The following is a 72089-nucleotide window of genomic DNA, read 5'->3' on the forward strand; positions in this document are numbered from 1 at the left end:
AACAACGGTGAAGGTGAAAAAACAAAGGTGTGGTTTATTTACACTATATACAATGGTCCATTAAACATTAAAACAAAAAGAAACCTGAAAATAAATCCTTGCCAACTTGGCCACTTACTACACGCAGGTTCGGTGGCTATCAGTTAGGTGCAGCCTTGTGCTGCCCACAGCATCTATCTTCCTGTTAAAGAGGCTTGCAACACATGCAGTGGTGTGAAAAAGTGTTTGCCCCCTTCCTCATCTCCTGTTCCTTTGCATGTTTGTCACACTTAAGTGTTTCGGAACATCAAACCAATTTAAACAATAGTCAAGGACAACACAATTAAACACAAAATGCAATTTGTAAATGAAGGTGTTTATTATTAAAGGTGAAAAAAAATCCAAACCATCATGGCCCTGTGTGAAAAAGTGATTGCCCCCCTTGTTAAAACATACTATAAGGCCTCTTTCACACTGACGTCCCATTCAGGCCCGCCTGTCAGTTTTTCAGGCGGACCTGAACGGGTGCTCCATAGAGGTCTATGGAGCGTCGGATGTCAGCGGTGACATGTCCGCTGACATCCGACCCGCTCCGATCCGAAAAAGTGTAACGGAGGAAAAAGCTATTTTTCCATCCGTCTGCGGATCGGATCGGGTGACGACGGGCACTGCGGTCCGTCGTCATCTGATCTCCCATAGGGGAGAGCGGCACTGTGACAGGTCCGTCCCTGCGCAGTGTGCAGAGACGGAGCTGTCATCTCCCTGCTCAGCGGGAATCGGCGGAGTGATCCCCGCTGAGCAAACGGACATCCACGGGGCGGATCAGAACTGATCCGCCCCGTGTGAAAGGACCCTAACTGTGGTTGTCCACACCTGAGTTCAATTTCTCTAGCCACACCCAGGCCTGATTATTGCCACACCTGTTCACAATCAAGGCATCACTTAAATAGGAGCTGCTTGACACAGTAAGGTCCACCAGAAGATCCTTAAAAGCTATACATCATGCCAAGACCCAAAGAAATTCAGGAACAATTGAGAAAGAAAGTAATTGAGATCTATCAGTCTGGAAAGGGTTATAAAGCCATTTCCAAAGCTTTGGGAATCCAGCGAACCACAGTGAGAGCCATTATCCACAAACGGCGAAGACATGGAACAGTGGTGAACCTTCCCAGGAGTGGCCGGCCGCCCAAAATTACCCCAAGAGCGCAGCGACGACTCATCCAAGAGGTCACAAAAGACCCCACAACAACGTCCAAGGAACTGCAGGCCTCACTTGCCTCAGTTAAGGTCAGCGTTCATGCCTCCACCATCAGGAAAAGACTGGGCAAAAATGGCCTGCATGGCAGAGTTCCAAGGAGAAAACCACTGCTGAGCAAAAAGAACATCAAAGCTCGTCTCAATTTCTCCACAACACATCTTGATGATCCCCAAGACTTTTGGGACAACATTCTGTGGACCGATGAGACAAAAGTGGAACTCTTTGGAAGGTGTGTGTCCAAGTATATCTGGCGTAGAAGGAACACTGCATTTCATAAAAAGAACATTATACCAACAGTAAAATATGGTGGTGGTAGTGTGATGGTCTGGGGCTGTTTTGCTGCTTCAGGACCTGGAAGACTTGCCGTGATAAAAGGAACTATGAATTCTGCTGTCTACCAAGAGATCCTGAAGGAGAATGTCCGACCATCTGTTCGTGTACTCAAGCTGAAACGAACTTGGGTTCTGCAGCAGGACAATGATCCTAAACACACCAGCAAGTCCACCACCGAATGGCTGAAGAAAAACAAAATGAAGACTTTGGAGTGGCCTAGCCAAAGTCCTGACCTGAATCCTATTGAGATGTTGTGGTATGACCTTAAAAAGGCCGTTCATGCTCGAAAACCCTCTAATGTAACTGAATTAGGACAATTCTGCAAAGATGAGTGGGCCAAAATTCCTCCAGTACGCTGTAAAAGCCTCATTGCACGTTATCGCAAACGCTTGGTTGCAGTTGTTGCTGCTAAGGGTGGCCCAACCAGTTATTAGGTTTAGGGGGCAATCACTTTTTCACACAGGGCCATGATGGTTTGGATTTTTTTTCACCTTTAATAATAAACACCTTCATTTACAAATTGCATTTTGTGTTTACTTGTGTTGTCCTTGACTATTGTTTAAATTGGTTTGATGTTCCGAAACACTTAAGTGTGACAAACATGCAAAGGAACAGGAAATGAGGAAGGGGGCAAACACTTTTTCACACCACTGTACGTTGTCTCACCGCACAGACAGGTATCACCCTCCCCAGTCTAAACTGGCACAAAACTGGTTCCAGGATTGTGCAACTCCTTTTGCATGCTTGGAGATTTTGTATAGGCCCTAATGAGCCCACTTAATTCAGCTAGGCTCATTGCCGCTACCCCCTCAGGACTCTCAGCACTTCCCCCTAGCTGTACAAATCAGCATAGAGCCTGAATCTGGGACATACATTTTTGCCATCCTGGATGCAACCAGGCGATTTTACCTGCCTGCTGTCACAATATATATTATCCTTTTCATTTCTATTTTAAACTAAACAAGGTAGAGGTCCACATATATTTTAACTGGAAATTAAACATAGGCGTCACTCTAAGTGCAATAATTACAATGGTACTTTAATATAGACTGAGAACATGGTACTCACAAATGTACACAATTGTCAGGTGTATAGGCATTTAATAGGCCTATTGGCTCCCACTACCGGAAGTGACGTCACCCGTCTGGTTGCCAGCGTGCGTTCCACCGACCAGAAGTATCAGCAGTGAATGATCCAGCTCTCTTTCCGGATACACACAGCTACCCATTACATGGACAGGACAAACTTTCCAGACATCCGGCATTAAAGAGGAGTTCCTCTTAAAAAAAAATTAAAAGTAAGTAGCTACAAATACTGCAGCTGCTGACTTTTAATAATCGGACCCTTACCTGTCCCAGGGTCCAGCGATGCGGGGGGAACGAAGTCACGCTCGTTTCCCCCTCCACTCAGCAGTGCCGGCATTCTAACTGTGGGCACCCGGCGCCGCACGGCATGATTGGTCGCGCAGTCATCTGGGGCCTGTCATGTGACAGGAGGGAGGGGGCAGAGCTGAGCCCTTCCTGTGCTGAGGGGAAGTGATACCACCAGCCCAGGCACTGAAGGAGGCAGACTACAAGGGACCCCCTAGCAACAGGCATTTAGAGGCGAGTTAAAAAAATAAAATTCCAAAGGTTTTTTTTATTTTTATTTTTGAATTTTAATGAATTTTTTTTTCTGTGGAACACCACTTTAAATGCCTATACGCCTGACAATTGTGTAAATTTGGGAGTACCCTGTTCTCAGTCTATATTAACCAGTTCCCGACCAGCGCACGCCGATGTACATCAGCAGAATAGCACGGGCAGGCATATTGGCGTACAGGTACATCCAATCTTTAATACCGCCCTGCCATCGCGAGCACGTCGCCGGCAGCGCTCTCGTGTGCTGGTCGGGACCCCCGTGAGTCCGGTCGCGGGTCCCGCGGACATACTCGCGATCGTCTCACGGGGCGACTGAATGGAGAGATGCCGTTGTAAACAGCATCTCCCCGTTCTGCCTAGCAACAAGTGACACTGATCTCTGCTCCATGTGATTGGAGCAGAGATCAGTGTTCACTAAATGAAAGCTCAGCCCCCAAGAGTTAGTAACACACCCCTAGGAACACTTAACCCCTACACTGCCACTCACTGGTTAACCTATTCACTGCCAATGTAATTTACACAGGAATCACTGCATTTGTATAGCAGTGATTGCTGTATATATGACAATGGTCCCAAAAATGTGTCAAAAATGTCCGATGTGTCTGCCATAATGTCGCAGTCACAATAAAAAAAAAAAATTGCATTACTAGTAAAAAAAATGCCATAAAACTATCCCCTATTTTGTAAACGCTATAACTTTTGCGCAAACCAATCAATAATCGCTTATTGTGATTTTTTTTACCAAAAATATGTAGAAGAATACGTATCAGCCTAAACTGAGGGAATTTTTTTTTTTTTAATATATATTTTTGGGGGATATTTATTATAATAAAAAATAATGTGTTTTTTTAAAATTGTCTCTCTATTTTTGTTTATAGCGCAAAAAAAAACAACAAAAAAAAAACGCAGGGGTGATCAAACACCACTAAAAGAAAGCTCTATTTGTGGGAAAAAAAAGACGTAAATTTTGTTTGGGAGCCACATTGCATGACCGCGCAATTGTCAGTTAAAGTGACGCAATGCCGAATCGCAAAAAGTGGTCTGGTCTTTGGCCAGCAAAATGGTCCGGGGATGAAGTGGTTAAAGTACCATTTTAATTATTGCACTTAGAGTGGCGCCTATGTTTAATTTCCAGTGTTCCCAGAAGATTCCTTCTTTTTCTTCAAACGGGGCTGCCTTCCAAAGTTGCTAGTGTTCTACAACATTTATAAAGCCATTGTATGTTCAATATGCCATGTCTCTACTTGCCATTTTGCATATATAATTTCCTTGCATGAATATTTTAGTTGACAGTAATAAAAATGTATGGCTGTTAGCGTTCACTCCATCCATTTTTACACATATATTTTAAGTGTGCAGAATGTCTGAACCTCTGATTCTTTGATTCCCCACTTAAAAAGCACTCAGCAACAAACTTTCTTGGTTAGTGCTCTGTCATAATGACACTACTGTCCAGCAGTATAAACACTCCTTCCACTAGTGCATACTGTATATTCAGCTGTACAATAAATTATATATATATATATATATATATATATATATATATATATATATATATATATATATATATATTTTATTTTATTTATTTTTTATTTTTTTTTTCTTTGTTCCCAGCTACAAAATGGACTTGGAGAGGAGTGAGTGGTAAAACAGCAGTACACCGATCTTCCCAGTGAATGGCTGTGCAGGGCGTGCGTGTCAGCAGAAGTCTGGTCATTGGAGGACAGGTAGGCTATTCTCCCCGCACAGCTGGAAAACTTACCATGCTGGGATGGATGTGCTCTCACGCCTAGCGCGGTCTGTTTAAAATAGAAGAACAGGGGACTGGCAGGAACACCAAAGGAATGTCACACAATGTCAGACAATGTCACACAAAGGAAGCAATACAAAGAGAACAGAACACTTTTCACACAAGCATATATATAGTGACATTGGGGCGTTAAGGCTCAAGTGGTTAGAGGCATTTTTCAGTCCACATCAGGCAGGCGTTTATAGTTAAGGGCCTGGTAGCCCACGTTTATTAAAAGAAAAAACAAAATAGTCCATCAGGAATCCCACGCAGGGGTCCAATCTTAAATTAAATACACACAATCCAAATGAAAAATGCTAGCCCACCTGGCTACTCTTCAGCAGTAGTGCTGCTATAAGTACTTGCCCCTCAAATGAGCTGCTTGGATACACACAGTCTTAGGCTCCTTGGACGCACACAGCTTCAACCCTTCAACGCACACAGCTTTGGGCTCTTTGGATGCACACAGCTTCAACCCTTCAACGCACACAGCTTTGGGCTCTTTGGACATGCACAGCAGCAAGCTACTCCACCATCCCTCACACTCCATTCCCAACAGCCCTTTGTTATATGGCCTGTGTGCATCTGGGCACACACCCTGCTCGTTATCCTCAAGACCTGGACACAGGGCTGGAGATATGCAAACTCTGTCTCTTTTTCCTCTGATTTCATAAGGACAGAGCCTCGCTCTGTCACATATCCCCCCCCCCCCCTTTGTTTCGATCCGGAGGGAGGAACACCAGCACCCATCATGATGGTTGGGACACCTCTGTGCTGGCTGTCAGCCACGTAGGCCCAACCTTTTTTCCGGGTGTGCTTCCAGGCACGCCTTACCCTGGATCGCAACGGGGTCCTACAGTTCTGTATCCGCAGCCTACTTCCTCTGTCCTTGGGGTTCCTGAGCTCCCATTTATTTTCTGGTGGCCCACCGCCTTTCCTGCTACTTCCTTTAAACTCAGTTTCCAGATTCTGTAGGGAACCTGCTTCAGACACTACACCTGATAAGGAACTACCTTTTCCCTCACTGGTACTGGTTTTCCCCATCACAACAGGTCTCTTGGGTTTACCAACTCCTTTACCTTTACCCTTGACCACCAACTCCCCAGAGCTTAACATCTGTGTATCACGCTCATTTTCCAAGAAATTATTTATGTTCATATCAAGGCCATTATTTACACCAACCTTCAGTAATACACCACCATTTCTCCAATTACCAATACCATCAGTTCTTTCTTGCTCGGGATTTGTTAGGGCCAGGCCCAAGGAGGGACAACACACAGGTGAGCAGCTATCCCCTATGGGATCTTCATAAGGCTTCACTTCACCTGTTGTCCAAATCTCTGTGGGCAATTGTCCTAACAATTGACATTGAACAACGCATGACCTATTTTCACCAGTACCAATCTTTGCCAGCTCACACTTTTCCATGTCACAATTTTTGTTCCTCTCCATACTACATTTGAGAGTGTCTCCGGGTACCCAAACTTGTACCTCTCTGCAGGTGATAGACAGAATCTCTGCTTCTGCCGTGTCCATATCTGGCCCTTCCTTCTTACGAGGTCTAGCGGGTGACGCAGTATCCACACCATTTACTGAACCCTGCTCAGCCGCACCTCGGACTGCACTAGCAGACATGTCTATCACCGAACCAGGCGGAGAGACCTCTGATGTCTCCAGCAGCCCACTAGAGCGCCTTCCGTACTGAACCGTATCCGGAAGCACTCTCACAGGGAACGGTGAGATCACTTTCCAGACTATTAAACACCATACCACCCAGTTCCATGGGTGATTAATGTTACCCAGCACAGCTTGCATTACCTGGCTCCACCCTTTGGTACCATGCAGCATTACCACATCTGACTGTAACAGAGGCACCCAGGTGTACAAGGAATGTGCTTTCATCAGTTCAAGCAGTTCTACTAGTATATCTGTAAATTCTACACACTCCACATCAATATGCAAAACATTTTTGGGGACCTTTCTCTTATCAGAGACATAGAGGGGCTCATTCACTGCAGTGTGAGGGGCCACAACATTTAAGGGGGCCTCCACCTCACTGGAGGTATCCATCACAGCCTGATGCGCCTCTGGAACACGGTTAGATGCATGTCTCTCATTCATCCCCTCTAACTCACCAATAAGCCTCTGCAAGTCAAAATTTATTACTGTGTCACCTTGACACTTGACATTTAGCGGCTGGGTTGTGAGCACCACATCTGCCATGCATGCGCCCTGATCTGGTCCTTCCGACTGGAGGGAAACATCCCTTGCAGTAACCAATGCACCCTCAACCATCGGTCGCTCTGCAATCCCCCTGTCTGGCATAGCAGTTGTATTCACACCCCTGACACTCAACATAGCCTTGTCTAACATGGCTAGTAATTGTTTGGCCCAACTGTCCCAATCCATTGTGCTTCCATAATAAGGGCTCAGCAGTACCTCATCTGCTTTAGGAGGCACCTGGGATTCTGCAGCACAATCAGTACCTTTGTCAGTTCTATATAAATCACATATTGACGACATGCTTTTATTCTTTGCTATTGCTTCAACCAAGGCAGGCTGCAATACACCATCACCACCTTGCTTCTGGGGTGCAAGCACACTCAGCTGTGTACCTTCAGCTTTGGCCAGCGGACTTAACCCCTTACCAACTGGGTTACACATATGGTAAACAGACTGCTCACACAAACTATCACTGCATGGTGTAGACCCAGTCTGTTCCACCAGAGCAAGTTCAGCGCTGTCCTGGAAAATCTCTGGCTCAAACGCATGGAGGGCCCCTGAGACTTCCATGGACAACCCTGTGACTCTGCGTCTGGTTGCCAAGGGAGACATCCCTCTTTCCTCATTACTTTTGAACAAATCAGAATAAGTACATTTATCATCAGCAATACCTTTACCATCAGCATTCATAGACATAGCAGTATTATTAGCTTTAACAGGCTGTTTTTGGTCAGTACACTCAGCACCCCGTGTACCGCTCAGCACACCACCCTTCCTCTCCAAAGGCATTATTTTGCCCATTAGGGTGGCTCCACAGTTGTCCTGGGAAACCACGTGCCTCACCACTGCGGGCTCCTGGTAGGTTTCCCTGGGCATCTCTGTAGCACCAGTCACTAGGGAACATGGCATACAAACTGTATTGGTCACCCCTAGGTTACCACTTCCAGCACTCTGGTGGATTACACCAGGCACACACAGAGTCCAGTCTTTTTGAGTTCTTAACCTTGCTGCAGGTTGAGCTTCAACCTGTGTCTCTCCATTACTCAGGGTAGCACACTGCAGCAAGTCCATTTTTACACCTTCTGCTGATCTCCCAGCCGGATATACTCCCACTTCACTGGGATCAGTCCCACAAACTGCAACAGTCTTACCATAATCTGTAGCAGGTAACTCTGGCTTCATTTGAGTACGTTGTCTCTCCTTTATCACACTTTTACTGGCCAACTCTCCCTGGTGGCCATGGAACGAAACTGCAGCAGCCACTTCTGACTCCTTAGCACCCCCTGCAAGCACAAGAGGTACTTCCTCACTGTTGCCGGAGGTGACTGAAAACACGTTTGCACAAAAATCTGGGCTTACGGACAAAGACTTCTAGTAACCACATCTCCAGGCATGTTCCATAACCTGAGACAAGAAAAAATTCCATTCCCCAGTTGACCACATTCCAGGCATGGTACATTTCTGCACATATCTTTAGTGGGACGCCGCTCCACATCTCCACTGTAGCTTCTCCTTCCGGTTAACACCCCATCTCTTGTTACCAAGGGAGATGGCACTCTTCCAGCTGTACTTTGACTCTCCCAAATGCAGCGATTTTGCACTCCTTGAAGCATTGTTGCTTTCACCTTGCCACAATCCTCTGCAGGCCATACTTTTCTCACGTGGTCGTCTGCAGCCTTCACATTACCACGGTTGCTACGGGCAACCACATACTTATTGAACTTCTGGTCAGCCTTTTGGGCACTCCTGGGACTCAAATCAGGTTTCCTAAACATTTTAGAATTTTGTCTGGCCATGTCACTTTGTATTGGAGACAGAGACAATGGGCACGTGGCGACAACATGACCCCACTCTCTGCACCGCAAACAGCGCTCTTGTTTCAGAGCCTTAACAGGGCTTCCCCAATTGCATCCACTTTCAAAATTAGGCTTCTGCACATTGATAGCTGGCCTGCTTGCACCAGCGTTGTCAGGGGCAACAATATGCACGTCCCCTTTAACTGGGGTTGGTGTAGCAAAAAACAGTCTGCAATACTCTCCAGCAGGCTCAAACCCTTGCTTCATCTTTGCAGTCTCTCCACCAGACTTTTGCACCTTCCAGCAAAAAAAAAAAAAATTTAACGCTGTCACTTTAAAGCAAGTTGCTTTTCTCTTCGTGCAAGCTCTCCTCAGCTGCACACACAGATTGTGCTGTCTCATGCACACAAACACAGTTCATAGCAAGAAGAAAAAATAAATAAAAATTTACTTTTCATTCACAGGTACACCACCTGCAACACGCAATGCCTTTTGCCTGGCTGCACTTCCACAGCTAGCAGCAGTTCCTGATGCGACTTACTGTAGAGCAAGGACCCAGATTCCACCGTCTTGTGCCCGCATTCAAACACCACTTGTGACATTGGGGTGTTTAGCTCAAGTGGTTAGAGGCATTTTTCAGTCCACATCAGGCAGGCGTTTATAGTTAAGGGCCTGGTAGCCCACGTTTATTAAAAGGAAAAACAAAATAGTACATCAGGAATCCCACGCAGGGGTCCAATCTTAAATTAAATACACACAATCCAAATGAAAAATGCTAGCCCACCTGGCTACTCTTCAGCAGTAGTGCTGCTATAAGTACTTGCCCCTCAAACGAGCTCCTTGGACGCACACAGCTTCAACCCTTCAACGCACACAGCTTCAACCCTTCAACGCGCACAGCTTCAACCCTTCAACGCGCACAGCTTCAACCCTTCAACGCGCACAGCTTTGGGCTCTTTGGATGCACACAGCTTCAACCCTTCAACGCACACAGCTTTGGGTTCTTTGGACATGCACAGCAGCAAGCTACTCCACTCCACCATCCCTCACACTCCATTCCCAACAGCCCTTTGTTATATGGCCTGTGTGCAGCTGGGCACACACCCTGCTCGTTATCCTCAAGACCTGGACACAGGGCTGGAGATGTGCTAACTCTGTCTCTTTTTCCTCCGATTTCATAAGGACAGAGCCTCGCTCTGTCACAAAATATATATATATATATATATATATATATATATATATATATATATATATATACCCCTACCACTCACACATGTATTCAACCTAGCAGTATCCTGAAAATCACTAAGCCCTTGTACACACGGTCAGAGATTCCGACAGAATGTTTCCTATTGGAGCATTTTGTCAGATATTCCGACTGTGTGTGGTCTGCATCGGACTGTTTCCGTCTGAGTATCCAACGGACCCACCTTTCCAACTTGCCGGTAAAATTTTCCGACAAAATGCTCCAATTGGACATACTCCGATCATGTGTAGCCTACTCCGATGGACAAGGACACGCATGCTCACAATCAAATTCGGACACGGAAGCGCTCGCTCATGTAAAACTACTGCTCGTAATCGATATAGCACATTCGTCACGTTGCAATGTTAAAAATTCTTTCATGAAGCGCATTCTCTTGTTCTTTACAATGCTGCAAGAAGGAACTTCTTTTGATGCTCATAGTCACACACACTTCTCCCGAATGTATTTCCTGACTCTTTTTTACTCATTTCAGCAATACAATTTTTGAAATCGTCACATCTACACAATTTTATTTTTTGTTTATTGTTTTTTGGGTGAATTTTGTGTTTGTTTTTTTTCATAAACATCTCCTTTTTTGACAGTTTGCTCATCTTTCCATTTTTTGGGGTGTGTTTTGTGTGTAAACTTACCACAACAACATTATTATCTTTTTTATATTTTCTTTTTTAATCTACAGGAGGTTGTTTAGTGTTGGTACCCCTTGTTATTCATTTCACTTTGTATTTTTGAAATGTACCTGCCTGCTCACAAATAAATTGTCCTTTTTGAAGTAAAACACATACACAAGTATTTCTTCAAACCAAAAAATCCTTTATTTAGATCTCAAACAACTAAAAAGAGGAAGGCAGCGCTGGATAAACTTGTCAATTTGGCGAAGCCTTTGGCCCCCAGGGCAGACATGAACTAATTATAAAAAGAAAAATTGGTGGCCTGAGGAGTACATATCTCAGGGAGAGAAGTCTGGTCCAGAAGTCCTAGAGATCAGGAAAAGCAGATGCCATCTATGTCCCCAGGATGTGGTTCTTCAAGAAGCTGCATCTTCTTTCAGACCAGACTAAACCCAGGCCATCACTCTCTCGTCTTCCTTAGGCACTTCCCACCAGGCATCCTTCCAGGCTGTGGCTGGGCTCCTGTAGTTGTGGCAGGAGGAGGAGAAGGAGGGCGTTGGTCGACCTCCTGGCTGCCACTTGCCACAGCCTCCCCCCGGCTGAGGTCTTCCTGTGTATGAAAATGGGACATAGTTTTAGTTTTTTGATCATCAATCACACCATTTTGAGCTCATGACTGTTGCAAATTGAATATTACCAAATAGAACAGACTATCTTTCTGAGCCCAGCATTTTTCATTCTCGTTTTTTTCATTTTTGGTCACTACTGTCTATTGAGATGTAAACCACTTTGTTCAATCAGAACTTACTGATCAATAAGAACATCTAGTTAACATCATTAAATGTACGACAAGAAATATGTTCAACAATGCAATACCTGTCTCAAGCTGGGCCCCACCACATGTTGCTGCCTGGAAGGCCCAGGTTGGACGTTGGAAGCCTCAGCTGGGGGTGAAGGAAGCCTTGAAGGAAGACTGGAGCGTGGTGGCCTGGGTTCCCCCTGGTCTACCAGAAAATGCAGCCTCTCGAAGTAAACCATCCTGGCGTAATAAATGGCATCTGGATCTCCTGATCTCAGGGACTCCAGGTGCTTCTTTCTCTCCCTGAGATATGTAATATTCATGGCACCAATTTTCCTCTTCACATAGGCCATGTCTACCCTGGGGACCATGATCCGCACCAAAGAAAGAAGTTTCTCCAGCGCTGCATTCCTCTTTCTTCGGTCGTGATAAAACGGGTTGTTGATCTGCCACAGGCAGGGCAGCTCCCTGTACACTTCCAGGAATAGCCCCATAAAATTGGGGTTCTGGAAGGGATTCATCTTACACAAGACAAACCCTAAAATACTAATAATGCCATGATAAACCCTCCTAATCTTGTCCCAACATTGGCCTAGATAGAAGCAGTCTAGTCTAGTGATGTACCAAGTTCAAAATGTTACCTTCGTTTGCACGATCGTCACGTCAGCTCCTCACTCTGTTCACAGATTGTACGGATGACACACGCGTGTTGCGTTTTATATACAGTGCACATGCGTGAAACTCCGCCCGCCCTTGACATTCTTTCTAGACTATTCCCCACCCCTTCGCTTTTGGCGCAGTGGGGAGAGCACATGGCAGAGAGAACGCAGGTTCCACTAACGAGGAGGAGGGTGAGGAAAGCCCGGAGCCTGAAACGTCCCGATCCAGGAAGAGAAGATTTAAGGCCTCAAATATGCCTTTTGTAGAAATGTTAGAGATAGTGGACATATTGAACAGGACCGACTATGATGGGAAGTATGGACCTTACCCAAACCCAAATATCAGAAAGGCCAAGATCATGACTAAAGTTGCGAAGAGTCTTCAGAAGAATTTTGGGGTACGCCGATCCAAGGATCAACTGAGAAAACGCTGGTCAGACCTGAAACTGAGGGAGCACGATCAGTACAGAAGGATCAAGCGTGGTCTTCAAAAAAGTAAGTAGTTGTCGTGTGTTCATATGATTATTCTTGCTTGCATACTGCTCCATGGGCTTTGATTTCATGTTGTGCAGTTTAAAATGGCCACTTTCAAGTTCATGGTTTCATTCGTTCGTAAGAAACATCGTTCTGCAGGGAAGTATTCCAGCTTAACAAAGTGTCCACAATAATGTTCTCATCGTTGAACTCGCCCAAAAAACACAATTGTACAACGCTTCCAAGCAATGTTTCATATTCTTATTTCTGCCCTCTGTGTGCTAATTATTCCTTTTTACCATTCTCATAGGGGAGAGAGGACTCGGGAAGTCTGAGGACACCAGGGACCACGCCCCTCCCAAAGAAGGCAAAATTCCAAAACCAGAAGCAGAGGAGCAGGAGGAGGAAGGAGAGATCGTTGAAGTTGGACAAATTGTCACCACAACAGGTGAGTGTCGGAGAACACAGCTTCCAGTAAGCTCATCAATGTATGTCACCATATTTATAATACATGGTGTGTTTTTTTGCTTTGTTTTGTAGGTGATGTCGAGGAAGAATCCCATTTTACCAGTGAAAGTGCCCAGATCCTGATTGGGGAGATAATGGGGTGCAATCGGGATTTAGAAAATATACAGCAAAACATCAATGATGTTAAAAATAAAATGAAGAACATCATTGATGTTTTGGGGAGAGTGTGAAACAGCCCAAACTAGCTAGGGTTTTTTTATTTGATTTTAAACCACAACTTTTGTATTTTATAAAAATCCAAATTTGGAAGATGCACAGAGTGTGTCAACATGCGCTATCTCCCATCATGGGGGATCAATATACGTGTTTTGTGTAAAGTGGCTGAGATGAAGGGGTTGCAGCCCCAAAACATGTACATTGATCCCCCATGATGGGAGATAGCACATGTTCACACACTGTATGCATCTTCCAAATCTGGCTTTTCCAGGGGTGACACCCCATGTGATGAAGGCAATATCAGTCCAGTTTGTACATACTCATGTCTGATATTGTCTTCACTTTTCAAAGTTGAACTTTGTAAGTTCCTGTGTTCTGTATGTTACGCTTTGATACATGCCTGTTTACACAAAAACACCAAGTTACAAAAAAATTACCTGAAATAATGTTTTTGATAAACCCAATATGTTGGTTTGTTGTAAAACCTTTTTCTAAACGCACATGTGAATGTGCTTTGATTAAAAAGTTAAATTATCAACAATGTGTGGCTTCCTTTTTCATTGCGCAAAAGCAGTATTTGGAGTAAAATTGTTGTTTTTGGTGACAATGGGTGTTATTTACTAAAGGTAACTCCACTTTGCACTCCAAGTGCAGTTTCAGGTGTACTTTTGCAGTGCACTTGTAGTGCATAGTGGATGTGCCTTTAGTAAATAACACCCACAGTGATGTGTTAATTTTCACAAACATGCCATTTTCCTGCCATGGTGCTGAAAATGAGCAAGATTTTGGTCAGTAATGCACTACATACATTAGTTAACAAAAACAAGGTGTGTGTGTAGCAGACCCACAACATAATAAGCTTATATGAAGAAGAGAATGTCCCCTCATCTCGCTCAGAACTTGGGTTTGCACTGTTGTAGAAAAAGGCACAACAAGAAAAAACATAAATTTACCTAGGAGACACCTAAAACCAGGCCAAACAGTAAATGAAAACAAATATTGGAGTTTCAAAGAAAAATGTATTCCTAAAATGCCGTTTAGACATTGTCTCGCATATCAATGGCACCCTACCCACAAAGTACTCCATGTATTGGTTTCTAACCTCACGGGCGCTTTGGGGGGGCAAGCCAGGATGAGCAGCTTCAAGGCCTGTGAGGTTCTCATTTTCAAGCAAGTCTGCTTCTTGGACAACTGAGACCGCATAGTTTGCAGAATGTCTTTTTAGGAAATTGTGGAGAACACAGCACGCCAGCACAATGTGATTTAGTTTGTATTCCGCCATGTGGATAGGCGTTAAAAAAAAGGCGGAAACCGGCTGGCCAGTATACCAAAAGTGTTCTCCACCACTCTTCAGGCTCTGGACAGGCGGAAATTAAAAATACTCTGGTCCGGGGTGAGGGTCCTCATCGGGAAAGGCCACATCAGATGGTTTGCCAGGGCAAACGCCTCATCTGCGACGAAGACGAATGGGAGTCCTTCCTGATTCTCTTCTGGGGGTGGCAAGCCCAGACTGCCACTCTGGAGACGCCCGTAGAACTCCGTCTGTGTGAACACTCCACCATCCGACATCCGGCCATTTTGCCCCACGTCCACATACAAGAAGTAATAGGTCGCAGACACCACCGCCAACATCACAATACTATTAAACCCCTTGTAGTTAAACTAGTACGACCCCGAGTTGGGTGGTGGGACGATGCAGACGTGCTTCCAATCAATTGCACCTCCACAATTGGGAAAGTCCCAACGACTGGCAAAGTGGGAGGCCACAGTCTGCCATTCCTGTGGCGTTGAAGGACACTGTGGAGTGAAACAAGACCAAAAATTTGTAATTTTGCAAACCAACATTGCAAGCAGATTAGACACCAACACTTTTGGCCAAGATCAGTATAACATTTTGGGAACAGAGTATTTAAAGCCTAAAGTATAAAGTCCACTTATCAGAGTCATCACCCTCCCCCCATCCCCCCCATCTGATGGGCCCTTGCTAAAAAATGAGGGGGGGGGGGGTGTTTTGGACAGGTAACCCTCTCCACTTGATTCAGAGGTGAATGCCTAAATAATGTGTGATACTTTGGGAAGCCCCTCCTTACTTACACTATTGGCAGCCCACCGGACAGTTAATAAGTGTCATAATAACAAAAAGAAAACAAAATGGAAGCACATTTTGAGATTCTGCTATTACATATCAAGATAATAATAGGGGAAAAAACTAAAAAAAGATAGCATTTGAAAGTATTGAGGTAGGCCCTTGCACTACATGCTTTGGTGAATTCATCCTTAAATGTGACCATGAAAAAGGTAGATATAGTGTGTATTGGCTTTGGTAAGGTTAGCAGATAGAGGATTGCTAGCAGCTGAGCTAGCAGTTGGGGGGAAGGGGGTTCCTAATGAGTTTGGCACAACCAAAAAAAAAAAAATGTCACTCTGCATGAATTGAAGCACACACATAACATTTGTAGACATTTTAGGGGGTGTTTAGGGGAAAGCAATACTATGGAGCTGACAAAAGACATTGGTAAGTGACTAGACTATAGTTTTATGGGCCAAGAAGAGCATGGTGGGGAAGTTAGTGAGGCAAATATGCATGAGGACAAAGGGGCAGAGCATATGAATTAGAGCATATTGCAATGATGGTAATTAGGGAATGAGGAAAGAAATGCAAGACATTAGCAATCATGAAATACATAGAATGTGATGTTAAAGGAGAAAACTTACCTTCATATAGTCCTTCTGCAGGACCTGAATAATGGCAGAACAGGTCTCTGGAATAATGATCCCCAGAGCCTGGGGGGAGATGCCTGTAGAGAACTTGAGGTCCTGAAGGCTTCTCCCTGTCGCCAATTAGCGCGACGTGGCGATGAGCCTCTGCTTCAGAGTGATAGCTTGCCGCATGCAGGTATCCTGCTTGCTGATATAAGGGGTCAGCAAAGCCAGCAGACGGTGAAAAACGGGGTCCGTCATCCGGAGATAATTCCTGAAATCATCAGGAATATTCTCGCGGATCTCACGGAGCAAAGGCATGTGCGAGAACTGGTCACGCTGGCGCAACCAATTCTTGGTCCACAAACGCCTCCCCTCCCTGTTCATGGACCAGGCTTATGTCAAAGTAAGAACCCCAACACAAAGCCCCTGCACAGCACAAACTCTACGACGAGTATGTAGACGAAACATGATTTGAAAACGGTCGGCTGGTCAGAACGGACAACAGAAAGCACAGATAAACAGCAATGCCTGAAAGAACGACCTGAATAGCAGAAGCAAGCAGACAATAAGCAAATCAAAGCGTACTATACCAAGATATAGTCCACAATGAGAAACAAATACTTACTGACTACGCGCACTGATCAGATACGCAAAGACAAGCAGAAACTGAAGAGCAGTACCGAACTGAAGCACAAATCTGAAAAGCGCGAATCGTCTCTCACCAAACTTCTACTAACACGCGATGCACAGGAGATCAGCAGAAGGAGCCCAAAGGGTACCGGACGTGGTGCTGAACTTCCCTTTTCTAGGCCCCCCGTACGCGGCTTGCGTCACCGCGTTCTTGGCAACCCGAAATTCCCACAACTTAGTCCGACCGTGTGTATGCAACATCACTTCCGGACCTCGTCCGGAATTAATCCGTCGGAATAACTCCGACGGATTTGCTTGTCGGAATCTCCGACCGTGTGTACAAGGGCTAAGTATTTTATATGTATTTTAGGTTTTTAACATAATTGCTATTAAAGAGAAAAATCAATCAACAGAAAAATCCATAAGTGACTTACGTTTTTTTGATACTATAGTATTATTATTACTATTTTGTAAATTAGTCTTTCATGGTTGAATACATTTATAGTCCTGTAAACATGTCTGAGTAAAGAAATCATTTGCGAATTCTCACAAATAAGATAAGTCCTCTAATAGGTTTGCTTTGTTAATGGATTTACAACTGTCTTTCATACCTCCTATGGTAATCCCCATTGTCTAAGCATAGTGTAACCTTAATGCATTTCACAGAGGTCACATTTAACTTAAGCTCTCCCGAAAAGTGTGATAAGAGTAATTATGCTGCATTGACAAAGGGTGTCTTTCCAGCCTGTGCTGCTTTAAAGGGGCCAAAAAGGACACATAATGGTCACACCTAATGTTGTACAAAATGAAAGAGGAGATAGTCAGCATGATGTTGGTCTTTGATAAGACAAAATGAAAGAGGAGAGCTGTTCATAGATTATTGTAGACAACACTGTATCTTGGCCTAGGCCGATAAGGCCCAGGCCTAGGGTGGCATTTTGTGGGGGGGCAAAAAAGCCACCCCCTGCACGGAAAAAACAGCCTCCTCCTGGCTCCCTCACGAAAAGCTGGCACAAAAAGCTCCGCTGGCTTGCGCTACACTTTTGGTGCCAGTTTTTGTGGTGGACTGGGCCAGGGGGAGGTCCATGAGGCAAATCAGTCTGGCACCCTCATAAAGTGGCTGTGCTGCTGTCGATATTATAATAGGTCTTAGCAGCCTAATGCCCCGCCTACCCTCCTCCGTGGCACCCATGAGATTATGGGATTATTTCCTTGAGTCATACTTTTAGTGTTGATGAATCTTACCTGTTGTCCTGGAACTGTCTTCTGAATGAGAAGTAAAGCTGGAACATATACTTTTTTGCTCATGGTTTTTGCAACCTGCTGATTTGTCTTAGGATTTTCTCTATAGGAACATCTTGATGCCAGGTAATCCTGTTTTAATTATGAAAATGTGTTGCAAGTAAACATACACAGGTTAAAGATCTTTCAGTCAGTGTGGTGACATATTTTGGGTCATTTTTGCCATGATTGAGTCCTAATTCTTTGGTTTTGAAACTGGTTTGTGAATGTCACATGACCACCATCAAATGGAACATTAGTTGGGCAGGTCCCCATCCCCGGTGTTCCTCCTGTGATAGATGACAGCCCCCCATCTGTGTAGTCAGATCAGCATTATATGTCCAATAATCCACAAATTTGGATTTAGCCCAACCCTATTTGCTGGCCCAATGTGATGTCATTTAGGGGTATTTTAGCAGGTGAATATCAGCACTTTCACCACTGGAAGTGCCATTGTTATCACTTACTGGCATCAATTTAAGATGTGTTAGTCATCACTTAGAATTCATTGACATGTGCACTTCTGACCTGCACTTACCTGTGCTTCATGCAGATTTTGCATTCCAATAAACTTGCATAGGTATGGAAAATCTACTTGAAGCAAACAAAAGCCTCTCAACACAGGAGCTTAAGGTCCATTCACACCAGCACCTTCGTTGGTGGAGCCTAAAGAGGAAGGGGTGTGGTTCACAAATGACATGGTGGATCTTAAACATGAATGGGTGTGGCCTTGACAGGAAGGGCTGGGTCATATTTAAATTAGGGGGGCACGAATTTAGTCAGGCCTAGGGCAGCACAAATCCTAAATACACCACTAAATGTAGATACCCAAATTGCTCTCAGAAAAGCTGTACATTGATCAGTTCCTAGATCCTAGAGCAGGTATGAATGGGGACCATAAGAAATGATCATTGAGGTATGCCAATATACTCTTCTACTGTATGAATTTATTAGAAACTGGTAAAGTCTAAAATGTTTGAGCCAGCTCCAATTTGCTAAATCATATGTGTCCAAAATGAATGTATGAATAGACCCTGTTTAACCAGCAGATGTTATAAAGCACCTACACTACTTCATCCAGGTGTGGTGTCTCACTGTCATAAGTTATAACCTTGTGTCACTTGGCAAATAGGGGTTAAACACGATTCATTACATCCTTGTTAACATCACTTGTAGTGTGCAATTTTGGACAGGTTGAAGTATATTATGCGTTGCCTCTTGTCCACAATTAGTAGGTTAAATGCATGCGGAAAGAGGGAGGAGGCTCCCTGGATGATACATTATACTTTCACATTGGACACATCTTTGTAAGACAAAGCATGACAAAACATTTGACCTTTTACTGGTCTGATAGACTTAATTGCTTTAATACATTATACAATACAATAAGTTCACAATCATTCAAGTTTCAGTTGGTGGAAGCATGCTTAGTTATTACCTACTGTGAGGATTCCAGTTGGGGTTGAGGTTTGGGTTTGCTGCTACCATGTTTCACAGACCCAGCAAATAAATGTACGAATTTGTCAGACCAAATTCTTTGTAACCATAATGCACTGTCTGCCTGTCCTCTGAATGTAGGCCAAAAACAAGCAAAAAGATAGAAGGCATGGATATCATGCAAAAAAATAAAATAAATCATATATCAATTAAAAGAACAAAGTGGCAACTTAAAAAAAAAACTAACAGGGACACAACACATCCCAGACCAGAGGAAGGGGAAGCCAATGGGATGCAGCCCACATGCCTTGATCAGTGGCAGGGTTGCAGTACAGTTCTCAGTGGCTGTCAGTAAAGTGGAAGAAAGACAGGGGGAGGAAGAAGTCACATTAGCAATGTTTGACTTGCCACCTCTAGCCCTCCTTGCCCGTTATTTTAAATTTTTTTGCCAAAAGATTAATTAACTCATTTTTGCTGCTGCATGCCCATAGAATGTACCCTCTCTATTTGCTATTGCCTATGCTTTCCCCTTTCCGCTGCATTTTGGAAAGACAGGCAGCCTATGGCCTGTAGGTTTTGCCCCTGCAGCTCTGCCTCTAAGTGCCTGGGAGGAACAAGATTATGCTGGCAAAGCAGAGAAAATTCCAGATCGGCCTGGCCTCCATGTATATATATATATATATATATATATATATATATATATATATATATATATATATATATATATATATATATATATATATATATATATATATATATATATATATGTATAAAACATACACTGCCTTGAAAAAGTATTCATACCCCTTGACATTTTCCACAATTTGTCATGTTACCACCATGTTATGTGATAGACCAACACCACAAAGTAGCACATAATTGTGAAGTGGAAGGAAAATGGTAAATGGTTTTCAATTTTTTTTTTCAAATAAATGTCTGAAAAGCGTGGCGTGCATTTGTATACAGCTGCATGTCTTTTTGGGTATGTCTCTACCAGCTTTGCACATCTAGAGAGTTACATTTTTGCCAATTCTTCTTTGCAAAATAACTCAAGCTCTGTCATATTGGACAGAGAGCGTCTTGCCACAGATTATCATTTGGATCCAGGTCTGGACTTTGACTTGGCTTTTCTAATACTTGAATATGCTTTGATCTATACCATTGTATTGTAGCATTGGCTGTATGATTATTGTTGTTATCCTACTAGAAGGTGAACCTCCACCAGTGGGGGCCCATCCATTTTTTTAAATAGCCCCTTTAAAAAAAAAAATAGAAAAAAAATGTTCTTTAAGTGCACTGTGTTCAGATGCTGGAACACTACGTGCAATATGGGAAGCGCCATGTCAACGCAAACTCGCTGCGGGACCCAAAAATATGACACAGCTCAACCTCTTCAAACAGGAGGGTACGGGCATATAGTACGGTGTGCTTTTTTTATACAAGTGAGCCAAAGGTAGAAAAAAGGTCTGTGTGCTAGATTATATAAATCGTTTATAGAGTTATGCATATACATGATCTACTGGTCGCATGTATTGAATTCCTCCGAGATCCATCACATTTTTATAATTGTGAGGTAGTCAACACTGTCGTGAGCTAGGCGAGTATGCTTATCGGTCACGATCCCCCCTGCTGTGCTGAACGTCCTTTCGGACAGCACATTGGACAAAGGGCAAGCCAACAGTTCCATTGCAAATTGTGCAAGCTCTGGCCAGAGGTCAAGCCTGCCCACCCATTAGTCCAGGGGTTCATCACTTCTCAGAGCATCCACATCGGCCGTTAACCCGATGTAGTCGGACACCTGTCAGTCTAGGTGATCCCTGATGCTGGATCCGGATGATACCTGTCGATGGGTCGGCTGAAAGAATGATCTCATATCAGAAGTGACCAACACATCTTCAAACCACCCTCTTCTTGCAGGCGCTGTTGGATTGGTACCCCCAATTCTTTCTCTGGGAGAGGGAATTCCTCTGCCATCGCACACAAAAGCAGAATGCAACATTTCTCAAAGCAAGGTCTGTAAGTGCTCCATTCTGACAGCCCTCTGTGATGGTGGTAACATTTCCACCATTTTGTGTTTGTACCAGGGGTCTAAGTACGTTGCCACCCAGTATTGGTCCTTGACCTTTATGCTTTTTATACGGGGGTCCCTGTTAAAACACTGGAGCATGAAGGCCCCTATTTGCAATAAACTGGAAGCGGTGTGGTGGCCTGGCTCCTGCTCATCATCCAGGATAATGTCGTCCTCCTCGTTCTCCTCTCCCCATCCACGCACAACAACAGGGATCCCAGAAGGTTTAAAGCATGCTCTTCTTGCTCCTCCTCATCCGCCCTGGCACCATCCTCCTCTGACTCCTCTTCAGACTCCTGTTGTTGACTTGTCTCAGATAGAGTAGCCCCCCCTGGGAATTTATCGAGCATTGCGACTTCCTCATCTTCCTGCTCCTGCTCCTCCACGGCTTGATCAATGACACAAAGCAATGCATGCCCTATAAAGAAGGCATAAGGTACCATGTCACTGATGGCGCCATGACTGCGACTGACCAGTTTGGTGAGCTCATCAAATGGCCACAGAAGTCTGCATGCATCGTGCATGAGCAGCCACTGGTGCAGTGAAAAAAAACAAGCTCCCCAGAACCTGTTCTGCCGCAGAGTTCGTAGAGGTAGTCGTTAACTGCACATTTCTGCTGAAGCAGCCTATCAAGCATATAGAAGGTTGAGTTCCATAGCGTCGGGCAATTGCAAATAAGACGTCTGACCGGTAGATTGTGTCGCCGCTGAATGTCAGCAAGGCAAGCCATGGCCGTGTAAGATCTTCTAAAATGGGCCGAGATTTTCCTTGCCTGCCTCAAGATGTCCTGGACCCCAGGGTATTGGACAACGAATCACTGCATGACCAAGTTTAAGACATGTGCCATGCATGGCACGTGTGTAATTTTGCCCTGTTTCAATGCACAGATTGGCACAGTTGTCACACACCACTTTACCAATTGTGAAATTGAGCGGTGTTAGCCACTGATCTGCCTGTGAATGCAAAGCTAAAATGAGTGCAGGGCCAGTGTGGCTCTTGGCTTCCAGGCACAACAGACGCAGCACAGCATGGCAACGTCTCACCTGGCATGTCGATTAGGTTCTGGGGATCTTGGGCAGCGCAGCGGAAGAAATGCTAGCAGTGGAAAAGGAGGAGTCAGCTGAGGAGGAGAGGTAGGAGGATAGAGTAGGAGGAGGAGAAGAAGAGCCAGACCTGCATGCAATCCGTGGCGGTAAAACCAAATCTACACGGGTGCCACGGGTTACATGCTTGACGGCCGTCAGAAGGTTCACCCAGTGGGCAGTAAAAGTTATATACCTTCCCTGCCCGTGTTTGCTAGACCACATGTCTGTGGTCAGATGTATTTTGGCACCGACACTGTGTGCCAGAGTTTCACAGATGCCCCTCTGTGAGAAATACTTCCTTCCTGGGAACTTCCATTGTGGTGTTCCAATGGTCACAAATTTTCGAAAGGCCTCCGAGTCCACCAGTTTATATTGCAGTAGTTGGTGGGCTATCAGTTCTGACAAGCCAGCCATCAACCGTTGGGCAAGAGGGTTATCCGGCGTCATAATTTTTTTACGCTCGAACATTTAGCCCACGGAAGCCTGCCTTTTTCCAGAAAAATGTGAGGATGGCATGATGGTAGGTGGAGTGGAGGAGAATTGTGAGGAGAGAGGAGAAGGAGAAGTAGAAGACGAGGCTGGACAGTGAGAGCCTGGAGTGTGGCTTTGTGGGTTCCATTGCTCCCACTGGGCTCGGTGATGGTAGCTCAGGTGCCATCTTAAGGCGGTCGTCCCTAGGTGAGTGTTGGGCTTACCGCAACTTATGCATTCACTGCAAAGGCTGCAGATGGCAACACTATTGTCAGCAGCAGACACGTTAAAAAAAGCCCACACTGTGGAGCCATGTGCCGGTGTCCTGGGAGCGCCAGATGTGACCGTACATGGTTGATGCCTCGCTCCTGATACATTAGCAGTCTGCTTTGTCCCTCCTGTGCAATCTAAGTTCTGCCTGCTTCTCCTCCCTATCTGCTGGTCCATATCTCCCTCTGAACTCCCCTCCTCTTCCTCTCTTGTGGGCACCCACTTGACATCACTAGACACGTCATCATCGAGGTCACCTTCCCCACAGCTATAATTAGAGATCTTGGAGTAGGCAGCAAAAGCGGGGACCAACCTCCTCCTTGGGCTGATCTGGGTACTGTCGTCAGACTGCTGAGTGGCGGTTGTTGCTACCTCCTCCTCCTGATCCAATGCCAAGAGTGGCTGCGCATCGGCAATGTCTTGTGATGGATCGGAAAATAATTCATGTGACTCAAGCAGAGGGTATATGGTGGTGGTGGTGGTGTTGGTGGTAGTGTCTTTGGGGGTGCACACAGCAGAGAGTGAAGAAGAGGGTTCAGATCGAGAGGATGAAGAGGATGCAGAAGAGTAAGGCTGAGTGAGCCACTCAACCAAGTCTGATGCATCCTTTGACGTAATTGAATGCACCTTCTGCAATTTGTCACTTTGGCTCAAGCCTGTTGCTCCTGCCCTACCCCTACCACCCCTGCGGAAGGGCCTGCCTCTTTCTCTGCCTGTCATTTTTTAAATGACTCTGTGACAAAAGTCTCTAGAGAAGTGCAGTATATGTGGAAGAAGGTATATAACACCCCACTTCAATATGTCTTTTTGGGGGGCCACTGGACTATCAAACCAGTTATAATACTATTTTCTAATTGCGTTTGTCACTCTTTGTAGTATTGCTGCAGAACCGCTCAGCAGCCATAATGCTGCACAGTGGAAATGCACTATACTATTCTTTCTATATGTGCAAGTATTTTATACGTGTATTACACCCCTATATACTGCACACCAAATAGTACACCTATATCAGTACTTAAAAGGACCTTTGTGGACCTAATAGTGGCTAGCTAATAGCTAGTGAATTGCAGACAGTTCCTGCTCCAAAAACCAAACTGTCCCTCCCTACACTGAGAAACGACAGCGGCAGAATCAGTCAGCAGCACTGCATGCAGTGCACTATAATATGCTTTCTATATTTGAAAGAAAGTATATTATACGTGTACTACACTATAATACACTATAATACACCTATAAAAGGACCTTTGTGGACCTAGTAGCTAGTGATTTGCAGACTGTCCCTGCTCCAAACACCAAACTGTCCCTCAGTCCCTACACTGATAAAAGACAGCTGCAGAATCGGTCAGCACTCAGCTCAGCAGCACAGCAGTCAAGTATAATATGCTTTCTATATTTGAAAGAAAGTATATAATACATGTACAACCCTATATACTGTACACCTATACCAGTCCTTAAAAGGATCTTTGTGGACCTAGTAGCTAGTGATCTAAACACTGTCCCTGCTCCAAACACCAAACTGTCCCTCAGTCCCTACACTGATAAAAGACAGCTGCAGAATCGGTCAGCACTCAGATCAGCAGCACAGCAGTCAAGTATAATAGGCTTTCCATATTTGAAAGAAAGTATATTATACGTGTACAACCCTATATACTGTGCACCTTTACCAGTCTTTAAAATGACCTTTGTGGACCTAGTAGCTAGTGATTTGCAGACTGTCCTTGCTCCAAACACCAAACTGTCCCTCAGTCCCTACACTGATAAAAGACAGCTGTAGAATCGGTCAGCATTCAGCTCAGCAGCACAGCGGTCAAGTATAATAGGCTTTCCATATTTGAAAGAAAGTATATTATACGTGTACCTCCCTATATACTGCACACCTATACCAGTCCTTAAAACAACGTTTGTGGACCTAGTAGCTAGTGATTTGCAGACTGTCCCTGCTCCAAACACCAAACTGTCCCTCAGTCCCTACACTGATAAAAGACAGCTGCAGAATCGGTCAGGACTCAGCTTAGCAGCACAGCAGTCAAGTATAATATGCTTTCTATAATTGAAAGAAAGTATATTATACATGTACAACCCTATATACTGTACACCTATACCAGTCCTTAAAAGGACCTTTGTGGACCTAGTAGCTAGTGATTTGCAGACTGTCCCTGCTCCAAACACCAAACTGTCCCTCAGTCCCTACACTGATAAAAGACAGCGGCAGAATCGGTCAGCACTCAGCAGCACAGCAGTCAAGTATAATATGCTTTCTATATTTGAAAGAAAGTATATAATACGTGTACAACCCTATATACTGTACACATATACCAGTACTTAAAAGGACCTTTGTGGACCTAGTAGCTAGTGATTTGCAGACCATCCCTTCTACAAACACCAAACTGTCCCTCAGTCCCTACACTGATCAAAGACAGCTGCAGAGTCGGTCAGCACTCAGCTCAGTAGCCCAGCAGTCAAGCATACTATGCTTTCTATATTTGAAAGAAAGTATATTATACGTGTACAACCCTATATACTGTACTAATTTTGATGGCTCAGCGTCACACAACACCTAACAAATATGGCACCACATCCCTGAGAATTTGAAACATAAATCAAAAGACAGGAATCCCTATATACTGTACACCTATACCAGTCCTTAAAAGGATTTTTGTGGACCTAGTAGCTAGTGATTTAAAGACTGTTCCTGCTCCAAACTCCAAACTGTCCCTACACTGATAAAAGACAACTTCAGAATCGGTCAGCACTCAGCTCAGCAGCACAGCAGTCAAGTATAATAGGCTTTCCATATTTGAAAGAAAGTATATTATATGTGTACAACCCTATATACTGTGCACCTTTACCAGTCTTTAAAATGACCTTTGTGGACCTAGTAGCTAGTGATTTGCAGACTGTCCCTGCTCCAAACACCAAACTGTCCCTCAGTCCCTACACTGATAAAAGACAGCTGCAGAATCGGTCAGCACTCAGCTTAGCAGCACAGCAGTCAAGTATAATATGCTTTCTATAATTGAAAGAAAGTATATTATACATGTACAACCCTATATACTGTACACATATACCAGTGCTTAAAAGGACCTTTGTGGACCTAGTAGCTAGTGATTTGCAGACTGTCCCTGCTCCAAACACCAAACTGTCCCTCAGTCCCTACACTGATAAAACTCAGCTGCAGAATCGGTCAGCACTCAGCAGCACAGCAGTGCACCATAATATACTTTCTATATTTGAAAGAGGACAGTCAGTTTAATCACTAGCTATTACTATTAGGCCCACAAAGGTCCTTTTAAGGACTGGTATAGGTGTACATTATATAGGGTTGTACACGTATAATATACTTTCTTTCAAATATAGAAAGCCTATTATACTTGACTGCTGAGCTGAGTGCTGACCGATTCTGCAGCTGTCTTTTATCAGTGTAGGGACTGAGGGACAGTCTGCAAATCACTAGCTACTAGGTCCACAAAGGTCCTTTTAAGTACTGGTATAGGTGTAGTATTTGGTGTGCAGTATACAGGGGTGTAATACATGTATAAAATACTTGCACATATAGAAAGCATAGTATAGTGCATTTTCACTGTGTAGCATTGTGACTGCTGAGCAGTTCTGCAGCGATACTACAAAGAGTGACAAACGCAATTTTAAAAAAAAAGTATTATAACTGGTGTGATAGACCAGTTGCCCCAAAAAACGACAGATTGAAGCGAGGTGTTATATACCTTCTTCCACATACATACTGTACTTCTCTAGAGACTTTTGTCACAGGGTCATTTAAAAAATGACAGGCAGAGGAAGAGGCAGGCCCTTCCGCAGGGGTGGTAGGGGTAGGGCAGGAGCAACAGACTTGAGCCAAAGTGGCAAATTGCAGAAGGTGCATGCCATTACGTCAAAGGATGCACCAGACTTGGTTGAGTGGCTCACTCAGCCTTACTCTTCTGCACCCTCCTCATCATCTCGATCTGTACCCTCTTCTTCACTCTCTGCTGTGTGCACCCCCAAAGACAATACCACCAACACCACCACCACTACCACCATATACCTTCCGCTTGAGTAACAGGAATTATTTTCCGATCCATTACAAGACATTTTCGATGCGCAGCCACTCTTGGCATTGGATCAGGAAGAGGAGGTAGCAACAGCCACCACTCAGCAGTCTGACGACAGTACCCAGATCAGCCCAAGGAGGTTGGCGCCCACTGTTGCTGCCTACTCTGAGATCTCTAATTATAGCAGTGGGGAAGGTGACGTAGATGATAACGTGTCTAGTGATGTCACGTGGGTGCCCACAAGAGAGGAAGAGGAGGGGAGATATGGACCAGCAGATAGGGAGGAGAAGCAGACAGAAATTAGATTGCACAAGAGGGACAAAGCAGACACGTGGTCTAGCAAACACGGGCAGGGAAGGTATAAAACTTTTACTGCCCACTGGGTGAACCTTCTGACGGCTGTCAAGCATGTAACCCGTGGCACCCGTGTAGATTTAGTTTTACCTCCACGGATTGCATGCAGGCCTGCCTCTTCTTCTCCTCCTCCTACTCCATCCTCCTCCCTCTCCTCCTCGGCTGACTCCTCCTTTTCCGTTGCTAGCGTCTCTTCCGCTGCGCCGCCCAAGATCCCCAGAACCTAATCGACATGCCAGGTGAGACGTTGCCATGCTGTGCTGTGTCTGTTGTGCCTGGAAGCCAGGAGCCACACTGGCCCTGCACTCCTTTCAGCTTTGCATTCACAGGCAGATCAGTGGCTAACACCGCTCAATTTGACAGTTGGTAAAGTGGTGTGTGACAACGGTGCCAATCTGCTTAGCGCATTGAAACAGGGCAAAATTACACACATGCCATGCATGGCACACGTCTTAAACTTGGTCGTGCAGCGATTCGTTGTCCAATACCCTGGGGTCCAGGACATCTTGCGACAGGCAAGGAAAATCTCGGCCCATTTCAGAAGATCTTACACGGCCATGGCTCGCCTTGCTGACATTCAGCAGTGACACAATCTGCCAGTCAGACATCTTATTTGTGATTGCCCGACACGATGGAACTCAACCTTCTATATGCTTGATAGGCTGCTCCAGCAGAGGCGTGCAGTTAACGACTACCTGTACGAACTCTGCGGCAGAACAGGTTCTGGTGAGCTTGTTTTTCTTTCACCGTGCCAGTGGCTGCTCATGCACGATGCATGCAGACTTCTGGGGCCATTTGATGAGCTCACCAAACTGGTCAGTCGCAGCCATGGCGCCATCAGTGACACGGTACCTTATGCCTTCTTTATGGAGCGTGCATTGCGCCATGTCATTGATCAAGCCATGGGGGGAGCAGGAGCAGGAAGATGAGAAAGTCGCAATGCTGGATGAATTCCCAGGGGGGGCTGCTCTATCTGAGACAAGTCAACAACAGGAGTCTGAAGAGGAGTCAGAGAAGGATGGTGCCAGGGCGGATGAGGAGGAGCAAGAAGAGCATGCTTTAAACCTTTCTGGGATCCCTGTTGTTGTGCATGGATGGGGAGGGGAGAACGAGGAGGACGACATTATCCTGGATGATGAGCAGGAGGCAGGCCACCACACCGCTTCCAGTTTAGTGCAAATGGGGGCTTTCATGCTCCAGTGTTTTAACAGGGACCCCCGTATAAAAATCATAAAGGTCAAGGACCAGTACTGGGTGGCAACGTACTTAGACCTCCGGTACAAACCCAAAGTGGCGGAAATGTTACCACCATCACAGAGAGGGGTAAAAATGGAGCACTTCAAGGCCTTGCTTCGAGAAATGCTGCATTCTGGTTTTGTGTGCGCTGGCAGAGGAGGAATTCCCACTCCCAGAGAAAGAGTTGTAGGTACCAATCCAACAGCGCCTGCAAGAAGAGGGCAGTTTGAAGATGTGCTGGTGACTTCTGATATGAGGTCATTCTTTCAGCCGACCCATCGACAGGTGTCATCCGGATCCAGCATCAGGGAATGCCTAGACTGACAGGTGTCTGACTACATCGGGTTAACGACCGATGTGGATGCTCTGAGGAGTGATGAACCCCTGGACTACTGGGTGGGCAGGCTTGACCTCTGGCCAGAGCTTGCCCAATTTGCAATGGAACTGTTGGCTTGCCCCTCGTCCAGTGTCCTGTCCGAAAGGATGTTCAGTGCAGCAGGGGGGATCGTGACCGATAAGCGCACTCACCTAGCTCACGACAGTGCTGACTACCTCACATTTATAAAAATGAATGAGGCATGGATCTCGGAGGAATTCAACACATGTGACCAGTAGACCCTGTATATGCATAATTCTATAAACGATTTATTTAATCAAGCACACAGACCTTTTTTCTACCTTTGGCTCACTTCCTTGTATAAAAAAAGCACACCGTACTATATGCCCGTACCCTCCTGTTTGAAGAGTTTGAGCGGTGTCATATTTTTGGGTCCCGCAGCGAGTTGCTGGTATCAGTGCTGCTGTCAGTGCTCTCTATCTCGGTGCTGGTTTCAGTGCTCTCTCTCTATCTTGGTGCTGGTGTGGTGTCAGTGCTCTCTATCTCGGTGCTGGTGTGGTCTCAGTGCTCTCTATCACGGTGCTGGTGTCAGTGCTCTCTATCACGGTGCTGGTGTGGTGTCAGTGCTCTCTATCTCGCTGCTGGTGTCAGTGCTCTCTCTCTATCTCGGTGCTGGTGTCAGTGCTCTCTATCTCCGTGCTGGTGTCAGTGCCCTCTATCTCGGTGTTGGTGTCAGTGCTCTCTATCTCAGTGCTGGTGTCAGTGCTGTCTATCATGGTGCTGGTGTCAGTGCTCAGTCTCTATCGCTGTGCTGGTTTCAGACAGTGAGGGAGATAGCAGCGGAGAAGCCAATCAGCAGTCAGTGCCAGCACCATGGCTGAGGATCAGCACTGGACTGGCACCTCCAGACCACCACAGTGGAGCACTGCATAGGTGGGGGTAAGGGCCAGGCAGAGGGAGGGGCTCAAGCACAGGTTGGCACACTGGGACACTGGCACAGGACTGCGCTGCCCTGACTGTGGCACTGATCATCTCCTGCATCCCCTTCATAGACTGGCCTGACCTTGCCTCTCCTCCATGGCCTTCATGCTCTTCTGAATTGTCAAAATTTCACAGATAAAAAAAGAATGCTTGTTGTTGTCGATCCCAGATTCACTTAATACTTTTGTTATGTCAGTGTCCATGTTGTGGGACTATGTGTGCACAGCTAGTAAGTATTTTGTGTCTGAAAATATGACCTGTAGGTTTTTAAGGTTCGCCTGGCTTTAAAGTCAATGGGGCCCGCCGCGAACTTTGCTGTTCGCAAACTTTTGGCCGCGTTTGCGGTTCGCATTCATGAAATGTCCCGTCGGAAGTTCGTCCATCACTACACACCTATGTCCTATCAGGATGAAATGGGAAATGTGGGGCGAGCTCAAGCAGCAAGCATAGTAGCTGCTAATTTAATCATTGAGCTATGAATACTGCCAACATAGGTACCAAACAATGTGAGTCCATTTAAATATGGTTTTATTCATTTAATAAATAATTCCTGTCAATTTTACATGATGAGTGCCTTTCTATGTTTCCCTTTTCATGCGTGGAGATTGTTACTAAACCCAGGATTCTGCATTCACTATATCTGGTCTCCCACAGTACACAGAATTTTTTAGTAAATATAAACTGCTAAATACCTTTTCTCATCAGAAGTATATAGCAGTCTTGTGACTTCTATTAATGTTTGGTTAAAGCTTGTAGGGGGAGTTTTCATTCTCCTATGACTGTCCTTTGAGGCTGCGTGACCTCTGGCTTTCTGTCTGGATAGTGCTGATCGGCCCTGTGCTGATCACATGCACCCTGCCAGGAAAAAAAACATCTCTCGCAATACACATCAAATTGAGCATGTGCAGAGTGACTCCAAAGGCTTTGTCTTTTTAGGAGATGGGTTGGGGACTGTGGAAGAAGGGGAGGATCAGAGAAGACTGGATTTTTTTGCAATGCAGGGGGTTAACCCCTTAGGCTCCACAGCGAGTATACCAAGCATGCTTTAGTGCAGACTGATTTTACTGTTGTGAGTTTAGTAACACTAAAGGACTGGAGGAAGAATATCTGTGATTGAGTTTAATATGACCATACTATGTGGAGCCTGATGGATCCAGAGGAGTGGAGAAATTTACCTGAGCTTGAGTTTCACCAGCGGTAACACCATCCATTTAAAAAAAATATAACAACATATGTACTGTGTAAAACAACCATTAGCACAATTTTCTATAAACATTTTTTGTCATACTATATTTTGTGATCTTACAGCTTCATGAAATGTCTTATATTCGACATACATCTAGCCATAAATGGTAACCAGAAAGTGAAATACGATAACCATCTTCAACATGTCTTTTAAAAACAACACATTGCAGTATTCAAATTTAATCAGAGACAGGAAAGGTTTAAAGCGAATTGCATCATTTAAACATTGGGCCATAGTCGGGATCCACTTAGCTTCAATTTGTGGTTACAACAATCCCAATCACCCCCTCAGGAGTCTATATGGATATGTTCTGAAACATAAAATGTTATACATTTTGGGTTTTTAATATGATGCCAAGCACCATGCCTGCCAAATGCCTGCCAAATGGTGAAGAAATTTCACTTTTTTGTTGGGGGTAATGTGTGGTCATATTTGCACTGCCAGAAATTACATTTTGCTTATGGATAATTCCAGTAGTCCAGCAATTGGCATAATGTCTTGCCCTATGTAATTTCACATCCGGTAGCCTATGGAATTTACCTTGTGAAATATTTGAGCAGTGCACACATGATCCACAGATATAAGTACTGGAATAATAACATGGGTCACCCAATCCTTCTCTAGAGAAGTCACTCTTGTCAAGGGAGTCCCTCAACAATCAGACGTTCCTAAACACAATTTCTGACCTAATCCTAAAACCTTTTGCTTATCAGACTTAAAAAATAGCCACATAGATTTGCAAGAATCACACCCCATAATCTTCAGTAGCGGTTGGCATGGTATTCACAATATCCAAAATGTTTTATCAGTCTTGCAAATGTCCTTTGAACTCAACCAAGGCACATTCAGCTCAGTACTACATGCCAGCTTATGGTAAATTCTTTAACGTGCAGCTAAAACTTTGGTTGGAATTGTAGAATTGAAAAAAAACTTTTCCTGCCTTTCTTTAAAATCAATATTCCATTAACTCACAGTATTGTGTGCTAAACATATGCAAAGAGGCTTACGCTGGTAAAATGAATGCTGGTCACAATTTGAATTGGCACTAAGAACTGTAGTACTGCTTTGAGAGTCAAATAGTTTTTGGAAAAGTATATTTTATCACAGTGTACTTAAAGGTTACATGGATTTTATCTAAATTAGTGTGCAAGAAAACTTAAGTCTGGTCTGCTGTATAACCAGAATGTTACAACAATAGCTTATACTGCCCTGGACATTTCTTATTTTTTTTACGCTATGATACATCCACATTAAACATATCTTTTGGGTTACTATTACAATGTGAAAAATACAGGCCAAAGAAAATGTAAAATCTTTTAATTGGGGTAAATTTGTGAAAGGAATAGAGCATGTTCATTTTGCAAAGTAAATCTTTACTGAACTTAATGCAGTAAAGCTGAGTTGACTTTAATCATATACAAGCAAAAATCCTGTTATTTAATTTTCCAAGTACTTTACGGGTATTCAAATTGGACACAACTTCATTGTATTTATTAAGTGAATGCCTATACTTCTTTCAATTCCACTGCCTTTTGAGATAAAATAGACCAGCTTAATATAAAAAGCCTAAATATATCTATGCTTTTTATGTGCAAATTGTACTTTTGGACAATCACATTTGCTAATTGCATATGTGTAGCACCACTCCCATGGGGGCAGCTAAGAGATGACTGACCCCAAAGGTTGCCCTGACCTTGCAAGCATCCCGACACCTCTGACACCCTGAGTTTGGACATATTTCAAAGTAATAATGCAATTACACAGACACCAAACTGTATCAAAGTAAACAAGTATTTTACCTAAGATTCCTTTTTTTTTTTTTTTTGAGTTTCAAAATTCTTTTATTGAAAAGCAGTACATTACAACTTAATGCCACCATTTCACTCTGGGGCATATCATATGGATAGCAAAAATAAACATCCGTGAAATGGTACATCAGTTAAACAATGAAAGTCACACAATCACTAACTCAGCCTTAGAATTAGCTGTCATGAGATGCAGCAGGTAAGTGCACTATTGTCAAGCTTCGGTCCCGACACCCCTATCGGGTTCAGACTGTGTCAGGTTCCGAGAGAGTCTGCCGATATCCTGAGTGTTCCTACGTAAATGGGAGAGTCCTCAACTCCCAAGGAACGTGGAAGTTCCCCCAAAGGTGAGAGCCCCCCAAGGTGAACTAGCTCTGAAGCTCTGCTAGAAGCTTAAAGGAAGCAAGGAGTGCTCTACAGGGCTGAGGATACAGTTAGCTAATCCTAATCCTTAGACTAATATGTAAATGTGAGTCCCAGCAAAACCTTCACTGGCTTAGCAAAGTCATTTAATTCAACATGAACTAGGATGTAGAAAATTAGAGAAGAGAAAAGGTGGATAGAGTAGAGGGTAAAGAAGAGGGGTGCCTTAATGCCTGAGTAAGCATGTAATTGCATTATGCCCTGACTCCCGGAATGAGAGAGATCCCCATGTGCCTAGCCCAGGGCTCCCAGATTGCTTCAAATCTTTTAGTTGTCCATTATCGTACTGATCATCTTTTCCTATGACATTATCCACGAGATCTTCCTCTTGGCAGCCAAGCGGGATATCTTTGGACTCTTCCAGGCCTTTGCTATTAAAATTTTAGCTCCCAAAAGCATAAACAAAATCAGTTTCTGAGAGTTTTGGAGATCTTGGGAATGTGTACATTAAGTAACGCTATTTGGGGGGATTTCGGTATAGCGAGTCCCGTGTCTCTCCTAATGAGATTAAAAATGTTATTCCAAAATCCTCTAATTCTTGGACATTCCCATCATATGTGGAGCATGGAGCCCTGAGCTAGGCATTCTCTAAAACATAACGATGAGGTAGAGGGAAACATTTTTGATAATCTAGCGGGAACTAGGTACCATCTTGTTAATACTTTCAAATTTGCTTCTATCAAGGCGATATTCAGTATACTTTTATATGCTCTCATTCCAATTTTATGCCATTCCTCCAGGTCCCAGGTCTCCTGTAGATCTCTTTCCCATGCTTCCATATACGGGAATTTGGAGGTAGGTTCTGAGAGTGAAGTGTAAATTATAGATATGCCTCCTCTATGCTCCATTGCCTGTCCACATCAGTGTTCATATTGTGTAAACTCCGCCGGGGAAGGTTTATCTTTCCATAAAGAGTGCAAGAAGTGAGAAATTTGGTGGAATCTAATTCGAGCATCTCCATTTTCTGAATGCAGTGTTTCAATGAGATTGGGCCCGAAGTGGAGAAGAAATGTCCAATACGATACATCCCCTTATCCAGCCACCATTGAAATGATTTAATGCCCATGCCAGGTCTGAATAGGGGGTTATGAAATATGTGAGCTAGTGGGCGTGTCGTGGACGTTAGCGATGGGAGATGTGATAAGTTGTCCCAGAGTTTAATGGAAATGGAGAGTGTAGGTAATAAAATTGGGGGTCTGGATTTTCTGGGACACCAGAGTAAGTAGTCTAAAGTGTAATTAGAAACCGCTTGTCTCTCTATAGTAATCCAGTCTGGTCTCTCATCTCTGAAATATACTGTTGAGAGTTGGGCTAATCTGGCATCTTGGAAATACCAAGTCCACCTCTTGTTTTTGGGCTGTATAAAATATGTCTGGATAGTCTGTATCCTTTTTTCCCCCAGATAAATTTAATTATTTTTCCCTGGAAAGATTTAATGTGATGTCTTCTGATTAGTATGGGGAGGGATCTAAATAAGTAGAAGAGTCTAGGGAGAAGCATCATCTTAATGGCATGAATTTTGCCTAGACAGGAGATGTTGTGAAGTGACCATTTTTGGAGGTCATTTTCTAGCTTACGATACATAGGGGGAAAGTTTGCCTGATAAAGCTGTTTTATTTTGGGTGTGAGATTTATCCCTAAATAGCGAATTGAGGAATCTCTCCACTTGAACTTAAAAGAGGGTTTCAGCTGTTCTACTAGAGCCGGGATCAAAGAAACATTTAATGCTTGGAATTTTTTCATATTAATCTGTAGACCTGAAATAATCCCAAATGTTTACAGAAGCTTATTTATATTTGGGAGGGAGGTAATTGGAGAGGTGACAAACAGGAGAATGTCATCCGCAAAAAGTGCGCACTTGTGGGTAGTGTTTCCACACTGAATACCTTTGATGTTATGGTCCGATCTGATCGCTACAGCCAGAGTTTGCCTGGTCCTCCTAACAATTTTCAAGGGTGCGGAATAATATCCATGCACTCTGACCCTAGCTTCTGGGCCAGAGTAAAGGGATTTCAGTGTCCCCAAAAAATGTTCCCCAAAACCCCATTGTTTAAGTTCCAAGGACAGGTAGCGCCAGGACAGGGAGTCAAAGGCCTTCTGTAGGTCCAATGACAAGAGGAAACCTTCCTGGGGGTGTCCCCCTTCCCAACCTGATTGCAGGATAGAAATGATTTCTATGGCTTTCCTTACCTGATCCGGGCCCTGCCTCCCTGGTATAAATCCTACTTGATCTTTGTGTACATATTGGTTAATGAATTAATTCATTCTATTTGCTAGTAATTTTTAAAGTATTTTTAAATCATTATTGATGAGGGATATGGGTCTATAATTTTCTACTCTTTCAGGGTATTTTTCTGGTTTCGGAATTACCGAGATATAAGTTGTGTTGAGGTGGGTGTCTATGGGATCTCCATTTCTTTTGGAATTGAAACATTTAGTAAGGTGGGGGGTTAGAGTGTCAGCGAAGGTTTTGTAATAAAGATTGGGGAAACTGTCAGGACCCAGGGCCGAACCTCCTTTCAGATTTTTGATCACCTCCAGGACTTCTTCTGTTGAGAAGGGGGCTTCCATGAGATCTACATACTTTTTATGGAGGGTAGGTATGGGAAGATGTTCTAGGAAGGCGTTTATGGATGGTTCATCTGCTGTCTTACCTTCTAGATAAAGAGTAGAGTAAAATTCCTGGAAATTTTGGAGTATACTTTGGGTGTTTTGGGTCGAGGTGCCATCCGGTTGTCTTATTCTGGGGAATGTAAAGATGCAGATTTTGGGAGATAGTCTAGATGCTAACATAGTGCTCATTTTTTCCGAATCTGGTAGAATTTTGCTAAAGTCCAACGCAAGGAACTCTCGGCTTTGACAGTGAGCGTCGGGGTAAAGGCTAAAAGGGCTGCGTCTAGTTGAGCAATTTGGACCTCTGAAGGGTCTTTTTTGTGTAGTTTGGATAGATCAGAGAATTCTCTCTCTAGTTTCAGTACGTCTGAGTCTTTCTCTTTCTTTAATTGAGTAGTGATTTGGATTAGCTTCCCTCAGATTGTGGCTTTGTGGGCAGCCCATAATGTTTTGGCCGAGATTCCCTCTACATTGTTTAGGAGGAAAAATTGCTTCAGAGCGCTCCCGAGGATTGTGACTTGAATGAGGTAATTGAGTAGGGTTTCTTTCAGTCTCCAATGTGGTTTGGGGGGCTTGGCTAGATGATCTTATATTGTGATTATGACCATAGAATGGTCCAATAAAGCTGTTTCTTTAACGTAAGCTTTAGTTACTGTTGGAATATTTGATGAGGATTTTAAAATGTGATCAATTCTAGAGTAAGACTGGTGTGGAAATGAGAAGTGCGTGTAGACCCTATTCGTCGGGTTGAGTTCTCGTCAGATTTCAGTAAGGCCCTGTTGGTAAATTAGTTTCGAAATTTTGGAGGTAATTCTCATGGGACTTTGAGAGGTTTAGATTTATCGAGGCTTTGGTCAAAAGCGATATTGGAGCCTCCTCCAAATATCACTGTTCCTTCTAATAGGGGTACCCTTTACCAATATGAATCTTTCCTCGTTATCCCTGTGGACCAGTGTGGCTTTAAACTTGCAAGTTTTTGCTATGAGGATTGCTACCCCTTTCGGGTTGAGTTCCCGCCAGATATCAGTAAGGCCCTGTTGGAAAATTAGTTTCGCTATTTTGGAGCTAATTCTCGTGGAATTTTGAGAGGTTTAGATTTATCAAGGCTTTGGTCAAAAGCGATATTGGAGTCTCCTCCAAATATCACTGTTCCTTCTAATAGGGGTACTAAGGTTTGAAACATTGAGGCAAAAAATCTAGCCTTTGTTCGGGGTGTAATATGATATAAATGAGTATAGGTGGTCATCTAATGTACCCTTTACCAATATGAATCTTTCCTCGTTATCCCTGTGGACCAGTGTGGCTTTAAACTTGCAAGTTTTTGCTATGACGATTGCTACCCCTCTGGTCTTGTCTTCTGCATTTGCTAAGAAAAATTGGGGATAGTGGGTGTAGATAAAAGTAGGGGTGTATCATTTTGGAAAATGTGTTTCCTGTAATAAAACAACTGCAATTTTTTGAGATTGATATGACTGGATGACTTTTCTTTTCTTAACTGCTGAGTTAAGGCCTTGCACGATGTGGGACCCTATTTTGAGGGTCGGTAGGAATGTGTTTTTACTAGGCATGAATAGTGGAGGGAGGGAGGGAACATATCTATGTCAACTTCACTTACCCCTCCTGAAGGCTGGTGAAATGTTCTGTATTTAGCTGTGGAGTTGGACCCAGGACCTGGAGCGATGGCACCTAGATGCTGCAACTGCAAAAAGGCAACCAAAGAAAAGAGGTTAGGGGGGAGGAAATAAAGAAGGGAGAAGAAGAGAAAAAAGGGGCCTGCGGTGAGGGGGGAGGAAACTTCCCCCCCTCAATGCCATTCCATAAAGAACAGTAGTCCACAATAGGGACTACTGGTCCATCCCCCGAAAATGAAAGTCTCATGATCGATAGATGGATGGAGACGCATGACTGCTGCCCCCTCCAGAGCCAACCCTGGATTGAATAAAAACTTTTGAAGACATAACACTGTATCTTAAAAGAACTGTAACATAGTGTAAATATTAAATCAAAGCCAGCAGGACCTTGATAACGTAGTCCTTGTAATCTTATTGGGGAGAGGGAGGGGGAAGGGGAGTTAGGAAAATGTAAATAATTGCTTCAAATCCCTCAAACACGATAAATCATAGGGACTATATCCTTCTTGTATTCTGGAAGGAAACCATCTGGGTACTTGTCCCAATTGAAATTATGAATCTGGGTACTGTTCCTTGAGGCCCGCAGAATGATGGGCAGTTTGGTGTCCTTGGCCTTCATAGTGTTTATCCTCTCTGGAGGATTGCAAAACCGGGGAGAGTCCTCTTGAACCAAGATCTTGTCAGGTGGAAGACCGCTGCAGCTCCCAGGCAAGAAAAAACGTACCCCTGGGAACCGGGCCGTGGCAAAGTACAGAAGGGCTCACCTTTCAGGGGGGGAACCCCTTGAAACCTGTCACAAAACGTGATATCCTGGGTGGATTACTAACATAGATTGAATATTGGGCAACTTCAGGTGAGTGTGGGTTCCTTCAGGCTTTTGCTTTTAATTGTTTTCTAAGCGGGGGCTATTGGGCTCGTTGATGGCGGACGTTTGGATGATCCTACTTGCAGATTTGAAGTGTCCATTGCGGGGTATTGTGAGATCAATTTAAGGGAAAGAAGTATTTGTTCACCCTCAGGGAAGGTAGCAAATGAGAAGGTTTTGCCTTTGTGGGTGTATTTCAGGGCGCAGAGGAAGGCCCACCAGTATTTTATTTCCTTCTGTGCAAGAATCTGCAGTAGTGGTTTGAGGGCTCTGCGCCTTTGAATAGTCATGGGAGTGATGTCCGCAAAAATCTGTATGTCCTGGCCCATTAAGCATATGTGGGATTGCTGATGTGAGATTTTCATGATCTCCTCCTTCACGCTGTAGTAGTGCGGTTTCACTATTACATCTCTCGGGACCCATCTTTCCTGGGGGGACCCCAATGATCTGTGTGCTCTGTCTAATTCCAATTTATGCAGTGTTATGGTGGGAACCAGAGATTTTATGAGTACTGGATCACCTTGGGAATATCAGTGTTAGATTCTGGGATACCTCTGACTCTGAAGTTTTCCCTTCTCGAATGATTTTCAAAGTCATCAATCCTGTTTAGAGCAACGTCCAATTGTTCTTGGACAATATGGATGTGATCAGTGTTCTGATTCGCCCTGGACACTGTTATGTCGAGTTTATGTTCGATGGCTTCCATCCTGGAGCCTAGGTTTTGGAAATCAGAGCGTATGTCGCTTGTGATTTTGTTGGCAGTGTGAGATAATCCCCTTTCCAATAAATCAGACAGTTTGAGGAACAAATATCCTGCATTCTGTGGTATGTCAGGGCCTGGGCTCTCTGGGAAAGCCATGGCGTCCTGCAGTGCAGGGGTATTACACAGGGGGGAGAGCATGTAATTGTCCATTGACCACTCTATGAATGATTCAGTAGATTCTGGCAATGGGGGTCACACTGTGGGAGATGCTGGGGTTTGCCTGGGGTGTGTAGGCTAATGTGGCTGAGGCGATGACTTGCCTGCATTCAGATTGTCCCACTGTGTGTGTGTCTTGTGGCTGAAACGCGGCCGTCATCTTGGATTCGGCCTGGGTTCCCTCGGCTGAAAACTGCGGTCCCAAGTCCCAGCGGACAGAGCTGCCTGGAAAAGGAGGGGTGTGCGGTTGCTCCCCAATCAGTTCCCGCTGTCTGCGGGGATCCTGCTGGCCTCAATCTGGGGCTAGGGCTGCTGGCTGGCTGGGGCAAAAACATTGCAATAAGTGTATATTGATTTGTTTGCGCAAAATGTATAGCATCTACATATTGGGGCTATATTTATGGCATTTATTATTAATTTTTTTTTTTTACTAGTAATGGTGCTGATCTGTGATTTTGAGTGGGACTGTGACCATGCGGCGGACAGATTGGACACTTTTGACACATTTTTTATACCATTGACATTTATACAGCAATCAGTGCTTTAAAAATGCACTGATTACTGTGTAAATGTCACTGGCAGGGAAGAGGTTAACAATAGGGGGCAATCAAGGAGTTAATTGTGTTTCCTCTTGTTTCTGATGTCAGTTTCTAATGTCTTTTTTTTTTACTTGGACCACATATCTCATGCTCCCTTGCTCTCAGCTGTTGTCTCTGCTTGCTCTGCATTCAAGAGAATATGACACCATCTCCAGGCTGAACTAAAGGGAATGAGGCTTAATGCAGCTGGTGTTACACAATGTCCCATGATGACACAAGCAACGTTAGCCAGCACCTGGCTAAATATGTATCCTGTGCTTTCTGCTTTGCAGTGTTACACAGCTGTTTTGCTTAAAGGCTAAGTTCACCTTACTGAGAAAAAAAATGCACATATTTTTTGCAGAAAAAAAGGTGCATGTATTATTTTTTCACAAGTGCCTGCATTAGTAGATCACAGGTGCAATTTCAAGCTCATGCAGACACTGCCTCCAGCTTTCTTTGCCGTATCTCCATGCAGATGGTCAGTTTGAAAGCTGGAGGAAATGTTCGATGAAGTGCCCACGTAGTTAATTAAGAACTACAAGCTGTCTGCCACAGTGGAGGATGGGGCTTGTTGTTCATTTATTCACAAATCACTGTGAATGAACGATGCAGCTGAGGGGGAATTATTAAAAAAGTTGATGCTGTTCATTTAGAAAAGTGAATTTTCAGTTACCGGTAGATTGGTAAATAAGGTTAAGCCGTGTTCACTTTGAAAAACAATCATGTGCAATGAAAATTAAAAACATAAACAAAAAAGTTCCCTCATGATTGGATGATTGGAGTCAGCACAACGTCATCCCATTCACTAAGCTAAGAGAAAATGTATTTTTCAAAATAACATTTTACTTTCAAATTTCAATGTTAAATTTATAAAAAAAAAAAAAAAAGTAATATAAGTACGATAATAACTCAAAATATAGGTTTACTGAATTTACAGTATACTTTTCCTTTAAAGTATTTTTAATAAAATATTTCTTACATGTTACAGAGTTGTATTTGTGTTAATTGTATTACATATTAATATTTCCCACTAGTGGGTGTCTGTTTTCCTTTGCAATTAATGATGAGCAACTGTCGGGATGATCTCACTAAGAACTAGTTATTTTTCCATATTCACCCATAGTGATGGACGAACTTCCGACGGGACGTTTCGCGAACGCGAAATGCGAACGGACCCAAACGTTCGCGAAACCGACCGTTCGCCGCGGGCCCCATTGACTTCAATGGGAGGCGAACTTTGCAAACCTTCATGTCGAATTTGCGGCCACGTGGTAATTATTAGGGGGTAAAACGTAGTCCCACCATCTGGACAATGACATAATACATGTATGAGGTGAATTTGGGATCGATAACTACAAGCATTTTTATTTTATTTGGGAAATTGTTCTAACAATTCAGGACTATGGAGCTAATGAAGGCAATGGAGGAGAGGGAAGGTCAGGGACCAGGGTAGGCAAAGAAGAGGGTGCAGGAGATGATCACCAGCAGCGTGACATACCGGAATGACACATGCACCGTGATAGAGGCATCTGACAGCAGCACCGTAATACAGAGCACTGACAGCAGCACCGTGACATACAGCGCTGACAGCAGCACCGTGACATACAGCGCTGACAGCAGCACCGTGACATACAGCGCTGACAGCAGCACCGTGACATACAGCGCTGACAGCAGCACCGTGACATACAGCGCTGACAGCAGCACCGTGACATACAGCGCTGACAGCAGCACCGTGACATACAGCGCTGACAGCAGCACCGTGACATACAGCGCTGACAGCAGCACCGTGACATACAGCGCTGACAGCAGCACCGTGACATACAGCGCTGACAGCAGCACCGTGACATACAGCGCTGACAGCAGCACCGTGACATACAGCGCTGACAGCAGCACCGTGACATACAGCACTGACAGCAGCACCGTAAGCAGCCCCAGGAGGAAGTCAGCACAGCACAGGGATGGTGTGATCCCCTCATAATAAGAACCCCCAGGAGGAAGTCAGCACAGCACAGGGATAGTGTGATCCCTTCATAATAAGAACCCCCAGGAGGAAGTCAGCACAGCACAGGGATATCATAAGCAGCCCCAGTAGAAATATGACACCGCTCAACCTCTTCAAAGAGGAGGGTAGGGGCATATAGTACGGTGTGCTTTTTTGGGTCAAGGAAGTGAGCCAAATGAATTAAGAAGGTCTGTGTGCTTGATTAAAAAAATAGTTTATAGACATATACATGGTCTACTGGTCACATGTGTTGAATTCCTCCGAGATCCATGCCTCATTCATTTTTAGAAATGTGAGGTAGTTAACACTGTGGTGAGCTAGGCGAGTACGCTTATCGGTCACAATCCCCCCTGCTGCGCTGAACGTCCTTTCGGACAGGACACTGGATGAGGGGCAAGCCAACAGTTCGATTGCAAATTGGGCAAGCTCTGGCCAGAGGTCAAGCCTGCCCACCCAGTAGTCTAGGGGTTCATCACTCCTCAGAGCGTCCACATCGGCCGTTAACCCAATGTAGTCGGACACCTGACGGTCTAGGCGTTCCCTGATGCTGGATCCGGATGACACCTGTCGATGGGTCGGCTGAAAGAATGACCTCATATCCGAAGTCACCAACACATCTTCAAACCGGCCTCTTCTTGCAGGCGCTGTTGGATTGGTACCCGCAAATCCTTCTCTGGGAGTGGGAATTGCTCCTCTGCCAGCGCACGCAAAAGCAGAATGCAGCATTTCTCGAAGCAAGGCCTGGAAGTGCTGCATTCTGACAGCCCTCTGCGACGGCGGTAACATTTCCGCCATTTTGTGTTTGTACCGGGGGTCTAAGTACGTTGCCACCCAGTACTGGTCCTTGACCCTCATGCTTTTTATACGGGGGTCCCTATTAAAACACTGGAGCATGAAGGCCCCCATTTGCACTAAAGTGGAAGCGGTGTGGTGGCCTGGCTCCTGCTCATCATCCAGGATAATGTCGTCCTCTTCATTCTCCTCTCCCCATCCTCGCACAACAGGGATCCCAGAAAGGTTTAAAGCATGCTCTTCTTGCTCCTGCTCATCCGCCCCGGCACCATCCTCCTCTGACTCCTCATCAGACTCCTGTTGTTGACTTGTCTCAGATAGAGTAGCCCCCCCTGGGAATTCATCCAGCATTGCGACTTCCTCATCTTCCCGCTCCTGCTCCTCCACAGCCTGATCAATGACACGACGCAATGCACGCTCCAGAAAGAAGGCATAAGGTACCATGTCACTGATGGCGCCATGGCTGCGACTGACCAGTTTGGTGATCTCCTCAAATGGCCGCAGAAGTCTGCATGTGTCGCGCATGAGCAGCCACTGGCGCGGTGAAAAAAAACCCAGCTCCCCAGAACCGTTTCTTTCGCAGAGTTCATACAGGTAGACGTTAACTGCACGTTTCTGCTGGAGCAGCCTATCAAGCATATAGAAGGTTGAGTTCCATCGCGTCGGGCAATCGCAAATAAGACGTCTGACCGGCAGATGGTGTCGCCGCTGAATGTCAGCAAGGCGAGCCATGGCCGTGTAAGATCTTCTGAAATGGGCCGAGATTTTCCTTGCCTGCCGCAAGATGTCCTGGACCCCAGGGTATTTGACAAGGAATCGCTGCACGACCAAGTTTAAGACGTGTGCCATGCACGGCACGTGCGTGATTTTGCCCTGTTTCAATGCGCTAAGCAGATTGGCACCGTTGTCACACACCACTTTACCAACTGTCAAATTGAGCGGTGTTAGCCACTCATCTGCCTGTGAACGCAAAGCTGAAAGGAGTGCCGGGCCAGTGTGGCTCTTTGCTTCCAGGCACAACAGACGCAGCACGGCATGGCAACGTCTCACCTGGCATGTGGAATAGGTTCTGGGGAGCTTGGGCGGTGCAGTGGAAGAGACGCTAGCAGCGGAAAAGGAGGAGGCAGCTGAGGAGGAGAGGGAGGAGGATGGAGTAGGAGGAGGAGAAGAAGAGTCAGGCCTGCATGCAATCCGTGGCGGTAAAACCAAATCTACACGGGTGCCACGGGTTACATGCTTGACGGCCGTCAGAAGGTTCACCCAGTGGGCAGTAAAACTGATATACCTTCCCTGCCCGTGTTTGCTAGACCACGTGTCTGTGGTCAGATGTATCTTGGCACCGACACTGTGTGCCAGAGATACATTCACTTGCCGCTGAACATGGCCATATAGCTCTGGGATGCCCTTCTCTGAGAAATACTTCCTTCCTGGGACCTTCCATTGTGGTGTTCCAATGGCCACAAATTTGCGAAAGGCCTCCGAGTCCACCAGTTTATATGGCAGTAGTTGGCGGGCTATGAGTTCTGACAAGCCAGCCGCCAACCGTTGGGCAAGAGGGTTATCCGGCATCATCATTTTTTTACGCTCAAACATTAGGCCCACGGAAGCCTGCCTTTTTGCAGAAAAATGTGAGCTTGGCGTGATGGAAGGTGGAGTGGAGGACAATTGTGAGGAGAGAGGAGAAGGAGAAGTAGAAGACGAGGCTGGACGGTGAGAGCCTGCAGTGTGGCTTTGTGTGTTCCGTTGCTCCCACTGGGCTCGGTGATGGCTGCTCATGTGCCTTCTTAAGGCGGTCGTCCCTAGGTGAGTATTGGGCTTACCGCGACTAACGCGTTGACTGCAAAGATTGCAGATGGCAACGCTATTGTCAGCAGCGGACACGTTAAAAAAAGCCCACACTGCGGAGCCATGTGCCGGTGTCCTGGGAGCGCCAGATGTGACCGTACATGGTCGATGACTCGCTCCTGATACATTTGCAGTCTGCTTTGTCCCTGCTGTGCAATGTAAGTCATTGCTGCTTCTCCTCCCTATCTGCTGGTCCATATCTCCCTCTGAACTCCCCTCCTCTTCCTCTCTTGTGGGCACCCACGTGACATCACTAGACACGTCATCATCAACGTCACCTTCCCCACCGCTATAAGTAGAGATCTCGGAGTAGGCAGCAACACCGGGGACCAACCTCCTCCTTGGGCTGATCTGGGTACTGGCGTCAGACTGCTGAGTAGCGCTTGTTGCTACCTCCTCTTCCTGATCCAATACCAAGAGTGGCTGCGCATCAGAAATGTCCTCTTGATATGGATCGGAAAATAATTCCAGTGACTCAAGCGGAAGGTATGTGGTGGTGGTGGTGGTGGTCGTGTTGTTGGTGGTAGTGTCTTTGGGGGTGCACATAGCAGAGAGTGAAGAAGAGGGTGCAGATCGAGAGGATGAGGAGGGTGCAGAAGAGTAAGGCTGAGCGAGCCACTCAACCAAGTCTGGTGCATCCTTTAAAGTAATTGAACGCACCTTCTGCAACTTCCCACTTTGGCTCAAGCCTGTTGCTCCTGCCCTACCCCTACCACCCCTGCGGAAGGGCCTGCCTCTTCCTCTGCATGTCATTTTTTAAATGACCCTGTGACAAAACTCTTAGTCCCTATACCGCTGAAGGACTGCTGCAGTATAGGTGAGCGGTCAGCAGTGGTGCACGTCAACCCTATCTATTGTGGACCTATAGCGGTCCTTACAGAACAGCAGACTGTACCGCACTCAAGCCTATGTACCGTAGCACCCTATACCAAGTTACCAGTCCTTATAAGAACTTTTGTGGACCAAGCAGGTTGTGTATTAGTGTTTAGCAGACTGTACGTCAGTCCCTATACCGCTGAAGGACTGCTGCAGTATAGGGCAGCGGTCAGCAGTGGTGCACGTCAACCCTATCTATTGTGGACCGATAGCGGTCCTTACAGAACAGCAGACTGTACCGCACTCAAGCCTATGTACCGTAGCACCCTATACCAAGTTACCAGTCCTTATAAGAACTTTTGTGGACCAAGCAGGTTGTGTATTAGTGTTTAGCAGACTGTACGTCAGTCCCTATACCGCTGAAGGACTGCTGCAGTATAGGGCAGCGGTCAGCAGTGGTGCACGTCAACCCTATCTATTGTGGACCGATAGCGGTCCTTACAGAACAGCAGACTGTACCGCACTCAAGCCTATGTACCGTAGCACCCTATACCAAGTTACCAGTCCTTATAAGAACTTTTGTGGACCAAGCAGGTTGTGTATTAGTGTTTAGCAGACTGTACGTCAGTCCCTATACCGCTGAAGGACTGCTGCAGTATAGGGCAGCGGTCAGCAGTGGTGCACGTCAACCCTATCTATTGTGGACCGATAGCGGTCCTTACAGAACAGCAGACTGTACCGCACTCAAGCCTATGTACCGTAGCACCCTATACCAAGTTACCAGTCCTTATAAGAACTTTTGTGGACCAAGCAGGTTGTGTGTTAGTGTTTAGCAGACTGTACGTCAGTCCCTATACCGCTGAAGGACTGCTGCAGTATAGGTGAGCGGTCAGCAGTGGTGCACGTCAACCCTATCTATTGTGGACCGATAGCCGTCCTTACAGAACAGCAGACTGTACCGCACTCAAGCCTATGTACCGTAGCACCCTATACCAAGTTACCAGTCCTTATAAGAACTTTTGTGGACCAAGCAGGTTGTGTATTAGTGTTTAGCAGACTGTACGTCAGTCCCTATACCGCTGAAGGACTGCTGCAGTATAGGGCAGCGGTCAGCAGTGGTGCACGTCAACCCTATCTATTGTGGACCGATAGCGGTCCTTACAGAACAGCAGACTGTACCGCACTCAAGCCTATGTACCGTAGCACCCTATACCAAGTTACCAGTCCTTATAAGAACTTTTGTGGAACAAGCAGGTTGTGTGTTAGTGATTAGCAGACTGTACGTCAGTCCCTATACCGCTGAAGGACTGCTGCAGTATAGGGCAGCGGTCAGCAGTGGTGCACGTCAACCCTATCTATTGTGGACCGATAGCGGTCCTTACAGAACAGCAGACTGTACCGCACTCAAGCCTATGTACCGTAGCACCCTATACCAAGTTACCAGTCCTTATAAGAACTTTTGTGGAACAAGCAGGTTGTGTGTTAGTGATTAGCAGACTGTACGTCAGTCCCTATACCGCTGAAGGACTGCTGCAGTATAGGTGAGCGGTCAGCAGTGGTGCACGTCAACCCTATCTATTGTGGACCGATAGCGGTCCTTACAGAACAGCAGACTGTACCGCACTCAAGCCTATGTACCGTAGCACCCTATACCAAGTTACCAGTCCTTATAAGAACTTTTGTGGACCAAGCAGGTTGTGTATTAGTGTTTAGCAGACTGTACGTCAGTCCCTATACCGCTGAAGGACTGCTGCAGTATAGGGCAGCGGTCAGCAGTGGTGCACGTCAAGCCTATCTATTGTGGACCGATAGCGGTCCTTACAGAACAGCAGACTGTACCGCACTCAAGCCTATGTACCGTAGCACCCTATACCAAGTTACCAGTCCTTATAAGAACTTTTGTGGAACAAGCAGGTTGTGTGTTAGTGATTAGCAGACTGTACGTCAGTCCCTATACCGCTGAAGGACTGCTGCAGTATAGGGCAGCGGTCAGCAGTGGTGCACGTCAACCCTATCTATTGTGGACCGATAGCGGTCCTTACAGAACAGCAGACTGTACCGCACTCAAGCCTATGTACCGTAGCACCCTATACCAAGTTACCAGTCCTTATAAGAACTTTTGTGGACCAAGCAGGTTGTGTATTAGTGTTTAGCAGACTGTACGTCAGTCCCTATACCGCTGAAGGACTGCTGCAGTATAGGGCAGCGGTCAGCAGTGGTGCACGTCAACCCTATCTATTGTGGACCGATAGCGGTCCTTACAGAACAGCAGACTGTACCGCACTCAAGCCTATGTACCGTAGCACCCTATACCAAGTTACCAGTCCTTATAAGAACTTTTGTGGAACAAGCAGGTTGTGTGTTAGTGATTAGCAGACTGTACGTCAGTCCCTATACCGCTGAAGGACTGCTGCAGTATAGGGCAGCGGTCAGCAGTGGTGCACGTCAACCCTATCTATTGTGGACCGATAGCGGTCCTTACAGAACAGCAGACTGTACCGCACTCAAGCCTATGTACCGTAGCACCCTATACCAAGTTACCAGTCCTTATAAGAACTTTTGTGGAACAAGCAGGTTGTGTGTTAGTGATTAGCAGACTGTACGTCAGTCCCTATACCGCTGAAGGACTGCTGCAGTATAGGTGAGCGGTCAGCAGTGGTGCACGTCAACCCTATCTATTGTGGACCGATAGCGGTCCTTACAGAACAGCAGACTGTACCGCACTCAAGCCTATGTACCGTAGCACCCTATACCAAGTTACCAGTCCTTATAAGAACTTTTGTGGACCAAGCAGGTTGTGTATTAGTGTTTAGCAGACTGTACGTCAGTCCCTATACCGCTGAAGGACTGCTGCAGTATAGGGCAGCGGTCAGCAGTGGTGCACGTCAACCCTATCTATTGTGGACCGATAGCGGTCCTTACAGAACAGCAGACTGTACCGCACTCAAGCCTATGTACCGTAGCACCCTATACCAAGTTACCAGTCCTTATAAGAACTTTTGTGGAACAAGCAGGTTGTGTGTTAGTGATTAGCAGACTGTACGTCAGTCCCTATACCGCTGAAGGACTGCTGCAGTATAGGGCAGCGGTCAGCAGTGGTGCACGTCAACCCTATCTATTGTGGACCGATAGCGGTCCTTACAGAACAGCAGACTGTACCGCACTCAAGCCTATGTACCGTAGCACCCTATACCAAGTTACCAGTCCTTATAAGAACTTTTGTGGACCAAGCAGGTTGTGTATTAGTGTTTAGCAGACTGTACGTCAGTCCCTATACCGCTGAAGGACTGCTGCAGTATAGGGCAGCGGTCAGCAGTGGTGCACGTCAACCCTATCTATTGTGGACCGATAGCGGTCCTTACAGAACAGCAGACTGTACCGCACTCAAGCCTATGTACCGTAGCACCCTATACCAAGTTACCAGTCCTTATAAGAACTTTTGTGGAACAAGCAGGTTGTGTGTTAGTGATTAGCAGACTGTACGTCAGTCCCTATACCGCTGAAGGACTGCTGCAGTATAGGGCAGCGGTCAGCAGTGGTGCACGTCAACCCTATCTATTGTGGACCGATAGCGGTCCTTACAGAACAGCAGACTGTACCGCACTCAAGCCTATGTACCGTAGCACCCTATACCAAGTTACCAGTCCTTATAAGAACTTTTGTGGAACAAGCAGGTTGTGTGTTAGTGATTAGCAGACTGTACGTCAGTCCCTATACCGCTGAAGGACTGCTGCAGTATAGGTGAGCGGTCAGCAGTGGTGCACGTCAACCCTATCTATTGTGGACCGATAGCGGTCCTTACAGAACAGCAGACTGTACCGCACTCAAGCCTATGTACCGTAGCACCCTATACCAAGTTACCAGTCCTTATAAGAACTTTTGTGGACCAAGCAGGTTGTGTATTAGTGTTTAGCAGACTGTACGTCAGTCCCTATACCGCTGAAGGACTGCTGCAGTATAGGGCAGCGGTCAGCAGTGGTGCACGTCAACCCTATCTATTGTGGACCGATAGCGGTCCTTACAGAACAGCAGACTGTACCGCACTCAAGCCTATGTACCGTAGCACCCTATACCAAGTTACCAGTCCTTATAAGAACTTTTGTGGAACAAGCAGGTTGTGTGTTAGTGATTAGCAGACTGTACGTCAGTCCCTATACCGCTGAAGGACTGCTGCAGTATAGGGCAGCGGTCAGCAGTGGTGCACGTCAACCCTATCTATTGTGGACCGATAGCGGTCCTTACAGAACAGCAGACTGTACCGCACTCAAGCCTATGTACCGTAGCACCCTATACCAAGTTACCAGTCCTTATAAGAACTTTTGTGGAACAAGTGAGTTGTGAATGTTTAGCAGACTGCAGCAGAAGGGCAGCAGTCAAGTATAATATCCTTTCTATATTTGGAAGAAAGAATATTATACATGTACAAGCCTATTACTGTACCACTGATACCAGTCCTGAAAAGAACCTTTGTGGAACTAATAATAACAGCAAGTCTTTAAAATTACCCTCACTGCCTGACAACACTGCTTCCTTCCTGTCCCTATACAAATTGGCAAAAAAAGAGAACGATTAGTGGTTACTGGAACAGCTCTTTTGTGGACCTTGATAGTAACAGCTAATGATGATGATGATGATGATGATGATGAAAGACTAATCTGGCTGTCCCTGTAGCATACACCGTCCTTTCCCTTTCTCTAAACTAACAAAAGACACTCAGGCTGCTGCAAGAATCAGCAGCACAGCAAACCTATCAACACCTAACACCTATACCAGTCCTGAAAAGAACTTTTGTGTACCAAATAGCTAGTGGTTTATCTCTCCCTACTCCACACAGGAACCTGTCCCTATCTTAACAGAAGAAAGAATGTAAAATGGCCACCGGATCGGGTGTATTTATAGGTTAGGGGGAATGTACAAGTGTCCATGTGCTGTCATGTCTCAATTGGCTGTCCTGTATCACATGATAAACGTGTCACCAAAGGTTAAAGTTCTTGTATACATTAAACACGTAAGTCCGCCGCGGCGAACGACGGAAAAAGGCGTTCGAACGTGCGGACCGCGAATGTCGGAAATTCGCCGCGAAACGACCGCCGGGCGAACCGTTCGGCCATCACTATTCACCCATCACCTATTCAGATTTCCAGAATAGGTTTAAAGTGGTTGTAAACCCTTACAAACCACTTTGACCTACAGGTAAGCCTAGATTAGGGCTTACCTGTAGGTCCAAGAAAGGAGATATTTACAAAAAGACAGGCACCGCTGTCTACGATGCATACGCCGTAGACAGCGGCACGCAGGCGCACTGGGCATGCTGCTGCTAACCCTAAGGCTGCTTTCACATTATGGCGGTATTCAGGCGTTACAGCGCTAAAAATAGCGCCTGTGTAGCGCCTGAAAAAAACCGGCCCCTTTAACTCCAGTGTGAAAGCCGGAGGGCTTTCACACTGGGGCGGTGCGCTGGCAGGACAGTGAAAAAAGTCCTGCTAGCCGCATCTTTGCAGCGGTGAAGGAGCGGTGTATTCACCGCTCCTAAACCGCTCCTACCCATTGAAATCAATGGGACACCGCGGCAATACCGCCGGCAAAGCGCCGCTGCAGCGGCGCTTTGCGGCGCTTTGCGGGCGGGTTTAACCCTTTTTCGGCCGCTAGCGGGGGTTAAAACCACCCCGCTAGCGCCTGCAGACCGCCGCTAAAACGACGGTAAAGCGCCGCTAAAAATAGCGGCACTTTACCGCCGACGCTGCTCCCGCCCCAGTGTGAAAGCAGCCTTAGTGGCACCTCCCGTGCGCATGCGCGAGAGTGACATCATCACTGCTCCGGCTCTGTGAGTGGCCGGAGCAGCAATACCTGGAAGAAGATGGATGCTCCGTGCTACAGGGGACATCGGTGACATTGCTGGCTCCTGTGTCAGGTAAGTGACACATAATGGGCTACTATACGATGCATAGTAGCCCATTATGCTTTACCTTTTCAGGGAGACAAAGAGGAAGTAAACCCATCAGAGTTTACTTCCTCTTTAAAGGGTATGTTTGCCTTTGGGAACAAGTTACATGTTTCATCGGATTTTAGGGTGGAACATGTTCTCAGTTCTCCATACTAGCTGCCACTGTTTAAAAAGTTTGAAAGAAGTTCTCCATACTAGCTGCCACTGTTTGAAAACACTGCAGCCATACGGGGCTCCACCCACACAACCATGTCATTCAGACAGACAGCTCTGAGTGTCCGAATGAACTACAAGTCCCGACATCCTAAGCAGTTGTCGGCTTGTGGTTCTCAATGAACTACCATGGCGCTGTGGAGTGCTGTGGTAGTTCAGTGAGTCTTCCTGTCAGGGAGTATCGGCTTACCCGTACGGGTACACTCACAGTGTGCAGGAGACCTGCATGACATCAACGATCTGCTGATTCTGGTGCAATGCTTTACAGGTTCCTGTAAAAAATGTGCACTTACACATACACATGAATTCATCCTTTAACCACTTGACCACTGGGCACTGGGAATACTAGAGTATTAACAGAGTATTGCACAGTGTTGCAGAGTATTAGCAGAGTATTGCACAGTATGGGGAGAGTATTGGCACTGAGCAGCGCTGTGGGCACTACACATCCAGCCCACAGTGCTGCTGCCATCTCTCCGCCTCTCCCCTCGCACTGCACTGATCGGTAAAGAGAGGGGAGGGAGGAACATGATGCCGGTTTGTTTACATGTGGTTGCTCCATTATTTGATGGAGCGATCACATGGTAAACGGCCACTACCAGTGGCCGTTTACTGCGATCCATGATGCACCGGGTCTTCCAGACCCGCCGGTCATGGATGTTTGGGGGATGTTTGGGGGCGCTAGAAAGCATGGCGCTTTCCATGGACGTCCACCCAGAAAAACGCGACTGCGCTGTAGCTTCGGCTATGGCGCAGTCGGCAAGTGGTTAAAGTATATCTAAAATACTTTTGTTTTGTTTTGGATAAATAAGGAAAGGGTTAAAATCCCTGTTTTTTATATTTTTTTGGTTTGTTTTCACTAGGTTGAGTCTTTCTATTTCTCTATTTGTCCTAGTAAATACTGGGACAGAAAGTCAAGGAAAAAAAAAAGTTTTCAGTTGCCACCAGAACAGGAATGTGGGACAATTGTTCCAGGACGGCTCTCAAAGAGGAGGGTTACTTCATTTTGAAGAGATTTCCTTTTACTTCTTAGTGCCTACAGGACAGGAAATTAAGGGAAATCTCTTGAAATGGCAAAAAGGAAAGACTGACAGGGTTTTTGTCCTGTGCCTATATGAAAATAGAAAAAAATTGTCTTTAGATCAACTTTAAATCTGATTGATGATGAGCCGCAGCAAGTTGGCATGACAGACCTATACAGCATACTTTGTTCTCAGACGAGGTGCAGACTGACAACTCATGGGCCCTCAGGCAGCTGAATTTCATTGATGGGGCATTTAAATATTCACTGTAGCATAGCCTGCAAGGAAGTTAATGGCTTCTTTTTGTAGAAGCCGCTGGGCACTTCCAAGTTTAAAGATGGCTGCTGTGCAGCAGCTATCTTTATGGCACAACCAGGGAATTTTATTAAGGCAGTGGGCCTCTGTGCAAGATCATAATTTGGGCCCCAATGCTAGAGAATGCAGTGAAAGAATATGGTGTAGTTTTCCAGGGGCTGTAGGTAGCACCTACTGATTCCATAGTATAGTAAATATACAGTATCTCACGAAAGTGAGTACACCCTTCACATTTTTGTAAATATTTTATAATATTGTTTCATGTGACAACACTGAAGAAATTACACTTTGCTACAATGAGAATTAGTGAGTGTACACCTTGTATAACAGTGTACATTTGATGTCCCCTCAAAATAACTCAACACACAGCCATTAATGTCTAAACCACTGGCAACAAAAGTGAGTACACCCCTAAGTGAAAATGTCCAAATTGGGCCCAAAGTGTCAATATTTTGTGTGGCCACCATTATTTTCCAGCACTACTTTAACCCTTACGGGCATGAAGTTCACCAGAGTTTCACAGGTTTACACTGGAATCCTTTTCCACTCCTCCATGATGACATCACAGAGCTGGTGGATGTTAGGGACCTTGCGCTCCTCCACCTTCCATTTGAGGATGCCCCACAGACATTCAATGGGATTTAGGTCTAGAGACATGCTTGGATAGTTTATCATCTTTAGCTCAGCTTCTTTAGCAAGGCAGTGGTTGTCTTGTAGGTGTGTTTGGGGTCGTTATCATGTTAGAACACTGCCCTGCGGCCCAGTCTCTGAATGGAGGGGATCATGCTTGCCTTCCGTATGTCACAGTACATATTGGCATTCTTGGTTCCCTCAATGAACTGTAGCTCCCCAGCACTCATGCAGCCCCAGACCATGACACTCCCACTACCATGCTTGACTGTAGGCAAAACACACTTGTCTTTGTACTCCTTATCTGGTTGCCGCCACATATGCTTGACACCATCTGAACCAAATAGGTGTATCTTGGTTTTATCAGACCACAGGACATGGTTTCAGTAATCCGTGTCCTTAGTCTGCTTGTCTTCAGCAAACTGTTTGCGGGCTTTCTTGTGCATCATCTTTAGAAGAAAAACAGCTATGCTGTTCAATTTGATGCAGTGTGCGGTGTATGGTCTGAGCACTGATAGGCTGACCCCCCCACCCTTTCAACCTCTGTAGCAGTGCTGGCAGAACTCATATGTCTATTTCTCAAAGACAACCTCTGGATATGACGCTGAGTACCTGCACTCAACTTCTTTAAAAAGATATAATAAAATATTTACAAAAATGTGAGGAGTGTACTCACTTTTGTGAGATACTGTATATATACGGTATCTCACAAAACTGTGTATACCCCTCACATTTTTGTAAATGTTTTATTATATCTTTTCATGTGACAGCACTGAAGAAATGACAATTTGCTACAATGTAAAGTAGTTAGTGTACAGCTTGTATAACAGTATAAATTTGCTGTCCCCTTGATATAACTCAGCACACAACCATTAATGTCTAAACCGCTGGCAACAAAAGTGAGCATACCCCAAGTGAAAATGTCCAAATTGGGCCCAATTAGCTATTTTTCCTCCCCGGTATCATGTGGCTTGTTAGAGTTACAAGGTCTCAGGTGTGAATGAGGAGTAAGTGTGTTGAATTTGGTGTTATCGCTCTCACTGTATCATACTGGTCACTGGAAGTTCAACATGGCACCTCATGGCAAAGAACTCTGTTGATCTGAAAAAAAGAATTGCTGCTCTACATAACGATGGCACAGGCTACAAGAAGATTGCCAAGACCCTGAAACCGAGCTGCAGCATAGTGGCCAAGACCATACAGCAGCTTAACAGAATAGGTTCCACTCAGAACAGGCCTTACCATTATTGACCAAAGAAGTTGAGTACAGGTGCTCAGCATCATATCCAGAGGTTGTCTTTGGGAAATAAGCACATAAGGGTTGCCAGCATTGCTGTGAAGTTTGAAGGGGTCAGCATGTCAGTTCTCAGAACATACGTAGCACATTGCATCGTATTGGTCTGCATGGCTGTTGTCCCAGAAGGAAGCCTCTTCTAAAGAGGATGCATAAGAAAGCTTGCAGTTTGCTGAAGACAAGCAGACTAATGACATGGATTACTGGAACCATGTCCTGCGGTTTGAGGAGACCAAGATAAACTTATTTGGTTCAGATGGTGTTAAGCATGTGTGGCGGCAACCAGATGAGGAGTAGGGATGGCCGAACTGTTCGCCCGGCGGTCGGTTCACTGCGAATTTTGCGCGTTCGCGATTCACCCGATCGGTGGACTATTGCCGATGTTCACCCAGCGGACATATGTGTTTACAGTGTAAAAGAACTTTGACCCATGATGACACATCCATCATGGGGTACAGGACAGCCAATTGAGACATTTCAGCACATGGACAATTGGACATTCCCCCTACCTTATAAATAGACCTGATCTGGCGGCCATTTCACATTCTGTCTTATGTCAGTTTAGGGACAGGATGCTGTGTGGAGCAGGGAGAGACTGTAGTGACACAAATCACTAGCTATTAGCTCCACAAACGTCCTTTTAAGGACTGGTATAGGTGTAGTACAGTATATAGGGTTCTGTGCACTGCTGTGCTGGTGATTGCAGCAGCCTGTCTTTTGTCAGTGTAGGGACAGGACGATGTGTGCAGCAGGGACAGTCAGTTTAATCACTAGCTAGCTATTACTATTAGGTCCCCAAAAGTCCTTTTAAGGACTGGTATAGGTGTACAGTATATAGTGTTCTGGTGCACTGCTGTGCTGGTGATTGCTGAGTGCACTGCTGACTGATTCTGCAGCTGTCTTTTGTCAGTGTAGGGACAGGACTCTATGTGGAGCAGGGACAGTCAGTTTAATCACTAGCTATTACTATTAGGTCCAAAAAGTTCCTTTTAATGACTGGTATAGGTGTACAGTATATAGGGTTGTACACATATAATATACTTTCTTCCAAATATAGAAATAATTGTATACTTGACTGCTGCCCGATTCTGCAGCTGTCTTTTATCAGTGTAGGGACTGAGGGACCGTCTGCAAATCACTAGCTACTAGGTCCACAAAGGTCCTTTTAAGGACTGGTATAGGTGTACAATATATAGGGTGCTGGTGCAGAGCTGTGCTGCATATTACTGCCCTATTCTGCAGCAGTCCTTTATCAGTGTAGGGACTGAGGGACAGTCTGCAAATCACTAGCTACTAGGACCACAAAGGTCCTTATAAGGACTGGTATAGGTGTACAATATATAGGGTTGTGGTGCACTGCTGCTGACTGCTGCCCTATTCTGCAGCAGTCTTTTATCAGTGTAGGGACTGAGGGATAGTCTGCAAATCACTAGCTACTAGGTCCACAAAGGTCCTTGTAAGGACTGGTATAGGTGTACAATATATAGGGTTGTGGTGCACTGCTGCTGACTGCTGTCCTATTCTGCTGCAGTCTTTTATCAGTGTAGGGACTGAGGGACAGTCTTCAAAACACTAGCTACTAGGTCCACAAAGGTCCTTTTAAGGACTAGTATAGGTGTACAATATATAGGGTGCTGGTGCAGGGCTGTGCTGCAGATTACTGCCCTATTCTGCAGCAGTCCTTTATCAGTGTAGGGACTGAGGGACAGTCTGCAAATCACTAGCTACTAGGTCCACAAAGGTCCTTGTAAGGACTGGTATAGGTGTACAATATATAGGGTGCTGGTACACTGCTGCTGACTGCTGCCCTATTCTGCTGCAGTCTTTTATCAGTGTAGAGACTGAGGGACAGTCTTCAAATCACTAGCTACTAGGTCCACAAAGGTCCTTTTAAGAACTGGTATAGGTGTACAATATATAGGGTGCTGGTGCAGGGCTGTGCTGCAGATTACTGCCCTATTCTGCAGCAGTCCTTTATCAGTGTAGGGACTGAGGGACAGTCTACAAATCACTAGCTACTAGGTCCACAAAGGTCCTTTTAAGGACTGGTATAGGTGTACTATTTGTGTGCAGTATATAGGAAGGAAGTATTTCTCACAGAAGGGCATCCCAGAGCTATATGGCCATGTTCAGCGGCAAGTGAATGTATCTCTGGCACACAGTGTCGGTGCCAAGATACATCTGACCACAGACACGTGGTCTAGCAAACACGGGCAGGGAAGGTATATCACTTTTACTGCCCACTGGGTGAACCTTCTGATGGCCATCAAGCATGTAACCCGTGCCACCCGTGTCGATTTGGTTTTACCACCACAGATTGCATGCAGGCCTGGCTCTTCTTCTCTTCCTCCTACTGCATCCTCCTCCCTCTCCTCCTTGGCTGACTCCTCCTTTTCCGCTGCTAGCGTCTCTTCCGCTGCGCTGCCCAAGCTCCCCAGAACCTATTCGACATGCCAGGTGAGACGTTGCCATGCTGTGCTGCATCTGTTGTGCCTGGAAGCCAAGAGCCACACTGGCCCTGCACTCCTTTCAGCTTTGCATTCACAGGCAGATCAGTGGCTAACACCTCTCAATTTGACAGTTGGTAAAGTGGTGTGTGACAACGGTGCCAATCTGCTTAGCGCATTGAAACAGGGCAAAATTACGCACGTGCCATGCATGGCACACGTCTTAAACTTGATCATGCAGCGATTTGTTGTCAAATACCCTGGGGTCCAGGACATCTTGCGACAGGCAAGGAAAATCTCGGCCCATTTGAGAAGATCTTACACGGCCATGGCTTGCCTTGCTGACATTCAGCGGCGACACAATCTGCTGGTCAGACGCCTTATTTGCAATTGCCCGATGTGATGGATCTCAACCTTCTATATGCTTGATAGGCTGCTGCAGCAGAAACGTGCAGTTAACATCTACCTGTACAAACTCTGTGGCAGAACAGGTTCTGAGGAGCTGGGTTTTTTTTCACCGCGCCAGTGGCTGCTCATGCGCGACGCATGCAGACTTCTGCGGCCATTTGATGAGATCACCAACTGGTCAGTCGCAGCCATGGCGCCATCAGGGACATGGTACCTTATGCCTTCTTTATGGAGTGTGCATTGCGTCGTGTCATTGATCAAGCCGTGGAGGAGCAGGAGCGGGAAGATGAGGAAGTTGCAATGCTGGATGAATTCCCAGGGGGGCTACTCTATCTGAGACAAGTCAACAACAGGAGTCTGAAGAGGAGTCAGAGGAGGATGGTGCCGGGGCGGATGAGGAGGAGCAAGAAGAGCATGCTTTAAACCTTTCTGGGATCCCTGTTGTTGTGCGTGGTTGGGGAGAGGAGAACGAGGAGGACGACATTATCCTAGATGATGAGCAGGAGCCAGGCCACCACACCGATTCCAATTTAGTGCAAATGGGGGCCTTCATGCTCCAGTGTTTTAACAGGGACCCCCGTGTAAAAAGCGTAAGGGTCAAGGACCAGTACTAGGTGGCAACGTACTTAGACCCCCCGGTAGGGATGAGCCGAACACCCCCCGGTTCGGTTCGCACCAGAACTTTCGAACGGACCCCAAATTCGTACGAACTTTAAAACCCCATTGAAGTCTATGGGACTCGAACGTTCGAAATTAAAAGTGCTAATTTTAACGGCTAATATGCAAGATGCTGTCCTAAAAAGGGTTTGGGGACCTGCCTCCTGCCCCAGGGGACATGGGTCAATGCCTAAAATGTTTTTAAAAATGGCCGTTTTGGCGGGAGCACTGATTTTAATGACGATTAAAGTGAAAAAAAAAGTGAAATATTCCTTTAAATATCGTGCCTTGGGGGTGTCTGTAGTATGCCTGTGAAGTGCCACGTGTTTCCTGTGTTTAGAACAATCCCTGCACAAAATGACATTTAACGGAAATAATATCATTTAAAACTGCTTGCGGTTTTAATGTTATATCTGGTTCCTGCAATATGGTTGAAAATCATTGAGAAAAATGGCATGGGTAGCCCTCCCTGGCCATTACCAGCCCCTTTGGGTCTTGTACGCATATTAAGGGGAACCCCGTACCCATATTAAAAAAAGGAAATACGTGTGGCCCCCAGGCCCTATATACTCAGAACAGCAGTATACAGGCCGGTGCAAACAAGACAGGGACTGTGTAGGTTTGTTGTGTTAAGTTGAATCTGTTTGTAATTTTCAACTGGTACATTTTTAAAGTGTAGCTCCAGTCAAAAAAACTATTTTTAAGCTTTTTGGAAAACATAGGGAAGGGTTATCACCCCTGTATAATTTGTTTTGTCGTCCATCTTTTTTCATCTCACTTGCTGTTGTTTCCTTCCGTTTGCAAGTAGGAGATGTTTGTAAGTTGGATGTTTGAAAGTAGGGGCCTGCCCTATATGCTCTGCAGAAATGGCGGAACAAGGTGTTGGTTTTGCCACAACATTGTAAGCCCTCAAAGTGACTCTTGGTGGGCGCTGTAGCGCCCTGCTGTGAACGATTATATCAAGAATTGTAATTACATGCCATTGTTGAACAGTGGTGGAAAAATTGACCTTTGATGGTTGTGGTGCTGGTGCCACAACACTGTCCCTGTTAAACAGGGGCAGAAAAATTGGGCCTTAGGCACTGGTGCTGGTGCCACGACACTGCAACCTCTCCCATATACTCTAGTTTTAGTGCAGGAATTAGCCCTGCTGCAAAGCATTGCATCAAAAATTGTACTTAAATGCCCCTGTTCAACAGGGGCAGAAAATTGGGCTGATGGCACTGGTGCTGGTGCCACGACACTGCAACCTCTCCCATATACTCTAGTTTTAGTGCAGGAATTAGCCCTGCTGCAAAGCATTGCATCAAAAATTGTAATTAAACGCCCCTGTTAAACAGGGGCAGAAAAATTGGGCTGATGGCACTGGTGCTGGTGCCACGACACTGCAACCTCTCCCATATACTCTAGTTTTAGTGCAGGAATTAGCCCTGCTGCAAAGCTTTGCATCAAAAATTGTAATTAAACGCCCCTGTTAAACAGGGGCAGAAAAATTGGGCCTTACGCATCACCCAGAACCAGAAATTTTCTTCCAACATATCAGCAGAGGAGGAAGAGGATAGACAATCAACATAACAGGACAGTCACTCAGCATCAGCATAGGCAGTCTTGAAGGGATGTGATATTTCAAAAAAAATTATTCGGTTACATCAGCTTCAGGTGCTTGGTAGCTGTGGGTGATCCAAGACTGATTCATCTTGATGAAGGTCAGTCGATCAACTGATTCGGTGGACAGGCGCACCCTGTGATCGGTAACAAAGCCACCAGCAGCACTGAAGGTGCGTTCCGAAAGAACGCTGGATGCAGGACAGGCCAGTAGCTCAATTGCATACTGTGCAAGCTCTGGCCAGTGATCCATCCTCAAGACCCAGTAAGCCAGAGGATTTTCGGTGGGAAAGGTGTCCAAGTCTGACCTTGCCCCTAGGTATTCCTGCACCATGTAAATCAGACGCTGGCGATGGTTGCTGGAACCGATCATACCTTGGGGCTGCGGACTAAAAAATTGTCTGAAAGCATCGGTCAGACGGCCACCTTCTCCACCGCTCCTTCTGACTGATGCCTCAGCAACACGTTGTCCAGGACCAGGAGTTTGTAACCTCCCAGTCTTTGGGAACGCGTTGCACAGACCTTTCTGCAAGGCCTTCCGGAGATGTCTCATCCTCTGATCCCTCTGCGACGGCAAGATAAGGTCAGCAACCTTACCCTTGTACCGTGGATCAAGGAGAGTGGCCAGCCAGTAATGGTCCCTCTCCTTGATCCGAAGAATACGAGGATCCTTCCGCAGGCTTTGCAGGATCCGGGAGGCCATGCAGCGTAGGTTAGCTGAGGCATTCGGTCCGGAGTCCTCTGGGTCACTAAGGACAACATGATCCGCAGCTACCTCCTCCCAGCCACGTACAAGTCCACGTGTATCTTGGGACTGTAAATCATCCCTACAAGACTGCTGCTGCTGCTGCTGATGCTGAGTGCCAGCCTCCACCTCCATGCTGACACAATCATCCTCCTCCTCCTCTTCCTCCTCCTCATCCTCTTCCTGTGTGATGGGTGGCACAGCAGGAACACTGTCTGGATAAAGGGGGCCTTGAGAGGCAAGGAAGTCCTCCTCTTCCTGCCTCTGTTCTGCCTCAAGTGCCCTGTCCATTATTTCATGCAGCGTATGCTCCAAGAGGTGGACAAGAGGTACAGTGTCACTGATGCATGCACTGTCACTGCTCACCATCCTTGTGGCCTCCTCAAACGGTGACAGGACAGTGCATGCATCCCTGATCATGCCCCACTGGCGTGGTGAGAAAAAACCGAGCTCCCCTGACCCTGTCCTGGTGCCGTAGTCGCACAGGTACTCATTGATGGCCCTCTGCTGCGTGTGCAGCCGCTGCAGCATGGCCAACGTTGAGTTCCACCTGGTGGGCATGTCACATATAAGGCGGTTCTTGGGCAGGTTCAACTCCTTTTGGAGCTCAGCCAGCCGAGCACAGGCATTAAATGATCAGCGGAAATGCACACAGACTTTCCTGGCCTGCTTCAGGACATCCTGTAAGCCGGGGTACCTGCCCAAGAACCGCTGCACCACCAGGTTAACGACGTGAGCTACACAGGGCACATGGGTCAGTTGTCCCTGTCGGAGGGCGGAGAGGAGGTTGGTGCCATTGTCACAAACCACCATTCCTGGCTTAAGCTGGCGTGGCGTCAACCACCTCTCGGCCTGCCCCTGCAGAGCTGACAAAACATCCGCCCCAGTGTGGCTCCTGTCCCCCAAACAAACCAGCACAAGCACGGCATGGCATAGTTTTGCCTGCGTACTTGCGTATCCCCTGGAACGCCTACGAAGCACCGCTGGTTCTGAGGACAGAGCACTGGAAGAGGCCATGGAGGAAGAAGAAGAGGAGGGGGTGGAGGAGAGAGGTGTGTCACAACCAATAGTAGCATTTTGGAGGCGCGGTGGCGGAACAACCTCCAACACTACTGCACCTTGTCCTGCATCCTTCCCAGCTGCCAGAAGAGTGACCCAATGGGCCGTGAAAGACAGGTAACGTCCCTGTCCATGCCTGCTGGACCATGAGTCAGCGGTAATATGCACCTTACCGCTGACCGCCCTGTCCAGCGAGGCAAGGACATTGCCTTCCACATGCCGGTAGAGAGCCGGAATCGCCTTCCGTGAGAAAAAGTGGCGTTTGGGGACCTGCCACTGAGGAACCGCACATTGTACAAACTCACGGAAGGGGGCCGAGTCTACCAACTGAAAAGGCAGCAGTTGAAGTGCTAACAATTTAGCCATGCTAGCATTCAACCGCTGGGCATGTGGATGGCTGGGAGTGAACTTCTTTTGCCGGTCCAGCAGCTGGGGTAGGGACATTTGCCTGCTATAATCGGACGTGGGTGTAACGCTAGCAGAGTTCCCGGAAGCACTTGGCTGTGACACACCTAATTCTACACCTTCATTCCTCTCAGAGCAGGTTTCAGAGAGGACTGAAGGTCTAGTGGGGTTGGAGATGCCAGCTGATGAGGAGCAAGGAGAGGTCCGCTTTGTTCTTTGGTGTGGGTCTTTGAGGTACTCTTGCCAACGAGCAGGTCAACATATGTCTGGTCAAGCATGTGGTACCTGATGTTTTGGCCACGCGAGATACGCTTGAGACATATGTTGCAAATAGCAGCGGTGCGATCTGATGCACTCGTCTCAAAAAAGGCCCACACCAAAGAACTTTTAGAATAACGCGCAGAGGCAGTGCCCTGCACAGGCGGAGCTCTGCGGTGTGATTCAGTCGGTGGGCTGCCCCTAAGCTGGCCCCCGGAGGGCATCCTGCCTCGTTGGACATGTGCCTCCTCCTCCTCCTCTCTCCTTCCAGGCACCCACGTGGAGTCAGTGCCCTCATCATCCCCTCCCTCTTCATCGCTGTAGCAAACCTGGCAGTATGCTGCAGCTTGTGGAACATGACTGCCAGATTTCTGTCCTTCTTGAGCATCCCCTCTCTCTGCGCTCACGCTACTGCCTTCCTCTAGCTGAGTGTCATCATCAGAGCCCACAAAACACTGGGCATACTCCTGGAGCATGTACCCAACACTGTGCTCAAAGAGTTCAGGAGACTCCTCAGGAGGACATGTTGGGTCTATGGAAGGAGTCACTGATGATGACATTGAGAGGAGGGAAGACGATGCGTTGGCAGCTGCTTTGCTAGTACCCTGAGACTGGGTGAGAGAGGATGAGGAGGATGAAGAGGGCTTGGTCATCCACTCTACCAAGTCGTTGGCATGTTGCGGCTCAACATGTCCAGCTGCTGAAAAGAAGGACAAGCGTGTCCCATGGCCATGTGCTGATGACAATATACCACGTCCATGACCAGCACTGTTGTCTCTAGACACAGAGCCTGCTTGCCCTCTTTTATCGGCTCGCGCCTGTTTGCCTCTCCTTGCTGGCCTTCCAGACATGGTAATGGCCTGAAGGGAGTTGGGTAAAAAAGCAGTTGGGTAGTGTATATTGTGCTAGAGGCACACAACACACACTAACTCCCGCAGATGCCTTTATTATAGAACACCAGAGATAAAGGGGTATATACAGATGTATACTGTGCTGTGCTGGAGGCACACACAACTTCCAATAACTCCTGCAGATGGCAAGTGGGCTCAAATAGAGAAGAGCTATGTAGGTGGATATAGCGATATGTACTGGGTACAGAGCACGCAGACAGCACGCACTAGCTCCTAACACTACTGACTGCAAGCTCTATTATAAAAGATAGATCACTAGCTATATAGGTGGGGTGAATATAGCGGTGTATACTGTGGTCAGGGCACGCAGACAACAACCACTACACAACAGCAAGATCGAAAATCGGCCGAAAAGGATCGGTGTGTACTGTGTTAAAGGTACACAGAACACCCACTGCTTCAGACGCCAACACACTACACAAGGCCGCCGCGCTGGCGGCCTTATATAGTGTGGGGCGTGCACTACACAGCCTGAGCTATGATTGGCCACAGGCATCCTGCCTGTGGCCAATCATGGCTCTCCTCGCTGCTGGCGCTGCGATTGGCCAAGCATGCGGGGTCACAGTGCATGCTTGGCCAATCATGAGCCAGCAATGCACTGCGCCATCGCAGTGCATTGTGGGCCGTGAGCGCCACACGAATTTGGCGCGAACGGACCAAAATGTTCGGACTTCGCCGAACGGACGAACAGCCGATGTTCAAGTCGAACGTATGTTCGACTCGAACACGAAGCTCATCCCTACCGCCCGGTAACAAACACAAAATGGCGGAAATGTTACCACCGTCACAGAAGGCTGTCAGAATGGATCACTTCCAGGCCTTGCTTCAAGAAATGCTGCATTCTGCTTTTGTGTGCGCTGGCATTCCCACTCCCAGAGAAAGAGTTGCGGGTACCAATCCAACAGCGCCTGCAAGAAGAGGCCGGTTTGAAGATGTGTTGGTGACTTCTGATATGAGGTCATTCTTTCAGCCCACCCATCGACAGGTCTCATCCGGATCCAGCATCAGGGAACGTCTAGACTGACAGGTTTGCGACTACATCGGGTTAACGGCCGATGTGGACGCTCTGAGGAGTGATAAACCCCTAGACTTGACCTCTGGCCAGAGCTTGCCCAATTTGCAATGGAACTGTTGGCTTGCCCCTCGTCCAGTGTCCTGTCCAAAAGCACGTTCAGTGCAGCAGGGGGGATCGTGACCGATAAGCACACTCGCCTAGCTCACGACAGTGTTGACTACCTCACATTTATAAAAATGAATGCCCGTACACTCCTGTTTGAAGAGGTTGAGCAGTGTCATATTTTTGGTGGTGCTGGTGTTTTCACGGTGCTGGTGTCAGTGCTCTATATCACAGTGCTGGTGTCAGTGCACTCTATCACGGTTCTGGTGTCAGTGCTCTATATCCCAGTGCTGGTGTCAGTGCTCTATATCAAGGTGCTGGTGTCAGTGCACTCTATCATGGTGCTGGTGTCAGTGCTCTATATCTTGGTGCTGGTGTCAGTGCACTCTATCACGGTGCTGGTGTCAGTGCACTCTATCACGATGCTGGTGTCAGTGCTCTATATCACGGTGCTGATGATCATCTCCTGCACCCTCTTCATAGCCTACCCTGACCTTTCCTCTCCTCCATTGCCTTCATGCGCTCCTGAATTGTCAAAATTTCGCAGGTAAAAAAAGAATGCTTGTAGTGGTCAATCCCAGATTCACTTCATACATGTGTTATGTCAGTGGCCATGTGGTGGGACTATGGGTGCATAGCTAGTAAGTATTTTGTGGCTGAAAATATGACCTGTAGGTTTTTAAAGTTCGCCTGCCATTGAAGTCAATGGGGCCCACTGCGAACTTTGCGGTTTGTGAACTTTTGGCCACGTTCGCGGTTCGCGAAACGTCCCATCGGAAGTTTGTCCATCTCTAATGAGGAGTACAAAGACAAGTGTGTCTTGCCTACCGTCAATTATGGTATTGGGAGTGTCATGGTCTGGGGCTGCCAGCACTGAGGGGCTACAGTTTTTTGAGTGAACCATGAATGCCAACATGTATTGTGACATGCTGAAGCAGAGCATGATCCCTTCCCTTTGGAGACTGGGCCACAGGGCAGTATTCCAGCATGATAGTGACTCCAAACACACCTACAAGATGACCACTGCCTTGCTAAAGAAGCTGAGGGTAAAGGTGATGGACTGGCCAGGCATGTCTCCAGATCTAAACTCTATTGAGCATCTGTGGGGCATCCTCAAATGGAAGGTGGAGGAGTGCAAGGTCTCTAACAACCACCAGTTCCACAATGTCATCATGGAGGAGTGGAATAGGACTGTGGCAACATGTGAAGCTCTGGTGAACTCCATGCTCAAGACGGTTAAGGCAGTGCTGGAAAATAATGGTGGCCACACAAAATATTGACACTTTGGGACCAATTTGGACATTTTCACTTAGGCATGTACTAATTTTTTTTTTAGACATTAATGGCTGTGTGTTGAGTTATTTTGAGAGGGCAGCACATGTACACTGTTATACAAGCTGTACACTCACTACTTTACATTGTAGCAAAGTGTAATTTCTTCAGTGTTGTCACATGAAAAGATATAATAAAGTGTTTACAAAAATGTGAGGGGTGTACTCACTTTTGTGAGATACTGTATATATATCAAGCAAAAAAATTAAAGTAGGCGCTAATTAAACCACATAAATCTTAAAATGAACATGTGCTATATAATAAAGATTACACCTACTGTAATAATCACTATTGTGCATTACCAGAAACAAAAAACGCACACAAAATGCACCAAAAAAAGTTGCATAAAAAAATCCTACAGAAAATTCCATAAAAATGCTGTGGAACATTTGTTAATACCAGTGTTATACGGTATCAATTATGAACTTAGTGCATATACATTCGAAGATAAAATAATGTGATAATCACTATTGTGCATTCCAAAAACACACAGAAAAATGGAAAATAATGTAAATAAAATCACACAAAAAAATCGCACCAAAAAAAAAATTCACAAAAATGATGTGAAAAAATCAAATTAATATTACCAGTGTTCTATCAGTGATAACTTAATACAAAAAAAAATGAAAAGTGCTGTAAAAATATGCAAATTAAAGTCCTTATTCAACTGTGACCATTTCCAAGTCATTGCACTTTAATTAAATGATTCTAATCCAGCGTGTATCTTTATATGATTCCAAGAAAAAAACGTACTTTCATTAGGAACTTCCTGATGAAGCTGTAATGCGAAATGCATAGAAATCAGATTACTGTTGCTATTCCCATGGACCGCATGTGATACCACGTCCGTTTGAGCAGTGAGATCCACGCCGGAATCTGGTAAGACAGACAGTGCCTTTGTCTGTACCACTGTAACGGCAGTGTTCTGGATGTTATCCTTTGAATTAAATTGTTTATGCTGGTTGAGCTGGTGCCAGTCTGGGCACCTTGACATGTAAGCACATATATTTGGGGATTGGTTTTAAAAGGGAACATTTTTTAATAAAACTGTGTTGCACGTTCACAGTGTTTATCTTCTTTCTGGGTGATTGGTGTATATCCTACTGAGAGGAAGGAGCATCTATGAGCTGAAAAAGGAGAAAACTTGGAACCCCATGCTGGGAGATTGTAATAATATTATTACACCCGCTTTGTGGTCCAGTGGACCTTTTGGCTCTGGTAAGTGAGCATTTGCATCAATGGTGTTGGAGCACATTTTTTCTTGGAATCATATAAAGATGCACGGTGGATTGGAATCATTCAGTTAAAGTGCAAGGACTTGGAAATGGTCACAGTTGAATTTGCATATTTTTTACAGCACCTTTTATTTTTTGATACTTATATGCATTAAGTTATCGCTGATAGAACACTGGTGATATTAATTGGATTTTTTTGCAGCATTTTTGTGAAAATATTTTGGTGCAACTTTTTTGTGCGATTTTTTTTTAAACACTGTTTGCTTTTTTGTGCTTTTTTTTAAATTGTACAATAGTGATTATCACATTCGTTTATTTTTGAATGTATATGCACTACGTTCATCACTGATATAACACTGGTATTAACAAATGTTCTGTAGCATTTTTGTGGAATTTTCTGTGTGATTTTTTTATGCAACTTTTTTTGGTGCATTTTTTAGTGCGTTTTTTGTTTCTGATATTGCACAGTAGTGATTATTACAGTGGGTGTAATCTTTATCCTCTAGCACATGTTCATTTTAGGATGTATGTGGTTTAATTAGCGCCTACTTTACATTTTGTGCTTGATTTATTAGTGTGATTCACACTTAAAGGGGCAGCTGTTACACATATCCACACAGGGTTGGCGGCTTTTTATATTTTGAAATAATTATATACAATATATATATATATATATATATATATATATATATATATATATATATACACACACACACTGTATTTATTGGTGTATAACACTCACTTTTTACCATGAAAATTGGGCACAAACAGCGTGTGCCAATACTTCAATTTTAGCTGCCTCAGAGGGGACAGGGAGGGGGGCAGGATGAACGTCGTCAGATTACATACAGTGAGAATATCCAGTTTACTTGGTGGCCTCTAGGAAGTCTTCTGGGTCGCCATTGAACAACTGATCTGTCTATCATAGGAGATCCTCACTGTATTTAATCTGTCGGTGCTCATCCTGCTCCCCTCCCTGTCCCCTCTAGGCTGCAGATGGGCATCGATAAGGCTGCAATGATGACAATGGTGAGACTGCTGCATTGATGGCAATGGTGAGGCTGTGGCATTGATGGTAATGGTGAGGCTACATTGATGTGGGCTGATGAGGCTGCATTGATGGCACTTGTGAGGCTGCAGATGGGCATTGATCAGGCTGTGCTGATGGCATTGGTGACGCTGCAGATGGGCTTCAAAGTTCCTTATTTAAAATTTAAGTTTTTTTCCTGAAACTTCCCTCTTAAAATGAATGTGTGTGTTATACGTTGATAAATACGGTCTATATAAATTTAAAAAAAAGCTAATAACAATTAATGCAAATTAAGGTGCAATAATAATAATAAAAATAAATAACTAAAAAGTGATCAATTCATAATATGTCATAATGTATATCAACACAAGTCCTTTATCAATATCACAACTTGTCAATATCACAACAAAAATGTCAGGGAAATAATCTCATGGATGTCTGTCCATCATATGTGCTTCAATACATAATTAAAACGTGCTCCACTGCTGTGTCCCACCACATTTCACTGCTGTCTCTTACCTTTAGAATATGACCTACACTCAGGTAAGGTCACCATGTGCATTGCCAAAACCCGGGTCAGTGTATTGCAGCAATTCACTAGAAGAGTCACAACTTGATTACCATCCACTCAGGATCTAGCTCATTTTATAAAAACAGAATAGATAAAAATAACTCTCAGAGTGTAGTATTCCCAAACTCTTGACTTTATTAACTCAAACAATATAATGGTACTTAAATAAAGTGCACCAAAATCCAGTGCACTAAATAGATTTAAAATCTTCCAAAACATTGCTCCCTTAAGGATAAACATCAGGAGAAAACACATGTAAAATTACCAACCTCGGACTTCTGGATGCTGTCACGTAGCCCCACCACTGCCACATTTCATCACATGATACAGAGACTTTCTCATAGCCATACAGAGTTTGGTCCTGTTCCATAAGAAGAGTAGGTACAACCCCAATGTCCTGCTCACGAGGGATGCTGTAATATAAAGCTTTCACATCTAATGTCACAAGCAGGGCATGGGGGGGGGGGGGGGGCTGATAAGTCCTCTATATGTTTCATCAGGTCTTAGTACCTTTAAAGTATGAAAGAAATCTAACACTTGAGGCATCAGGAAGAAGTCAACTAGCCTGCTGGAATTCTCTGTGACCGAGCCTATGACTGACACTATGGCTCTTCCAGGGGGCGCTATGGGGTTCTTGTGGATTTTTGGTAAAATGTAGAAAGTCGGGTCATTGTGTGTTTAAAAAATCATATGTATAGTACCTAGTATACAAAAAGGGACCTTAAGAGCAAACTTATTTATATCATCACATGGACATTAAACCAGAATATAGAAAATAGAAAAATGTATTAATTTAAAAAAAACAGTGTCACCACAAGAATAACAGTGATACATGGGAGAATGTACAATATCTAATACAGTATTTAAAAAAATAGAGCACTTCTCCTATAACCCAACGCATTTCGGGAATTCAAAATAAATGCCTTCTTCACTGTAGTGAGGGAAATAATAGTTGGAGATGCTCTGAAAAATAAAGAAACATAACAAAGTACAGATTTACAAAACAAAGCAAAATATCGAACATAGAAAACATCATGACCGTAAAAGTACATGCCAATACTGCTTTGGATTTAAAGCTATTAAACTTTTTTAAGATGGTGCCAGATTCAAGTAGGAACAAATATCTGGAAAGGAAGATGATTGCCCAAATATTGGGAGCATTTGTCTTTTTATTCCCTTTTTCCTTTATTGACTTCACTATTTGATGTATTGTGTGGGTTATATGTTACTACTGATATTTCTAAATTATATTTTGAAAGTGGAATTTTGATGTTGCTATTTTTTTTGTCATTTATTATTTTAATCATTGCATTCATGTTTTGTCTTATATTTATGGTCCATCCATTGTACCTGGTTACCCTATGTAAGTCGAGCATATGTGTGTCATACCTAAAGCCTTGTCCTTTTGCTATATTCTATATATATGTTTTGGAACTATTGACTTTTTTGTGCTTTTTCTCCTCGACACGTCAGCTCCTTACTGGGCGTACCTGTTTCCTTAGGTTGGGCCTCCGATATGTGGAGCACCTGTGGTCGATCCAAGTACAGTTTCCGGTTTCCACCGGTGCCGCCTTGGTCTTCCGCATTTATTTTGAAGGGAAGAGATTTATTTTGAATTCCCGAAATGTGTTGGGTTATAGGAGAAGTGCTCTATTGTTTATATATTGTATTGGATATTGTACATTCTCCCATGCATCACTGTTATTCTTGTGGTGACAGTGGTTTTTTACTTAATAAAATGTTCTATTTTTCTATATTCTGGTTTAATGTCCATGTGATGATATAAATAAGTCCGCCTTTAAAGTCCATTTTTGTACTGGGGGGTACTCGTTTCTATACATACACTATTTTTGGGACGGTGGCAACAAAAACCGGAGCTCTGTCTAAAAAAAATCATATGTATCTTTCTCAATCAAGGTTTCCAAAAAGGCAGAGTTAATTAGTGCTTTGTATTCATTATTGAATTGGGCCACTATGTTAGCTGAAATGGGGCGGTACCATTCATTGTTGTTAAATATATCAAAGCACATCATCAGAAGGCTTAATAATCATGTCAGGTTTGCGTTTTAAACTGTTGAGCGCATGTTGTATGTCAGTCAAGTTATTTTTAGTCTATTCAATGGTCATGTGCAAAAGTCACTAGCCAGTACTCTCAAAAAAGCCCAAATGTTTGGATTGGTAGTGAGGTCTGGAAATTTCCAAGTTCCCATTTTCCAAGTTCCCATTCTCTTACAATAATAGAATGAGATCTCGGAGAGCCTGAAAGTCTTGCATAGTAAAATGTTTAATCAGTTCCATTGTGTTTCCTGTTTGAATTTATTCCTATCCTCATCGAAAATATATTTGTATGTAATGTACGTAAGGTTCCGAACAAACATAGATCTATGATATTTCATAAATATCGATTTTATATGAAAGCCCAATATTTCATATTCCTGTGTCGACTGTACCATATACTTGTATGAAACAGTATCCTGTTCTCTTTTTATTGCTTTCTTTGTATGAAATGCCTGGTGACCCTACCAGTTCATCTGCTTTCCTATTAAAAACTGACCTAACTCTAACTATGCTGAGAACTCAGTCTGCTCTCCTCCAAAGATCAGACTTTTGCTGACACCCTGCACAGGCTTTCATTGGGAACATCAGTGTGCTGTTGCTTCTCCTCCCTCAGATCTTATGCAGCTGAGAACAGAAGGGATGTTTTTGCTTATAAAAAAAGGGGAAAAAGGTATTTATAATTTTTTTTTAAAACCTATACACAAATGTTTTGCCTTTAATTTCAATTTTTTACTGAATATGTTGTTTTACAAGATTATCGTTTACAATCACTTTAAGGCTCTGTACGCTTCCCTTCATAAGTCTGTTGGAGAGAGGAGGACATGGAAGAATCAGATTTAGTACAATCATCATACACCATGTTAGAGTTGTTAGTTATGCCATGT

Source organism: Lithobates pipiens, unplaced genomic scaffold, assembly GCF_037356315.1.
Source record: "Lithobates pipiens isolate NorthernLeopardFrog02 unplaced genomic scaffold, aLitPip1_a1.2 Scaffold_8, whole genome shotgun sequence".
In the NCBI taxonomy this organism is placed as follows: domain Eukaryota; kingdom Metazoa; phylum Chordata; class Amphibia; order Anura; family Ranidae; genus Lithobates; species Lithobates pipiens.